Raw genomic sequence first — 72,089 nt, 5'->3', positions numbered from 1 at the left:
CAAGAATACAAAGCCAAAACAACAAAGATGGTGTCACTGTACAAATACATACAGTGCCCTCCATAATATTTGGGACAAAGCCCGCACAATTAACATGTAGTTAAAGTGCACATTCACAGATTTTATTAGTGGGTATTTTTATACATTTTTGTTAAACCATGTTGAAATTACAGCGTTTGAGACACATGGCTTCACAGTTCACAGGTGTTTGTAATTGCTCAGATGTGTTTAATTGCCTCCTTAATACACGTATAAAAGAGCTCTCAGCACCTAGCTTTTCCTCTAATCTTTCGACCACCTTTGGAAACTATTATTGCTGTTTATCATCATGAGGATGAAAGTTGTGCCAATGAAAGTCAAAGAAGCCATTATGACACTGAGAAACAAGAAAAAAATGGTTAAAGACATCAGTCAAACCTTAGGTTTACCAAAATCAACTGTTTGGAACATAATTATATAGAGAGCACAAGTGAGCTTACTAATTGCAAAGGGACTGGCAGACCAAGGAAGACCTCCACAGCTGATGACAGAAGAATTCTCTCCATAAAATTAACAGATTTGTCAATGACCACTGTCTGCAGAAGACTTCTTGAAGAGAAATACAGAGGCTACACTGCTAACGAGTGGTTTGCATCTTGCCATCACACAGGATGGCCAGTTACAGTTTGCCATGAAGTACTTAAAAAAGCAACCACAGTTCTGGAAAAAAGTAATGTGGACAGGTTAGATGGAGATCAACTCATGTCAGAGTGATGACAAGAGCAAATTATGGAGGAGACAAGGAACTGCCCAAGATCCAAAGCATACCACCTCATTTATGAAACATGGTGGCTGGGTGTTATGGACTTCAAAGAGCAAGTTGCAGCAATGTCATGGTCTGCAGGTTCCCTCTAAACAACCGGAGGATTCAACCATACCTGACCACATACTCCACACAGCTACTTGTCCAAGCTATGGATCGATCTCCTGACTAGATAACTGCAATTCACTACTCGCAAGTCTGCCGGCCTACACCATCCAGCCACTACACTACAGCTCATCCCGACTCGTCTTCAACCAACCTTTTCACACCTCACGCCCCTGCCAAAGTCACTCCGCTGGCTACCAGTTTCTGATAGGATCAGATTCAAAGTTCTAAACCTGGCTTATGCTGCAGCCAACAAGACAGCCCCTCCCTACCTACAGGACACAATTCAGCTCTGCACAACAGTTTGACCACTCCGCTCTGCTGCCGACGGCCGACTTGTACATCCTGCCTGCCGCGTGAACGGCTCTCGCTTGTTTCGACTGCAGAGCTTCTCTACTCTTAGCTCCCCAGAGGTGGAACGAAACTCCCCGTCCCCATGAGGACTGCTCACTCGCTGCCCATTATCCGCCACAGTCTGAAGACTCACCTCTTCACGCTGTGCCTTAAGTCTTACAACAATCATATATTAATAGTACCTTATCTGACATGTTTGGTTGTTTGTTGCCTGGCAGAGCATCACCAGAGAAGACCCCCCCCCCCCCCGCTCCATGAAACGCAGACTTCAAACAGTCATTGCATGCAAAGGATATGCAACAAAATACTAAACATGACTACTAATTTACATAACATTGCTGTGTCCCAAACATTATGGTGCCCTGAATTTGGGGGGGTGCTATTTATAAACACTGCTGTAATTTCTACATAGTGAAACTAAAATGTATGAAAATGCCCTTTATTCAAATCTGACAATGTGCACCTTAACCAAATGTGATTTTTCATTATAAATCTCAAATTGTGGAGGCAAATAAATAAATGATGGGTCTCGATCCCAACCATTATGGAGGGCACTTTATACACATCATGTAAGCACCCACACAAAGGTACACAGAAAAACTGCAAAATGAAAAAATCACAGTGAAAAAACAGTCACTGCTGGGAGTGTGCAAGTGTTCTTACCTGTTCTGCTCCATAGGTCTTGGCAAACTGCAGGAACTCCTCAATTTGCACAAACCCATCTCGGTCCTGGTCCAGGGCACTGAACACAGCCCTCAGAGGGAACAGGTCACCCTCCCTATGGGACTCACAGCCCCCCACAGACAGGGCCGAGCATACCCCCTCCCCTGGGAGTGAGAGCCCGGCTAACGTCTGTTCGCTAGTCCGTTTTGAGCCAGGATCCTGGTAGGCTTGGCTGGAGAAGTGATGTTCATGGCAAAGCGCATCCTTCGGAAATTCCAGATCAATGTGTAACGCGCTATGTCTTACATGGAGCTCCGGTCCAGAAGCAGCTTCACATTGCGTCTCATCAGGTGGTCTGGGGTGCAAAGTTTCCCCGTCGCATACGGACTCTGCAGTCAAACGCTGATCTGGGAACAGCCCAGGCCCAGACACATGCAGGTCTAGAGGCAGCCCTTCCTCCATTAAGGGATCCGGGTCTGAGCCCCAGCCACTGTCCAGGTCACCCTGGCAGGGGGCATCTCTGTCAGGGGGTCTCTTGCGAACCTGAGGTGGCAGGGCTGGAGGGCAAGGAGGGGTGGAGGGATCTTCTCCGGGGCCCAGAGAAGACACGTTGGTCCCAGGCCCACTCCCGGCAGGATCGGGATTCTCCGGGCTGAAGCGCACGCCTTCGCCGTCTGTGAGGCCGGGAGGGCGGTCACAGCACGCAGCGCCTATCTCTGGGCAGCACGCTGATCCATCCAAAGCTGCTGTGAATGGACTGCTACTGCTGGCCTGGTCACTTTCAGTGGTCCCCGCTGAGGTCTTTGGGAAACAGCTGTACAAAGTGAGCAGGTCACTGGCCAGCTCACTAAACAGACGTTCGTCCCCGGTTTCAGGTGATAGAACCTCTCCGTCTTGTGACGAGGGACCTTGAGACTGCTCCACTCTGATACCCTGCGAGCTAGCCTCTGTGCTAATACTCTGGTCATTAGCTTCTACGTTCATATCCTGCGAGCTAGCCTCCATGCTAATGCTCTGGTCATTAACTGCTGTGCTCAAATCATGCAAGCTAGCCTCAGTGTTGATATCCTGTGAGCTAGCCCCTGTGCTAATACTCGTACCATTAGCCTCAGCACTCATATCGTGCAGGCTAGGCTCTGTGTTCAAATCCTGCAGGCTAGCCTCCATCCTCATACTCTGGTCATTAGCCTCAGTGCAGATATCCTGTGAGCTAGCCTCCATGTTAATACTCTGGTCATTAGCCTCAGTGCTGATATCCTGTGAGCTAGCCTCTGTGCTAATACTCTGGTCATCAGTCAGTGTGCTCATATCCTGTAAGCTAGCCTCCATGCTAATACTCGTGTTATTAGCCTCAGTGTTGATATCCGGTGAGCTAGCCTCTGTGCTAATACTCTGGTCATTAGCCTCTGCACTCATGTCCTGCAGGCTAGCCTCTGCGCTCAAATCCTGCAGGCTAGCATCCATGCTTATACTCTGGTCATTAGCCTCAGTCTTGATATCCGGTGAGCAAGCCCCTGTGCTAATACTCTGGTCATTAGCCTCTGCACTCATGTCCTGCAGGCTAGCCTCTGCGCTCAAATCCTGCAGGCTAGCATCCATGCTTATACTCTGGTCATTAGCCTCAGTGTTGATATCCGGTGAGCTAGCCTCTGTGCTAATACTCTGGTCATTAGCCTCTGCACTCATGTCCTGCAGGCTAGCCTCTGCGCTCAAATCCTGCAGGCTAGCATCCATGCTTATACTCTGGTCATTAGCCTCAGTCTTGATATCCTGTGAGCTAGCCTCTGTGCTAATACTCTGGTCATCAGTCAGTGTGCTCATATCCTGTAAGCCAGCCTCCATGCTACTACTCTTGTCTTTAGCTTCTGCGTTCAAATCCTGCGAGCTAGCCCCCGTGCTAACACTTTTGTCATTACCCTCTGCGCTCAAATTCTGCATGCTAGCCTCCATGCTAATACTCGTGTTATTAGCCTCAGTGTTGATATCCGGTGAGCTAGCCTCAGTGCTAATACTCTGGTCATTAGCCTCTGCACTCATGTCCTGCAGGCTAGCATCCATGCTTATACTCTGGTCATTAGCCTCAGTGCTGATATCCTGTGAGCTAGCCTCTGTGCTAATACTCTGGTCATTACCCTCTGCGCTCATATCCTGCAAGCTAGCCTCCATGCTAATACTCATGCCATTAGCCTCAGTGCTAATACTATGGTCATTAGCCTCAGCACTTATAGCCTGCGAGCTAGCCTCCATGCTAATACTCTGGTCATTAGCCTCAGTGCTGATATCCTGTGAGCTAGCCTCTGTGCTAATACTCTGGTCATTACCCTCTGTGCTCATATCCTGCAAGCTAGCCTCCATGCTAATACTCATGTCATTAGCCTCAGTGTTGATATCCAGCAAGCTAGCCTCCATGCTAATATTCATGTCATTAGCCTCAGTGTTCATATCCAGCAAGCTAGCCTCTGTGCTAATTCTCTGGTCATTACCCTCAGCGCTCATATCCTGCAAGCAACCCTCCATACTGATACTCTGGTCATTAGCCTCAGTCTTGATATCCTGCAAGCTAGCCTCCATGCTACTACTCTTGTCTTTAGCTTCTGCGTTCAAATCCTGCGAGCTAGCCTCCGTGCTAATACTTTTGTCATTACCCTCTGCGCTCAAATTCTGCATGCTAGCCTCCATGCTAATACTCGCGTTATTAGCCTCAGTGTTGATATCCGGTGAGCTAGCCTCTGTGCTAATACTCTGGTCATTAGCCTCTGCACTCATGTCCTGCAGGCTAGCCTCTGCACTCAAATCCTGCAGGCTAGCATCCATGCTTATACTCTGGTCATTAGCCTCAGTCTTGATATCCTGCGAGCTAGCCTCTGTGCTAATACTCTGGTCATTAGCCTCAGTGCTGATATCCTGTGAGCTAGCCTCTGTGCTAATACTCTGGTCATTACCCTCTGCGCTCATATCCTGCAAGCTAGCCTCCATGCTAATACTCATGCCATTAGCCTCAGTGCTGATATCCTGTGAGCTAGCCTCTGTGCTAATACTATGGTCATTAGCCTCAGCACTTATATCCTGCGAGCTAGCCTCCATGCTAATACTCTGGTCATTAGCCTCAGTGCCGCTATCCTGTGAGCTAGCCTCTGTGCTAATACTCTGGTCATTACCCTCTGCGCTCATATCCTGCAAGCTAGGCTCTGTGCTAAAATCCTGCAAGCTAGCCTCCATGCTAATACTCTGGTCATTAGCCTCAGTGCTGATATCCTGCGAGCTAGCCTCCGTGCTCATACTTTTGTCATTACCCTCTGCGCTCAAATTCTGCATTCTAGCCTCCATGCTAATACTCGCATTACTAGCCTCAGTGTTGTTATCCGGTGAGCAAGCCTCTGTGCTAATACTATGGTCATTAGCCTCAGCACTTATATCCTGCGAGCTAGCCTCCATGCTAATACTCTGGTCATTAGCCTCAGTGCTGATATCCTGAGAGCTAGCCTCTGTGCTAATACTCTGGTCATTACCCTCTGCGCTCCTATCCTGCGAGCTAGCCTCCATGCTAATACTCTGGTCATTAGCCTCAGTGCCGCTATCCTGTGAGCTAGCCTCTGTGCTAATACTCTGGTTATTACCCTCTGCGCTCATATCCTGCAAGCTAGGCTCTGTGCTCAAATCCTGCAAGCTAGCCTCCATGCTAATACTCTGGTCATTAGCCTCAGTGCTGATATCCCGCGAGCTAGCCTCCGTGCTCATACTTTTGTCATTACCCTCTGCGCTCAAATTCTGCATGCTAGCCTCCATGCTAATACTCGCATTACTAGCCTCAGTGTTGTTATCCGGTGAGCAAGCCTCTGTGCTAATACTATGGTCATTAGCCTCAGCACTTATATCCTGCGAGCTAGCCTCCATGCTAATACTCTGGTCATTAGCCTCAGTGCTGATATCCCGCGAGCTAGCCTCCGTGCTCATACTTTTGTCATTACCCTCTGCGCTCAAATTCTGCATGCTAGCCTCCATGCTAATACTCGCATTACTAGCCTCAGTGTTGTTATCCGGTGAGCTAGCCTCTGTGCTAATACTATGGTCACTAGCCTCAGCACTTATATCCTGCGAGCTAGCCTCCATGCTAATACTCTGGTAATTAGCCTCAGTGCTGATATCCTGAGAGCTAGCCTCTGTGCTAATACTCTGGTCATTACCCTCTGCGCTCCTATCCTGCGAGCTAGCCTCCATGCTAATACTCTGGTCATTAGCCTCAGTGCCGCTATCCTGTGAGCTAGCCTCTGTGCTAATACTCTGGTCATTAGCCTCAGTGCTGATATCCTGTGAGCTAGGCTCTGTGCTAATACTCTGGTCATTACCCTCTGCGCTCATATCCTGCAAGCTAGGCTCTGTGCTCAAATCCTGCAAGCTAGCCTCCATGCTAATACTCTGGTCATTAGCCTCAGTGCTGATATCCCGCGAGCTAGCCTCCGTGCTCATACTTTTGTCATTACCCTCTGCGCTCAAATTCTGCATGCTAGCCTCCATGCTAATACTCGCATTACTAGCCTCAGTGTTGTTATCCGGTGAGCAAGCCTCTGTGCTAATACTATGGTCATTAGCCTCAGCACTTATATCCTGCGAGCTAGCCTCCATGCTAATACTCTGGTCATTAGCCTCAGTGCTGATATCCTGTGAGCTAGCCTCTGTGCTAATACTCTGGTCATTACCCTCTGCGCTCATATCCTGCAAGCTAGGCTCTGTGCTCAAATCCTGCAAGCTAGCCTCCATGCTAATACTCTGGTCATTAGCCTCAGTGCTGATATCCCGCGAGCTAGCCTCCGTGCTCATACTTTTGTCATTACCCTCTGCGCTCAAATTCTGCATGCTAGCCTCCATGCTAATACTCGCATTACTAGCCTCAGTGTTGTTATCCGGTGAGCTAGCCTCTGTGCTAATACTATGGTCACTAGCCTCAGCACTTATATCCTGCGAGCTAGCCTCCATGCTAATACTCTGGTAATTAGCCTCAGTGCTGATATCCTGAGAGCTAGCCTCTGTGCTAATACTCTGGTCATTACCCTCTGCGCTCCTATCCTGCGAGCTAGCCTCCATGCTAATACTCTGGTCATTAGCCTCAGTGCCGCTATCCTGTGAGCTAGCCTCTGTGCTAATACTCTGGTCATTAGCCTCAGTGCTGATATCCTGTGAGCTAGCCTCTGTGCTAATACTCTGGTCATTACCCTCTGCGCTCATATCCTGCAAGCTAGGCTCTGTGCTCAAATCCTGCAAGCTAGCCTCCATGCTAATACTCTGGTCATTAGCCTCAGTGCTGATATCCTGTGAGCTAGCCTCTGTGCTAATACTCTGGTTATTACCCTCTGCGCTCATATCCTGCAAGCTAGGCTCTGTGCTCAAATCCTGCAAGCTAGCCTCCATGCTAATACTCTGGTCATTAGCCTCAGTGCTGATATCCTGTGAGCTAGCCTCTGTGCTAATACTCTGGTCATTACCCTCTGTGCTCATATCCTGCAAGCTAGCCTCCATGCTAATACTCATGTCATTAGCCTCAGTGTTGATATCCAGCAAGCTAGCCTCCATGCTAATATTCACGTCATTAGCCTCAGTGTTGATATCCAGCAAGCTAGCCCCTGTGCTAATTCTCTGGTGATAACCCTCTGCGCTCATATCCTGCAAGCTAGGCTCTGTGCTCAAATCCTGCAGGCTAGCCTCCATGCTTATAATCTGGTCATTACCCTCTGCGCTCATATCCTGCAAGCTAGGCTCTGTGCTCAAATCCTGCAGGCTAGCCTCCATGCTTATAATCTGGTCATTAGCCTCAGTGTTGATATCCTGCGAGCTAGCCTCTGTGCTAATTCTCTGGTCATCAGTCTCTGTGCTCATATCCTGTAAGCTAGCCTCCATGCTACTACTCTTGTCATTAGCTTCTGCACTCAAATCCTGTGAGCTAGCCTCCATGCTAATACTCTGGTCATCAGCCTCTGTGCTCATATCCTGCAAGCTAGCCTCTGTCCTCATATCCAGTGAGCTAGCCTCTGTGCTAATACTCTGGTCATTAGCATCTGTGTTGACATCCTGGGCACTAGAATCCGTCCAAACACCCTCTGACCTAGCCTCTGCACTAACCCCCTTTGAGCTTGCCTCTGTTGCCTCTGCGCTGACAACCTGGGGGCTAGCCTCACCATGGGGGCGGATAGAAGAGCATGTGGAGGTGCACTCAAGCCTCTTAATTTCTAATAAAGATAAATCCTCCCTGCTGGAAGTCGGGGTGCCTGCCAACACCTGCAGAGGAGACTGGGCATCGCTGAAATGGATAAGTTCTTCGGAGCCGCTGAGGAAATGGATCAGGCCTGCGGCCGTGCCGTGGTGGAAGTCCTGATCCCCAACCGACAACTCATCTTCGCTGGAATCGGGAGGGCAGGCCGGGCCCTGCGCGCAGGGAGAGCCGCTCAAGTCCAGAAGGTCCTCCACGCTGCCACAGACGCTCAGCGACTCCGACGTGCAGCGGGGAAAGTCCTGAGCGGGAATGGAGGGCGTCTCCCACTGCAACACGGAGCACACTGCTCCTTTGTCCCAGGGGTACCTGGAGCTCCGAAAAAGGTCATCTAGACACAAGGCGTTCTCCTGAAGGATCTCGTCCAGGCTGAGAGACACCAGCTCTTTCTCTCCCTTGCAGAAGTCCAGACCCGGATCCCGACTCCCTGTGTCCCCCTGGGGCAAGGTGGCTCCCTTATTTGTATCCAAGAGAAGAAATCCCAGAGGAGGGTTCTGCTCCAGTTCCCACTCTGAACGCCCAGTAGGGCTAGACACCAAGACCTGCTCCATACAAACAACTCACAACTGTAAAATAGAAATAAATAGAGAGCTGCCCTTCCAGATATGACTGTGTATGTTTACTTATCACCACGACGTCCATGTCATTGACGATAGAAACATTTCAGTTCTAATAGTCGTAACTATATCCTCGCTGAGAGTCGGACATGGTTGCTATTGACCGTAAAAGCTTTAAAATATGGTCCTTAAGTCTTCGAGAATTATTAAGTTCATAAAATGATCTGTGCGCCCAACTCCCACAGCTGTCCCCATTTTCAACGCTGTTCGGTGACAGTATCTCAGCGCAGGCGAAACTGCACGTGCCTGTCTTCTTTGCACACAAACACACATTTGCACACTTGATGCAGTTTGCTTGTTTTACTTTAGATGTTCCATGCCTGCTACATGTGTTTCAAGTGGTTATACTTTAATAAGACGATCACGTTCGAGTTGAGCATAAGTGTTGGGTGGTTTGCTTCTGTCTGTAACCGGCAGCTACGTAATATCCTACGATATTATGAATGCATTATTAGCCAGGTAGCAAGTTACTTGGCCGATTGCTGGCTTGCCAGTAGTCTACCAATTCCGAGAAATCTCACATTACAAAACCATATGCCCACTGTTGACAGACTTTTCAAAAAAAGACTGGCTAGTTAGCTAATTAGGTAGCCAATTTGACATTCACATTTCTCAATCCTATATTTTTCATGCAAGCTATAACAAACAAATCCGCAAATTACCCGTATTAAGCACACTTCAATACGAAATTTAGTGTAAGAAATTTAGCTAATATAAAAAAAAATAACTGAAATGAGAATGATGCCCTCTTCCCCAGCTAGGCCAGCTAACCAGCAACACAGTAGCCTAACCTAAGCATGTGCGAGAATTCGTTTCTACAATTCCTCCATTCGACGTCAGCATCACTTCATCCTTATTTGTCCTTCTCAGTCTCCACATTATTTGTCCTTATTTGTCCTTGCCTGGTCTCAACAATAGCCTTAATCGCCATACGAAAAGACGCCCTTCGCCGTCCCTCCTGCCGCCGGTTTCATCGGTTTAGTCCATCATATTGAATATTATTAGCTAGCTACATAACTGTATTTTCCTCAGCCTCTTCCCGACAGCGCTCCGCGACTGGATCATGCACCTGCGTTGACTTGATAGTTATTTGGCTGTGGGTTTTTATGTCAGGGAAGAAATTGTTAGATATTTTCCGATATCTTTTTGTTGCCTGTGACCATGTCCTGGGGAGAATCTTCAATCCGAAGACGCAGTTGTTGCTGGAGACGATTTGTCTATGAATCTCGGTCTCTCATCAGCAGCTTCTCCGCCATCACCAGCCGCATACAGCAGTGACGTCAGCATCCGAGAACGCGCACGCCCCTGAGCCCACCGCAGTCTATCGACGCAAACAAGCCCTTGTGCAAATTCAACAGCAAGGTCCAACGAACATCTCTCATAGATTATACATTTTAAGCAGAAGTAAACAATGTGCTTTTAATAGACACTAATGACAAAGCAGTATCCTAATTGAAATAGCATGACTTGCATCAGAGACAGTAGTCCAACCGCGATATGCAATATAAATAAGCCTATACGTTTAGGTAATAAAATCTAATTCGCGAAGAGTCACACGGAGATGAGCCGTTATGTAAGAATGTATGGATTTTTACACTGAGAACAGAATGCTCGTTTTTGTCCTTTTGTGCCCTCCTGTGGAGGAAATGTTGATGTATTGCATGTGCCGCTGATTAGTTATTGTTTGATGCCACAGTACAATAAGAACCAATATTTTTTACACATAACCAACAAAACATCTAGATTTGGCACCATATAATCGTTAGCGATTAGTAATTAAATCAAGTTTAATTGATTAACAATCACTTGAAACATGGAAATGCTACGTGAGCCACACTTAAAATGCCAATCGTGAACGGCTGATTCCCCAATTCACCCAATAAACTATTTGGAGAGATGTATCACTCATTGTAGGTATAACCCAACATAACCGACACGAAAACCAATAAACATCTAGCCATACAAAAACTGCAGCATGTATTAAGAAGGTATAGCCCGTTAAAAAAATGATCACAAACGTACCGACAGCTTCCTTTGGGTGCCGGTTCTATTTACTAAATCACCATATGAACTAGTAGCCTAGTCTAACCCAATTAAAATTTAAATATTGCACGGGAAAACATAGGTCTATACCAGAAAGGTGTTTATGGGATTCTACATATAAGCGGGTTCATTAGAATACTATTGACACATACACGTTACCTGCTTTGTTTTCAGGTGTGGCACATCCATTATTTGCCGGTAAAAAACCTAGCGCGTGGTAAGAGCCTTCTGTTTTCTGTCAGGAGTGAGTGGGGTCACGGTTCAAAGTAACAGGCCTTCTCATCTGAATTTCAGAAGCATATAGATTCTCCACCGATTTCCGTCGCCAAATTGGCTACAGGTGTGTGTATATACATATGTATAATATGCTATTTATATAGTAGCCTTTCATACGTTAGCCTAGTGCTTCATTATGTTAAAATGTGTCTTATATACTTAACGCATTTTATATACTTAATGCATTTGGTTTGAGATTAATAGGTATACAAGACAACAGTACAGATAACCGCATGTTTTACCATTTTACAGAAACAACTGTTTTCGTGTCAACTAAATTAAGTTAACATAACTTAAATCAAAGCAATACAGTCCTTAAATGCAATAAGTGCACCAAGTCTACAATCAAACAACATCTTAAACATTTGGTATCTGGTATCTTGCAGAAACTGCAGTTGCTTTCAGCTGATCTTTGTTTCAGAGGGTTTGTCTTCAGACTCCTTTTCAGCAAATGAAATGCATGCTTGATTGGGTTTAAATCAGGTGATTGACTTGGCCAATCCAAAGCTTCACACTTCGTGGCCTTGGGCTCATTCCAGTCTCTTATTTTTCTCATCTCTTTTCTTTTTCTTGCTCTTTTTATCTACTTCTAGCAACACACATCAGGAGAGGCTAGGAAAAAAAGAAAAAAGAAATGAAGACAGGGAAAATGAGGAAATGTGAATTAGGCAAATGGAATGTCCTTGCTCCTTCAAACGTCAGTTCAAAGACACGTCAGTTACAGACATGGCAGATGGGTAGATGTAGACCCACAGGTCAATAAGGCTGAGGCTTTCTGAAAAAAAAAATACATCCGCAAAAGAAGGTGCTCATGTTCCCTTGCTCGAAGGAAAGATTGAGAGTTCCTGACTTCTACTTCTAGCTCCTAGAAAGATTTAAGGGTTGGAATGTGGACCTCCAAAAAGTGCTAAAAAATAGGTGGTAGGAATGAGCCGCTTGAGTTGGAAATCCAAGTGAATGCAGACTGGAACCATCAGCCTGACACAGAGGGCAATGTGCAATTGGGGATTGTGGTTGCCAGGGTATGGAAGGGTTTAGGTGCCAATGATTCTACCCACCTGGCATCCCATCCCAATTCAGATCCTTATCGGAAAATAATGACAACCAGCAGCATTACAGGGCCCATTCCCATGGCTTATTTTACCCTTCCTGGTCTCATTGTTTCATGCCTGACCCGGAAATCGATTGAGGTCAACCGTCTTGGACATTCCAATCGATTAAATGTTCCTTCAAGGAGCTAGGAGGGTCCCAAATGTTTTTAACAAGGAAACGTGAGCAGGAGCTTTTTCCAATCACTTATTTTCCACCTCCTTCTTCCTTTTCTTGCTTCCTTTCCTTGCCTCCACCAATGGGTGGAGCTAGGAGCAAGGAAAGGACGCAAGGAAAGGAAGAAGGAGGTGGAAAATAAGTGATTGGAAAAAGCTCCTGGTCTCCAGGGCCAGATCCCTGGCATCTAGGCTTGTGGAATCACTGCAGTCAGTGTATAAAACGTGCCCGTGGTTTATGCCGAAATGCAGTCAGTGTGTAAAACGTACCCGTGGTTTATGCCGAAATGCAGTCAGTGTGTAAAACGTGCCCGTGGTTTATGACGAAATGCAGTCAGTGTGTAAAACGTGCCCGTGATTTATGCCGAAATGCAGTCAGTGTGTAAAACGTTGTCTGTTCCACACACAACATGCAAATAATGTCAAACAAACAATATCCCATATCTCATGTTTAAACTCAATTGAGGATGAGGGTGAAGATCTCATGCATATTTTTCATCTATGAATTAAAAGCTATACTTACGATAAACCACAGCAATAAGCAATATAACCTTTATTATAAATGCATTTCCTCCAAAAAATACTGTGGATTCAGGGAAGTGTGTGTACTGCATTCGGGAATGTAACTACGCAAACTATAGAAGAGAAGAAAAATGTGAAATGTTCGATTTTGTTGGAAGGAGTTTGATTTTGTTGAATTCAATATACAATACACAGTCATTCAAAGCCTTCCAAATTGACAATGCCTCAGTACATGAGTACCGTTATCACAGTTTAAAGATCATGACACTGATGTTATTTGCACTGAATCAGCAGATCTGAACCACTGGAAGCATTCTGGTATGAGGCCATGGTTGTCCATTTTCATCGGCAAAATTAATTGACTTTTACATGGAAAAATACTTCACATGGGTGTTTCCAGTTTATTAGCAAAAAATGGAATTGCTCTTCATTAAGAAAAAGTTAATCAAAAGTTCAAATACATTATTTTTTCTGTACTTTCATTGACCAGTCCCACAAGCCTAACATCCGTGCATAAAGGCACACAGGCACAATGACACAGCACTTCCACCAGAGGGCAGGAGAGTGGAAAATTGTTAAAAAAAACAATGTCTTGAGTGTAAACAATCAAGATAACCATAACATACAGTAAAAAGCATTGTCACAGCATAGCCATTTTGGCAGGCCCATTTTTTATTGTTAAAAACACCTATACAGTATGACCAGCTCAATGAGGATAAGCCTGACGTGAACATCCACCATGTCTCTTCCATAAAATATTAAGGCTCAGTCAAAAGCAGTCATGGTGTAGCTGCCTTCCTCAATGCCATCTCACTATACCTCCTGTACAGTAAGGAACTTTCCAGATTTTAAAGTCTATTAGGAATCCCCATTTCTATGGCCCCAAACACTACTCTGTATTGCATTAAATAGCAAGCAGTTAGCAGGTTGTCATTTGTAGTTTTGTCATTTTGACAGTTTTTGGCACATTCTTCCAGTACTAACATGAAGGAAGATGAAACATTCTACAAACTAGTCAAAGTGGTCGAGGTAAGAATTTCAACACCACTAAACAATGCCTGATATAATATTAATAATAAACAGTCCCCTCCAAAAGCATTGGAACAGCAAGGCCAATTCCTTTGTTTTTACAATATAGTGAATACATTTAGAGTTGAGACAAAATGATGAACACGTGACAAGCTTTTATTTTCTAGTATTTAAACCTAGATGTTAAACAACTTAAAAACATAGCAGCTTTGGTATCAGACCACCCAATTTTTAGGTGAGGAAAAGCATTGGAACAGAGAGTATGTCAGTAAATAAAAGTAAATTAACACTTAATATTTGGTAGCATATCCCTCGCTTGCAATAACTGCAACTGTGACCCATTGACATCACCAAACTGTAGCATTCTTCTTTTGTGATGCTTTTCCAGGCTTTTACAGCAGCCTTTTTCTGCTGTTTGTTTCGAGGGGTTTTTCCCTTCAATCTTCTCTTCAGGAGGTGAACTGCACGCTCAATTGGGTTAAGGTGATTGACTTGGCCAGTCTAAAACCTTCCACTTTCTCTCCATTATGAAATCCTCTAACAATGTTTCTGTCATCAACTGCTGTTGTTTTCCTTGGTCGACCTGTTCGATATCAGTTGCTCAGTAGTTTCTTTATTTTTCAAGACATTCCAAGTTGTTGTACAATGCTTGTACAATTGCTCTGATCCCCACTTTTCTATACTTCAAAATGGCTTGCTTTTCTCCCAAATAGAACTCTATGGTCTTCATGTTGGTTTATGTTTTCTAACACAAATGCCGTCTTCACAGGCAAATCCCAAGGCTAAAACCAAGAGTAGCCATTCAGAACTATTTATTCTTGAATGAAACTAACATAACACATCTATGAAACTAACATGAAACACCTTTCAGTCACATGCCCCAATACTTTTGCTCACCTAAAGATTGGGTGGTCTGATGCAAAAGGTGATATGTTCTAAGTTGTTAAACAAATCTAGATAGAAATACCAGGAAATAAAAGCTGAAATTCATCTTTTGACCTCAAACAAAGGAATTGACCTTGCGGTTCCAATACGTTTGCAATTTAAACTAAGTTTAGCACTTGAAAATCAAGGCTGAAAAGCCCTTATTATGACATATTAATGCAATATTGTTGATACAAGTAATAACAATGCTTCCACACAGAGAAACACTAGCCTGGGGGGGGGGGGGGGGCAGCAGTCATGGAGAAAATCAATAGTCAGTCCGTCAGTCCGCCGCTGTGTTCTCGCCGCCTTGACAGCGGGGGGGGAGGAGAGGCAGTGGAACTGTGGGATAGCCCCTGGATGCCAGAGGAGGTAGTTGTGATGTCACCCCCCCCCGTGATCTCACAGCTGGTAGGTGTTTCTATGGTCGCAGCAGTCCCAGTCCAGCAGTTCGGTGCAGTTGAACCACAGCTGGATCTCCCTCTGTGCCCCTTGCACAGAGTCGCTGGCGTGGATCACGTTCCTGACACACAGGAGGAACCACACCCTCAGATTTCAGGCTCCGGCCTTCACAGGTGAAATTTCAGCTCTTTTACTCTCTTTTATATTCTTCACCAACACTCACCAAACAATTTATGAGGTATTTATAACTTCTTTTTTTTTTACTTCTACTGCTGTAGCCTATCCACTTCCATGGTCAAAGTCACTTAGATCACGTTTTTTTCCCATTCAGATGGTTGATGTGACCATAAACTGAAGCTCCTGACACGTATCTACATGATTGTATGCATTGCACTGCTGCCACACAATTGGCTGATTAGATAATCGCATGAATAAGTAGGTGTAATAAAGTAAAAAATGTTCCTAATAAAGTGCTTGGTGAGTGTATATAATTTCCTATGGGGCATCTGACCGAGGTCTTTCGTAAAAGGGATCAACAAAGTGAACTTCTTAAAGGTCCCATAATATGGAAAATGACATCCCCTTGCTATGGGAATTGTAAAGGTGTTATAAAAAAACTGTGAAAGTATCAAAACGCACAGGCCCCAGATAAATCTACACAGTTCGTATGAAATGAATTACAGCCCATCTAGGGATTACCTGCTAATGTGAATGCTGAAGTCCCCTCGAACAGTGCCAGGGAGGGCCTCTGCTGGGTTTGTGTCCCCCACCATCAGACGGGACGTCCTGACCACATTGTGACCCTCCCACACCTGTGGGATACAACATATATATATAATTTTATTCCATTTTTATTTTACTGTATTTAATATCATTTCAGCCTACTTACTGTAAGGTTATTAGAAACTGTGGGGTGAACAGTGCTGTACTATAATAATAATAATAATAATAATAATAATAATAATAATAATAATAATAATAATGCCTAATTTGCTTAAAGTAAAACTGGCTCCCATCAGAAGAGCTCAGCTGCTAGGCTTCTTATGAGAACAGCTAAGGTGTCATTTCATATTTTTACATTTTGCCATCTTTTTTGCCCTTAACCCTGCATTGCTCCAGGGGAGGATTGTCTCCTGCTTAGTCTAATCAACTGTACGTCGCTCTGGATAAGAGCGTCTGCCAAATGGCAATAATAATGTAATGGTTTAGCCGGCCTGCAGATGGAGCTGTAGGCCATGTGATAACCCGCTAGCCTTTATCTGGTCTGCCTGCAGTGAGATCAGGGGCTGGAGGGAGGCTACTGCTAGCCTTTCCCCTTCCTCCCCTGCGTGTCCACGCGTCATGATTCAGATATACAATTCAGAGATAAAAACTTACTGTGTGTATCTCGACTTACACCCTTTTTGACACCATGCGACAAAACTGTGTATGGAACTAAATGGTTCTTTTCATCATCCTCATTGACTACAAAACTAGGAAGCAGACTATATTGACAGTCAAAACATGTTGCTGGGGTTGGGGGTTGTATGGTGTGTGTGTGTGTGTGTGTGTGTGTGTGTGTGTGTGTGTGTGAGTGTAGCTGGATCTGGGCCCATGACAAGTTTATTTTGAGTTAAGTAAGTAACAGGACGACAGATTTAACAGGCTACACATACATACACATACGCAGCTCTGCACATGTTTAGTCGTCTATCATATTCTATGTGGCCCCTTCTATGTCTCTGGGCCCCTTCTCCCAGGTCAAAACTCTTTTGCATGCCAATGGTGTGAAAGACCATTCATTTTTTGAATTGGAAGACTGACTGGGTCCTGGCCGACACTTGGCCAGTGCTGCTGTTGGCTTGGTGTAATCCCGTTTCTAAGTGCCAAGTCTGAACAGCTTTGATTAAGAGCAACGGTCGCTCACCCTGTTAGGACCACTCACCATGGCAACCACTGGTCCGGAGTGCATGTAGCGTAGCAGGCTGGGGTAGAAGGGCTTCTTCCTGAGGTCGTGGTAGTGCTGGGACAACAACTCCTCTGGTGCCTGGGAGGATCAGAGACATCATCTTCCACCCAAAAAACCTTCACAGCTCACAAGCATCAGTAAACGATATCAATGTGCCTTCACCTAGACCAGGGGTCGGCAACCCTGGTCCTGGAGAGCTGCAGGGTGTGCTGGCTTTCGTTGTTACTAGGCATTAATTGATCAATGAAAGCCGTTGATTACACAGTCAACTCACCTCACCTGGTTTCTTGGGTCTGAATCGGTTGCTTATTTTAAGGTGGAGACGAAAGCCAGCACACCCTGCGGCTCTCCAGGACCAGGGTTGCCGACCCCTGACCTAGACTGTGGTAGACCCTAAAGTCTGATTTATACTCAACGCACAACCCTTGTGACAAGCATCATATGATGGAAATTGAAAGTGTTGCCTTTTCAACTGAAAAAAAGTGTCATACAACACTTTTTCTCAGTGTCGCACACCTATAGAACTTTCATATGTCGTGGACAATGTCATACTTTGTCGTGCAATGTTTACTGGACAGTATTGGCCAGGTGAAACACCATTCATTGTCATTGTCATGACAAAAGGAGTTGTCAACTGACGTCGGGGTGGCCTGTAGTGGTTAAGGTAAATGACTGGGACAGGCAAGGTTGGTGGTTCGAATCCGAGTGTAGCCACAATAAGATCCGCACAGCCGTTGGGCCCTGCATTGCTCCAGGGGAGCTTAGTCTAATCAACAGTACATTGCTCTGGATAAGAGCGTCTGCCAAATGCCAATAATGTAATGTAATGTCTTGTTACCATAAAGACAACCTTCCAGAACCCTCACCACAGACCATCGGCGAAGCACAAATCCAAAATATTGTGCAACACTTTCATTTTCGTCAGGCTTAAAGCATTATTCCAGCACAGGAGATTGGGCAACTCACGCAGTATCTCACAAGGTGGCGATAATTAATGTGACAATAAAGGTATCTGGAAGTCATTATGTCCATAAAGGGCTCTGATAGTGCAATGACTCCTGGACTAGAGAGCTTTTTCCTCATTACAAACCCTACTACATTATACATAAGATTTACTGTAACACCAATTAGAGCAAGGCCTACCATTCATTCAAGGGGGAACTCCACCCAAATATCCTAATTTGGGATGTTCGGTCTTGCCGTCAGTACAACTGGCGTCATTTGTGATTCCCATGAATAAGTGCCAGAACAAGAACTGCCATGTAATGATATCTAATGGGCAGATTATTATCAGTACGGAGCCTGCTTTGTCCTTATTTTGCCCATATGAGAATCACATCAAAAGCGATACACTGCTCATTCATAATTCTGGTCAACTGTGCTCAACAAACTACTGTCTGGCATGGACACAATTGCACAGACATCGTTGACATTGTTAACATAACCTCAATTCAACTTATGCTACTTCTTATTGCATACTGCCACTTAATGGATCTAGGCACAGATACTAGGGTTATTTACATCAATAACGGTGCAAATCAGCTTGAAGAACATGAGACTGTCAGGTTACTGTAAGCCTGTAGAAATTTTGCTTTGTGAGTGTAATCAGCCTGGTGCTAAAAAGTGTGCTCCTCTCCACAGTACGAGGCCGAGACTGGGAGCACCAGCAGAGAGAACCAGCTTTCTGTTGCAGGTTTATTTTGTCATAAGCGCACTTGGAAGAAGACAATGCTTAAAAGTGATAAGCTGCAGAGCAGCTCTGAGCGATGAGCTGAAAAGCTGTCACTCGCTTTTGCTGTGGTTTGTCTTTATTGTTGTAGTTTGTTGTGTCAGTTTGTTTGTTGTGCAAGGGCACAAGTCTTTCTATTATTTGTTTTTGTGTTGGTGTGGGTGCGTTCTCTCTCCATGCGGAAAACTATGGCGCAATCCCGGAGGTGCCTCATCTCCCTCCCAGGGGTGTCACGCGACGGGCGACGGAGCCACTTTCCCCGAGAATGACTCCAACCGAACGAATCCGCCTGTCTCTCACCTTCACCATCTTCAGCCCCACCAGTTTGAAGCCCCTCTGCTCAAAGCGCTGCACGATCTGCCCCACCAGGCGCCGCTGCACCCCGTCCGGCTTCACAGCGATCAGCGTGCGCTCTCGAACCCCGGGGATCGCTGCAACACACACACACACACACACACACACACACAGACACACAGACACACAGACACACAGACACACAGACATACACACACACACACACACAGACACACAGACATACACACACACACATACACACACACACACACAGACACACAGACATACACACATACACACACACACACAGACATACACACACACACACAGACACACACACAGACACACATATATACACACATACACACACGCACACGTACACACACACACACGTACATGTACACACACACACACACACACACACACAGACACACAGACATACACACATACACACACGCACAGACACACAGACATACACACATACGTACACGTACACACACACACGCACACGTACACACACACACACACACACAGACATACAGACATACACACACGCACAGACACACAGACATACACACATACACACGTACACACACACACACAGACACACAGACATACACACACGCACACGTACACGTACACACACACACGTACACGTACACGTACACACACACACAAACAGACACAAACACACACAGACACACACAGACAGACAGACATCAGCCATCAAGTTCAAGGGGACTTAAGTATTGATATAGGAAGACTTTGGGTGATGGGCAGTGTATACTCGTGGCAACATTGTACAGCTGTTGAAAGATGCTTTGATTTACACTGTGGTATTTATATGGACACTACAATTCTGAATTGTGCTTTTAAGTGTTATTTGTCTGACATTGCTGAGGAACTAATTGCCCACATGGAGGACAAACAGGGCTGGTTTCACAGACACAGATTAAGCTTAGTCCTGGACTAAATTGAGCTTTCTATGGATAATCTCCACTCAGAATTAAATTTAGTCTAGGACAAGGCTTAAACTAGGTCTGTGAAACTGGCCTTGTTTGTCCTAACTAAGTCAAAGGCTCAAAGACTCACAGACAGTAGGGAACAGTTCCAGTATTATATAGAAATAATTATTCTTGAGAATATATGGCCATAAATACAGGTTAACAATATGGTTGGCTGCAAAACATTTTCTGTAAATGCACAATTATCAGATGGTACAGACTTAGAGTGAAGTAGAGTTGGGCGATACACGTTTTCCATGTTATTGACAGTAAGTATTTCACATTCCAATGCAATTTGCAGTAAGTCAACTGAAGGCCTACTGTAATGATTGATTATAATAAAGGCGTTCATTTAAAAAAAAAATGTTTTCGATGCAACACAGATGCCTGAAGGCATCCGCTCTGGAGAGAGTGTTACACTGGCTGATTTCACACAGGTTCAGAACAACATACTCTTTCAGTTTCATTTCATGCTGCAGCGGACTAGTAGTCCCTCATTCATTTCTGAGAAACTTTATCTGAGAGAAATTTATGAGCTGCATCTTCTGGGGTGGGGAAAGAATAAATACAGTGCAGTCCATAAGTAATTGGACAGTGGGACAATGGACACATGCATATACCATCAAATTAAAGCCGACAGTCTGTACTTGATATTAACAGTGTTGGAGTACAGAGCCAAAAGAAAAGAAATTGTACCAGTGTCCAAATACTTATGGACCTCATGGTAGATTTGTTTACCTCTGAGCTTATGGGATTCAAATTTTACCAACTTGGAACCGGTTCCAAAATGGACCCGACTACTGGACCCCAACCATACCCTAACTGGTAACAGCCAGGACAATGGATAATGCCAGCACAATGTTGCAACCAAACGTTGTGTGGGGGAATAAGACTGGGTCACTTACTGATTTTTACACACTAGCATCACTATCATGTCCCCGGCTACTAAGGTTTCCCAATTTTGCGTGGGGGGACAAGTATCTCTCTAGAACACAGTCTGCTGTTCACGAAATCCAGTGCCATTCCTGTAAATCCCAGCCAATCACAGCAGAAACAGGCAGAAGCGGTAGTGCAGGATACACTAAAATGGATCCCTGTGATGCCATAGAAAAACCCTACCTAGTTCTTTGTCTGGCAAAATGGTTCTTTTTATTGGAGTTTGCACACTTCACACCTATGGCAGAGGGTTCCATAAAGAACTAAAAAGGAATCGAGCCAAAGAACCCTTTTTTGTAGGCGTGCAGGATTCCATTGCTATAGATGATGTGACCAGCTGACACAGCTAATCGTCTGTCACTGTGCCCAACGTACAGCTAATCCCAGCTCTGGCCAGCTCTGAGAGGAGAGGGACTGTTCTGCCTGGGGTCTCATGAATCAGAGGACTGATAGCAGGCATGGCATCTCATAAGGGTCATGTACAGCCAATTACATTCAGAGAACAGCTGCCATTGTGTTGGTTATGAGCTACAGCACGTCTGGGGAGGGCGCACGTGCACACACACGCTCACATGCTCACGCCTTAACAGCCCACTCACATCCACACACTTGGTCAACCGTCCACGGCTGTACACCATTAGCTGATGTAAGCAACAAATCTCCCCCTTCATTCACAAATACAGGATTAAGAATCAAAACAAAACAGGATTATGACAAAATACTTCACAGATGAGACCGGTACTAAAAAGATAGTAGAAGATACACCTTAAACTTGTACTACACTGTGTTGCCTTCAGGCACGAGGAAAGGTTCTTTTCCCCAACACCTCCCCCAAGCATTTTCAGGTTATGAAAATCAGGTTATGAATCCAAATGTGCTGAACGTGCAGGGAGACTCCTCACTGTGAGAAACTGAATGTACCATATTCAAAGTAGGTTACATGATTAACGGCAGCATAGATACGAGGTGTAAGGCACCCGGTGCTAGATTAGCCTATTCTCCTGTACCATAGACATTTCAACTGGGTGCCAGGATTCACTAAACTGATCAATCAGCTATGGACTGAAACGAAATGAGACGTATTTTGTTCAATAATCCGCTGTTTTTTTTCCCCTGACAAACTGAAGACTGTGACTCCACAAATACATTCACTCCTCTGTCACTGCAGGGTGACAAGTGTTATCAGTTTGCACAGCCGTTTCCATAGGAGGCCATTCGCCACTGGTTGTGGAAATCCAAACTGACAAGACCTTGTCATCCTGAAAACCTGCTGTGGGGCCGGGCCGGAATTAACGGTCTACCCCGCCATTGGCAGGTCACAATCAACATTACTCCTGAAGCTGCCCAGAAAACTGGAGACTGAGTGGAAGCAAACAGTTGAAGGTGCTTTTTACTCCTTGCCTCCTTGTTTCTATGTTTCTTACTCTCAAACATCCATAATAATAATAATAATAATAATAATAATAATAATAACAGAACATGCACTACACAAAGTAATCACCCAAAGATGTGTTAGCCCTTATTCAAAAATGCAGTATACAAGATAGCCAAATCGGTCAACGTGTCCATTGCAACCCTGTCAATGGTTGAGCAGTCAGCAGTATCAATGTGTGCACAAAAGAAAAAAAAGATGCCACTATCTATGGACTATACCGCCTACATACAGAAAGTGACAATCAGGAAGTTCAAACTGATGCACTTCTTAACTGTTCCAGTGCGAAAACACTCGTGACAAGACAATAAAACTAACTTCATAGATTTATAGTATAGGCTCGTGAGATATTGTAGACACAGCGTATCTAGTTTTAAGTTTTCATTTACGTTTAATCATCAAAACAAGATACGCTGTGTCCACAATATCTCATGAGCCTTCAGTTGTGAGATAAACACGTCTGAAAGAAGTTTTGTTAGAAGTAAGCCTCCCGACACGTCGCACTAGCGACATCGTTACATCGTTTCTGAAATATAAAGGAAATAAGCACACACGGCATTTTAAACAATAGCCGAAGTACTGGGTCCATGAAAAACACGGATAAATTTAACGGTAAGAATAGACATAGCAGGTTTCACATTAGACAATGCATCCTGAATATTAACCTGAGGTGGTGGTGTAAAAGCGTCCCAAGACACAGTTGCTGTTTGGATCGCGGCGTCTTGTTTTGACAGAAGCCCATGCCGGATTAGAACTTTCTTTTCGTGGTTGCGATACACAAATACTCCGTTGGCCGTGCAGGAGAACGTTTCTCAGTATACATCGTTGTAATAGCACCATGGCAAAATAAAAATAGCCTATAGGGATAGAGAGTCCTATAGCCTACTGTTAATAAAAATGTATTTAAATCCAAAGCTCCGTTAGCTATCGTTGGATTGCGTCTTCCACCGGTCTGTTACACTGACACTACGTGGCAGCTGACCTGGTCGCAAACGTCAACGTCATTTGTTTCCTTTTTTGCAAAGCGCAAAAGGTTTTCTTGCATCCAAAAAAACGTAATTACCAACATTTTTGCCGACAAAAGAACCACACCTCCAAAGGAATATAATACTTAGAGGGGGTGGAGGGTGACTTTTTAACCCATGAGCTTCAGGAGACGAAGAAAGCCATACATCTAAAATTTAGCTGCAAGCAGCGATGCACGGGGTGTTGTTTGTAGCCAGTTTAAATATTGTTAGGTCCAAACAGGGAACTATTGTTGCTTAGAAATTTCATGAATTCCCCAGACACACAGCACAATCAATTAAAACATGTTTTTTAAATTAGGTGAATCATGACATACAGTGAGCTCCATGATGTTTGGGGCAAAGTTTTAAAGTTTGGTGACTGTAGCTATGGATATACAATCTATATACACTCTATAATTATTGGCACCCTTGATAAATATGCACAAAAAAGAATAGTTATTGAAATAAACTTTATTTTTCAACCCATGTAAAGTAGAATGCTTTATTAATCATTCAATCGAATCATCCACCTGTGGCAAGTGTAACATTTTTAAAATAAAATATTTTCCCCAAAAACAGGTTATTTTGGCACCAATATTGGAATCCCTGGTTTAATACTTTGTGCAACCACCTCTGGCAAAGAGTTGTCCTATACTTTGTGATTAGGTTAGGTCAGAGAGAGGTTAGAGAACACATTTGGAGGGATTGTTGACCATTCCTCCATACAGAACATCAGAATCATTGATATCCTTAACGATTCTAATTTACCTATGACCAAGTCTCCTCCTCCAAGCTTCCTAGCAGAGAAAACTAGATTTCTTGCCAAAATTTTCTTTGTATTGATGACATTGATGACCCACCTTCACATTACAGTAGGTATGAGGTGTGTCTCCTTGCATGCAGTCCTTGCAACAAATATATTAAGTGGTGTGTAAGGCCAAAATTTTACATTTCTCATCTGCCCATAGCACTCTTCCAGTCATAATTATGAGATTTGGCAAACTCCAGATGCTTGCTTTTAATTATTGTGCTCAGTAAGGGCTGTCTTCGTCCCACCCTTCCAAGCAGTATGGTATGGAGGTGTCATTTTATGGTTCTTTTTGAAACTTGGTGACCCCAAGATGCAACCAACCTCTGCAATTGGTGGTCACTCTGCAAACAGTGAACCTTGGGACATTGCCTCCCTCACCATCTTTCTCATCAGCCATGGGGACGATATGCACTTGCATCCTCTTCCTGGCAAGTTGGCAGCCATTCCATAGGTTACAATTTTTAATATTGCCTTTAAAGTGCTAAGCAGTATGTTTATGTCAGTTTATGTATTTTTCAAATATAGTTAGTTCACTAGTTGGATAGTTTTAAAACATCCTTGGGGTATTGTACATGCAACTTAGTTTAGGAATTAGGCAAAATAATATAAAAGTTAATTTTCCATAACTCATTAGCATTATTACGATGTCTTTCTGGTAAGGAAACAAACATGCGCATCATCTTAATTAGCAGGTCGAACCATTCACATTTTTATTACTGCTTTCCACTTAATTTTTATAAAAATAAAAATGAAGTGGAAAGCAGTGATAAAACACTTGCCATCACTCTAAACCAGTGTCTTATCCTTCAGTGCAAATAATCCACATAATGGCTATCCATTTATAATTTGTACTTTGGTTCTTACTTTGTACCTGTACTTTGGTAAGTTACGATAGTTAATGTGCAACTGATGTTTTAACATTACTGTCCACTTACAGACCGGTCTGAGAATGTTGTTGGCACTGTATTGCTCATATCAGGCAAAATTGGCAAATGAATTACACGGCCATTTCCAGAGTGACTTAGATTGCAGATATTACATACAGTGGGCTCAAGAATTATTTGCATCCCTCACCAGCAATGCACAAACAAGGCTTAAAAAAAAATTACACCAACATGGGCCAAATACTGTACTTTATTAATGTTTCAATGGAAACAACCAAAATCATAACAATCATTTAATAAAAAATAAATTTAAACAAAATCAAGGTTTCAGAATTATTGGCACCCTTCACCTAGTACTTAGTGCAACCACCTCTGGCAAGGATAACAGCATGGAGTCTCTTCCTGTAATTTTTTGACAAGATTAAGGAACACATTTGGAGGGATTTTGGACCATTCCTCTTTGCATATCCTTTCAAGATCCTTCACGTTCTTGGGTTTGTGCTTATCAACTGACCTCTTCAACTCAGCCCACAGGTTTTCGATTGGATTGAGGTCTGGTGACTGAGATGGCCATTGCAGAACGTTGATTTTGTTGTCGCAGAACCATTTCTGCGTGGATCTTGAGGTGTGTTTTGGGTCATTGTCTTGTTGGAAAGTCCACCTACGACCAAGTCCCAGACTTCTGGCAGAGGGAACCAGATTTTCAGCCAAAATTTCCTGATACTTGCTGGAATTCATTATGCCACCAATCCTAACCAGTGCCCCTGGACCTCAAAACATGACTGACCCACCACCATATTTCACTGTGGGTATAAGGTGCTTCTCCTTGTATGCATCTCTGTTCCTACGCCAAACATATCGATGCTGTATCTGACCAAAACGTTAAATTTTGGTCTCATCTGACCAGCAAACCTTGTTCCAGTCAATGTAAATGACGTTTGGCAAACTCCAAGCGCTTTCTTCTGTGTCTTGTGGTCAGAAAAGGCTTTCTTCTGGCAACTCTTCCAATGTGGTTATGGAGGTGGCGTTTGATGGTGCTTTTTGAAACCTGGTGACCCCAAGATGCCACCAAGGCCTGCCATTCTTTCACTGTGATCCTTGGGGATTTTGTTGCTTCTCTCACCATTCTCCTCAGTATCCTGGGGGGGAAGATGCATTTGTGTCCTCTACCCATGAGATTTTCAACAGTTCCATATCTTTTGAACTTTTTTATAAATGCTCTGACAGTGCTCAGTGGTATATTCAATCGTTTATGAATTTTCTTGGAGCCATTACCACGTTTATGAAGGTCTACAACCATCTGCCTCTTTTGAACTGCCAATTCCTTTGTTTTCTTCATGGTGTTGGATGACAAAGGGATATTGCATGTGTGTTACCTCATTTTTAAACCCTAGTGAAACAGGAAGGATGTAATCACTCAATACAGTTCCTTAACACATAGATACATAACACAAGATAAAGTGGAATTTAATACCTGGTTTAATTTTGGTCGGTGTTATTTACAATAATCTTTAAGGGTGCCAATAATTGTGAAACATTGATTTGGAGGAAATTGATTTTTAATTCAATCAGTAAATTATTTTTGTTGGTTCCATTGAAACATTAATATAGCACAGTATTTATCACATGTTGGTATTTCGAGTTTGTCTATAAATATATTGTTTAGAATTTTTTGAGTATTGTTTGTTCATTTTCTGTCAGGGGTGCCAATAATTTGAGCCCACTGTACATCATAAGCCACTATGGATAGGACTGTCTGCTAAATGACAGTCATGGGTAACTACTACAGTAGGGAGGCAAATGAGCCATTCCTTTTTTTCGTGATTTGATTGTAGCGCCCCAAGCTTCAAATGACACTGCCACGTTCTGCAGTCTCTTACAAATCATTTATCAACAGCAACCGTTCCATTTTTTTTTTGGAACAATGTCTAGCCATTTTAGTTGAGTTAGTCTACTGTTTATGCAATACAAGCTACTTAACTGTATACTTCATGTTAACTTTATACTACCAACATGAGGCATTAAATAAGCTAATTGTAGGGTGGGGTGGGGGACAACATGTAGTGTCAAAGGTATGTATGAAGATGTATGAAGTTAGGGCAGTTGGAAGTGTTGCAAAAATAAAACCCACAGATTACCAAAGCAAAATCCTTCTAGAAAAGCTGATTAAGGATGTAACGTCAACATCCGAAATAGAGGGTCGGGTGAAATTGGTTTCTTGGCGGGTCTAAATGTGCCATTAATAATAGCCAAATTGAGTATTCCAGGGGTCATTTCAGTTAATGTTATTTGCAACATGTTTATCTTTATACTATTGTAAAGTGTTTACTTTTGGACCCCTAAAATTGGTCACCAGTAAAAACAATTGCATATTTCGGGCCGAACATTTCCGAAATGTAATCGGTTTCCTGAGATGAGAATACCACTTACAAAATTACCTCTAGATACAAATGTTCCAAGATTTTGGGCTTTTCCTCACAAAGATTTAGATCTCTAAAAATAACATTTTGTGCTATGACACGTTCATTGCGACACCTGACATTGAGCTGACTTTAAATGGCTCTACTGGCAAAACAAAACGTATGTATGAAGCTCAAATTGTCAGGAGTTCCAAATCTCATCATTATCTACCAACACAAACCGTTATCCCACTATTGTAAATTGGGAATTTGTGACAGGATAAGGAAAGTGCAGAAGAATTTTTACATGTTGTAAATGGATCAATCTTTGGCAGTTCGTCAGCCAACCTGTGGAGAAATCTAATCTGTATATAGTGCAATGTAATTATCGTGACAGAATTTGCAGCATACTGTAGAGCCACAAAAAAACACTTGGGAGAAATAGCAGCCAACATGATGTTGCGACATATAGGCAAAAGTATTTTTATATCTTGTATAATACCTTCGTCCGACCACCCTTAAGGGTGCGGGGTACAGTACTAGGGACCCCAAAATTGGTTCCTGGTTTGAAAGCTAAAAGTCATGTGGAAGACCCAAGATACTTAATCCCTTGAAGGTTAACAAAAGGAGACACACACACACACACACACACAATGTAATCCCATTAAGCCCATACACACTGAACCTCACATTAAACCCTCGGCTTTTCCACACATATGTTTATAGTATTTATTTTCATGATTATTTCACATAAAAACGGTGTCATTATGAGGATCTAAAAGCATCTGGAACAGAAGTCTGACATTACAGAAAGGAAATACATCCCCATCCATGTTCAGAGAGCACTTGCGTGTACCTCTCCAAATTTCAGAAGATACATTTTACACTCCAAAGGAGCTATTCAAATGGAAAACTACAACACAACATAGGGCCTCCTTGTGTCTAACACTGAATTTGTTCCACAACTGCCAGCTTTACTGTTCGGTTGCATGGCAAAACCTCTCAGGCAATTGGTTACGTGGCAAACCCTCTCTTGTGATTGGTTGCGTGGCACACCCTCTCTGGCGATTGGTTGCACTGGCAAATCCTCTTTGGCGAATGGCTGAATGGCAAACCCTCTGGCGTTTTGTTGAATGGCTGACTATGCCTTAATACCTCCCCCTGAATTTCCCTTTAATCTTTCTTTAATAAAAGAATCAGGGCTCCAGTTCAAGTTTTTCCACATTTAAAACAAAAGTATTAAGCTTTTAATAAATCTCCTTAATGTAAGAAAAGAGAACTGTACAAACATAACAGATTTAGAGAGAAACATTCAAATTAAAACCACAACAGTCCAAATGAACAATCATAATACAAACCTCAATGACAATAAAATTAAAAACGATGGCCTAGCAAAGTAATTTTTTTTTTTTTTTTTTTTTTTTTTTGTGTTATTTAAAAAATAAGTTTGTATATCCAAAGCACTTTGATTAAGCATGGCGGCCTTCTGTATCTAAATGGAATGATATCAAAGAAAAAAAACACTCAACCGAGTTTGAAAGTCAGTCTCCTTTGGAGTTGAAGGCAGAGTCAAAAAAAAAAAAAAAAAGATTAAAAAAAAAGCAGATATTATTCAAATTTTAACATCATAAACAAACTTGTTAATCAGGAAAGTGCTGAACCCCAGGCGGTCCCCCATCCCCCTCTGGGAGCATTCGGAGAGGTGCAGGTCCTTTTTAGCATCCCCGGCCTTCCGTTTTGGCCTTGTTATTATTGGCAAATACGCTCTTACCGTGGAGAGCCTGTGTTTTTTCCAAGACGAAATAAAGAACAAAAAAAAAAAAAGAAAAAAAAAAAGAAAAGGGAGACTTGGGTGGGATCCACGGAAATCTGCGGACGTTAAGGTGCGGGTCTGTCCGGAAACCTCCCTCGTCGATTCACCCCGCTCCCTCCCCAAGGAGAGAGATAGAGCAGCCAGGCGGAGCCTGGGGGGGTCGGGGCGGCGGGCGGGCGGGAGGGGGCCGGAACGGTGTCCATGGCGCGTGCGAGTTGTGGCAGCAGCGGTGGCAGCGATGGCGGGGGTGTAGGAGCTGCTATAGCTTCACGGTCCCTGGAGGCAGACTGCCATTACACAGCCGGTAGTAGCGCAGGTCGTTCACCAGCCTGTGCACGCTCTGCGTGAAGGAGGGCAGGTCCTACGCAAAAACACAACGGTGTCAAACTGGGCCCCAGGGGGACGCCACTCACAAACAACAAACAAATTGAGATGTGCCCTCAAGCTTGGGGTCCTCAGACGACATTGTGTGAAGGGCTCAGAGTTCGACTGCTGAAATTTTGTCATCCAAGACAAAAATAAATAACCCTTTCAGTCACTCTCGATCAAAATGACTGCTATACTATTTTTTGAGCTCCTATGAAAACCATTCTAGATTCTTTCAACTTTCTCAATTTTCTCAACCAAAACTCCTTGGGATTTGGGTGGAGCCACTTTATATTGGGCTTGGGACTGAAAGGGTTAAGCTTCTTGTCTCCCGGGTCTCCTGGGTTAGTAATTTATCAAAGTAGCTCCAGAGACAGGGAAGGAGGCCTCACCCGCTCCATCTTGAAGTTGCGTCCCAACACGGCCCGCTGGTTGGTGTCGACACCCTGGCACCCGTTGAGGAACTCGGGCATGAAGGCGGAGTAGAAGCCCTCGAAGTCGACAGAGGCCATGTTGTACACGGCCAGCGCGATCTCGTCCTGCAGCAGGTCGTGGCTCCTGTGCACCAGCACCTGCAGCAGCACGTTGATGAAGTGCAGGAGCATTGTGGTGCGGAACATCTTCTGCAGGACAGGGAGGACACGAACCGCTCAGCCAGGACGAGGCACTGTACAATCTCCCTAACCAGGGTCCACTCAGCCAGGAAGAGGCACTGTATAATCTCTCTAACCAGGGTCCCCTCAGCCAGGAAGAGGCACTGTATAATCTCTCTAACCAGGGTCCACTCAGCCAGGACGAGGCACTGTATAATCTCTCTAACCAGGGTCCACTCAGCCAAGACACACTGTACAATCTCTCTAACCAGGGTCCACTCAGCCAAGACTACGCACTGTACACTCTCTCTAACCCGGGTCCACTTGGCCAAGACTACGCACTGTAAAATCTCTTTAACTACTGTGTAGCCATTGGAAGTTTGAGCAAGGCCCTTAAGCCCACATGCTCTAGGGGGGATTGGACCCTTCTTGGTATAATCAAGTCTAAGTCACATTTGGACAAAAGCATCAACTAAATTACTGTAATGTTATGTAAGGTCAAAGCCACATTATGTCAGAAATAGCTATGCATGCTATAAAAAATAAACACCCTCAATTAACATTGCTTCGTTTTCTCAAATCTGTATTGTGCTACAAGACAAATAATTTGTTACTGAAATTATAGACATTACACCAGTGGAGCCTTCATTTCTGAATGCGGTCAGTGAAACGTTTGTAGAAAATAACGTGCTAAAAGACAAGGCAAAAAGGCAAGGATAGCATTGCGCCGAAACAAGTTCAAGGAAAAGATCATTTTTTGAAGAACATTTTCAACATGAATTGTGCTTGTAACAAAACCAATAATACACAGAAATTTCCCCTGGCTGAGTTCCATCCCGAGAACAGTCTGAAAGCACGGGCCCATCCAGAGTGCTGATGATCCTGAGAAACACGACCATTCCTACCGTCACATAATGGGGCGCCGGTTCGATCCCGCCCTGGGTGTGTTGAAGTGTCCCTGAGCAAGACACCTGACGCCCAAAATGCTCCTGACGAGCTGGTTGGTGACCTGCATGGCAGCCAATCGCTGTTGGTGTGTGTGAGTGTGAGGGTGTGTGTGCGTGTGCGTATGCTATGCGCATGGGTGAATGGGCGAATGATATATAAATGCCATAAATTTACCATTTACACGTGAGCCTCTTCCCCTGTTAATTTTCAATATGCAAGGCTGCACTGCACTTGCTCTTAAAACTACTACAGAGAGCCAGAAAAGTCTTCATGTTGTAGCAGCCAACGGTGGAAAAGGCAGTCTATACACCCTATGCTATCAGAATCAGAAGACGACACCACATTCGCTGATAGAGGAACACGAAAGCAGCCTCTACGCAGCGTCATTTTAGCATCTGTTGCGCTGCCCTCCAGCCACCAGTTACTCACCTTGTGATAGAGCTTGTGCTTGCTGTTCAGAGACTCCAGATAGCAGAGGTTCTGTTTGAATACGTGGATGTCTGGCTGCAGGAAGGACTGGCCAAAAGCCTGAGACACAACACAACCAGGAAAAGTCAGGCAGAAAGGGCACAGCAGTCTTCGACACCTGGCCTTTTTGTAGTTTGACTGAACAGCCAGGGCCTCTGGGTATAGTACCATATATCACACAGTCCCCTCCAACGGTATTGGGACAGCGAGGCCAATTCCTTTGTTTTTGCAATACACAATACATTTGGGGTTGAGCTAAAGAGATGAACACGAGACAAGAATTCAGGGAATTGACCTTGCCGTTCCAATACTGTTGGAGGGCACCGTATGTACACGCTCCTTCATACAAAATAGACGAGGAAGGAGATATTCATTTTCGTACCGAAACATCTTGCTGTACATTTCAGGCATATGCTGGCGATCTTTACAAAAGTTAGAGATGAGGAATAAAAGCAGCAAGGCAAGAAAAACAAAGACGAAAACAAAGTGGGAAAACGGACGTGTTGTCCTGACCTGCATGGCCGCGATGAACTGGGCCTCGTTCTCCATGGGCTCCTCGGCCACCCCCCGCTGCACGCTGGCCAGCACTGACGTTTTGAAGAAGTACCTCCAGTTGTGGTGCAGTATCTGATAGAGCAGCTCGAACATCTCCGCCTTCACGTCAGGGGAAGATCGCTGTCGGCACGGAAACAAGAGCAGATGTGTATCACACTCTGAGGGGGGGGGGGGGACAGAACACAGGAAAGGCAAAGCCCTTCTGTGTTTGGAGTCGATTCAGGAAGTGAATGAGAATAACCGGTCCTTGAACTTGAATCGTTTTCCGAGCACAGTATTGAATTTTGTTTGCCTTCCTGAATTGGCTGAAATGACAGCAGTCTCCGCGCGTCAGGTCAAGACTTGAGTACTTGAGTAACCTCTAGCCGAATGCAAAATGTCAGGAGATTCCAGGGTAACCATTAAGCAAGACCCCAACACACTAGCCACATAGGGGAGCAAACTCACTACTGTTTTTCCAACGTCAAACGACATTAACATCACGATTTTTCTATTGGTTTCTATAGGACAGTGTGAGTTTAGGGCTTCTCACGCTTGGGTCTGGTTGATGCAGTCCACGCTACCCAAAGGGCTGAGCTGGCAGTATGGAGAGACATTCATCTCAGTATTACTGACAAATGCCTGTATCGTGATCCATACATAATGAATGAAAACATTTGTGATCTGCCTCTAATTTATGGATCAGGATACACAATATTACGCATTTGTCAATAATATCGAGATTAATCTCCATACCATAGGCAGTGCCAAATTCTACTTCTTTCCTACATCCAATCGGAAAACGTTCTCAGAAAACAGCTAGTCAAACCACCAACTTCCTGTGGCTAACAGGGCCGGCCAAGTGGCTAAGGTGCACGACTGGGACCAGGAAGGTTGGTGGTTCAAGCCCTCATGTAGCCGCGATAACATCCGTGCAGCTGCGGGGCCCTTGACGCCCGACTTGCTTAGTCTAATCAACTGGCGGCCTGTAGCGAAGTGGTTAAGGTAAATGACTGGGACACGCAAGACCGGTGGTTCTAATCCCGGTGTAGCCACAATAAGATCCACACAGCCGTTGGGCCCTTGAGCAAGGCCCTTAACCCTGCATTGCTCCAGAGGAGGACTGTCTCCTGTTTAATCTAATCAACTGTACGTCGCTCTGGATAAGAGCGTCTGCCAAATGCCAATAATGTAATGTAATGTAACTGCAGCTTTAGGTAAAAGCGTCAGCTAAGTAACTGATGCAGTGTCCCGGCTGGTGCTCACCTCGGCCACGATGGGGTACACCTGCTCCATGCAGAGAGCGATGATGCTGGGGAGGAAGGGCTTGAAGGCCTGGCCGGGCTCCTGCACCACCACCTGCAGGATCTTCAGGAACTTCTCCACCACCCGACAGCCCGCGCTCCCCTCCTGCAGGATGCTGGCGGCCAGCTGCTCCCTGGAGCAGTCACACACGCCAATCATATACACACGCCAGTCATATACACACGCCAATCATATACACACGCCAGTCATATACACACGCCAGTCATATACACACGCCAATCATATACACACGCCAGTCATATACACGCGCCAATCATATACACACGCCAGTCATATACACACGCCAATCATATACACGCCAGTCATATACACACGCCAATCATATACACGCCAATCATATACACACGCCAGTCATATACACACGCCAGTCATATACACACGCCAGTCATATACACACGCCAGTCATATACACACGCCAGTCATATACACACGCCAATCATATACACACGCCAGTCATATACTCACGCCAGTCATATACACACGCCAGTCATATACACACGCCAGTCATATACACACGCCAATCATATACACACGCCAATCATATACACACGCCAGTCATATACACACGGCAGTCATATACACACGGCAGTCATATACACACGCCGGACACACACTCACCGAGCACTTCATTACGAACGTTTTCACATTATTACACCTGCTTAGTCATGCCATAATTAAATCAGCCAATTGTGTGGCGGCAGTGCAACGCGTACAACCATGTATACGGGTCAGGAGCTTCAGCTAATGTTCAACCATCAGAATGGGAGGAAAAATGTGAACCAAGTGACTTTGACTGTGGAATAATTGTTGGTGGCAGACAGGGTGGTTTGAGTATCTCAGAAACTGCTGATCTCCTAGGATTTCCACACACACTAGTCCCCAGAGTTTGCAAAAAATCCGGTGAGCAGCAGTTCTGCAGACAGCTTATTAATGAGAGGTGTCAGAGGAGAATGGCTAGACTGGTCAAAGCTGACAGGAAGGTGACAGCAACACAAATAACCACACATTACAACAGTCGAAGAACATCTACTTATAGCTGATGACACCTAGTGTATAAACATAAAATCTTGTTAAAAACATTTTCAAGACCCCTTTATTCACAAAACACAAACCGCGCTTTAATCTTTCCACTCTGGAATAAACCGCAGGGTTTGATTACATAATCAAGAGGAACTATCTGCAAACCACACTTCTAACCACAGGTCAACAGCTGTAGTTGAAACCAGAAACTTTGCAATGGTGTTTGTGAATGCTCGTCCAAACTATGGTTTTCAGAAACACCAAATCATCAAACAACAGTTCTTCCAACGGAACCTACGACTGTGGACAACAACGCTTTTGGGAAATGCACCCCAGGTATGCTAATAAAACTTAAAAACCATAATACCAATTTCCATTTTAATTTACTCATGCTGAACTAGCTACAGCACGACATCTCTTTTGGACTTTAACTTCAGATTAAGAGCACTGCAGATGACGTTTAAGGTTGACTGTTTCAATTCAAAACTTCCTGAAAGCACTTATTGAATGATTTGGAAAGACTAGTGGCATCTACAACACATGGAGTGAAACTATTCAACCAGCTAATGCAGAAAACCACAGAAACCTGGCCTTCTAATTGCCTTCAACTGTATATGGACACACTAATGTAATGTACCTCCATCCATCCATTATCTGAACCCGCTTATCCTGAACAGGGTCACAGGGGGCTGGAGCCTATCCCAGCATACATTGGGCGAAAGGCAGGAATACACCCTGGACAGGTCGCCAGTCCATCGCAGGGCACACACACCATTCACTCACACACTCATACCAATGGGCAATTTAGACTCTCCAATCAGCCTAACCTGCATGTCTTTGGACTGTGGGAGGAAACCGGAGTACCCAGAGGAAACCCACCCAGACAAGGGGAGAACATGCAAACTCCGCACAGAGAGGCCCCGGCCGACAGGGATTCGAACCCAGGACCTCCTTGCTGTGAGGCGGCAGTGCTACCCACTGCACCATCCGTGCCGCCTATGTAATGTACCTGGTGAACATTTTTATTTGAAGCCAAATAAAATTAGGTGAACAAGTTTCATTAAGCTTCAACTGAAGCTGTGCTTTGTATTGTCACGTACCTGGTGAACATGTTGAGGAAAGTCTGGATGATCTGCTCAGTGAAGGGCACGCCCATCTGCACCCTCAGGCCCTGGAACAGCGTGAGGAAGAAGCTGAGCATCTCGTCCGTCACGTCTGGAAGAGAGGGAACAGACCGCTTCCTGCTTCAGTCGCTGAAAAGCGTCAGCAACGCATCGGCAGCAACGCATCGGCAGCAACGCATCGGCAGCAACGCATCGGCAGCAACGCATCGGCACCTTGGTCGGTGCCTTGCGCGGCAGCCAATCGCTATTGCCGTGTGAGCGTGTGTATGAATGGGTGAATGAGAAGCAACAATTGTTCAGCGCTTTGGATAAAGGCGCTATATAAATGCCAACCATTTACCATTTGCCACCGACGCATCGCAGATACTGCATCGGCAAGCACAGTCACAACTGCAGTGTATCGAGTTCAACCCTCGCCAAACCTGCCTACTGCTTCAGCCTTACTTCAGCACTGCTCAGTTATGCTCCAGTTTATGAATTCAAGGCCAACGCATCACACAAAGCTAATTTGTAATAACGTTTCTATTCAATAGCTTGTATTTATGAGTTGTATATTATTCCTTCAACTTTCCTCAAAAGGTCAAAGGACCAATATAGCTAACACAGTAATACTCAGGGTGTAAAGGTTAACTCAAAATATCCCAACAGTCAACCATTAACTTGAGCGCACGCAAATGCGTGTGTGTGTGTGTGTGTTAGTGTGTGTGTGAGTGTGTAAGTGTCTGTGTTTGTGTGTGTGTCGGTATGTGTCTGTATGTGTCTGTATGTGTGTGTGTATGTGTGTGTGTATGTGTGTGTGTGTGTGTGTGTGTGTGTGCGTGCTTACGTGAGCGTGCGTGTGGGTGTGTGTGTGTGTGTGTGTGTGTGTGTGTGTGTGTGTGTGTGTGCTTGTGTGAGCGTGCGTGTGGGTGTGTGTGTGTGTGTGTGTGTGTGTATGTGTGTGTGTGAGCGTGTGTGTGATTGTGTAAGTGTCTGTGTGTGTCGGTATGTGTCTGTAAGTGTCTGTGTGTGTGTGTGTGTGTGTGTGTGTGTGTGTGTGTGTGTGTGTGCGTGAGCGTGCGTGCGTGCGTGCGTGTGTGTGTATGTGTGTGCGTGTGTGTGTGTGGGGTACCTGGTTGGTGGATGAAGATGGGGAACAGCGTGAGGGAGACCTGCACAGACTCCTGCAGGGACTGGTAGCAGATCTGCCGGGACTTGGTGGCCTCTCCGGAGATGCTGAGCACAATGTCTCTGAGCACACGCAGCGTCTGGTGCAGCTCCGCTTTCACTGCCACTCAGAGGAGAAGGGGACAGCAGAGTGAGTACGCTCTCTCACACACGCGCTCACTCTCACACACGCGCTCACTCTCACACACGCGCTCAATCTCTCTCACACACGCGCTCAGTCTCACACACGCGCTCAATCTCTCACACACGCGCTCACTCTCACACACGCGCTCACTCTCACACACACGCTCACTCTCTCACACACGCTCACTCTCTCACACGCGCTCTCTCACACACACGCTCACTCTCACGAACACGCTCACTCTCTCACGAACACGCTCACTCTCACACACACGCGCTCACTCTCTCACACATGCGCGCACTCTCACACACACACGCTCACTCTCACACACACACGCTCACTCTCACACACACGCGCTCACTCACACACACACACGCTCACTCTCACACACACGCGCTCACTCACACACGCGCTCAATCTCTCACACACACGCGCTCACTCACACACACGCGCTCACTCTCACACACACGCGCTCACTCTCACACACACACACACGCTCACTCTCACACACGCTCACTCTCACACACACGCGCTCACTCTCTCACACGCGCTCACTCTCTCACACGCGCTCACTCTCACACACGCGCTCACTCTCACACACACACGCTCACTCTCTCTCACACACACGCGCTCACTCTCTCACACGCGCTCACTCTCACACACGCTCACTCTCACACACGCGCTCAATCTCTCACACGCTCACTCTCTCACACGCGCTCACTCTCTCACACGCGCTCACTCTCACACACGCGCTCACTCTCACACACGCGCTCACTCTCACACACGCTCACTCTCTCACACACGCGCTCACTCTCTCTCACACTCTCTCACACGCGCTCACTCTCACACACGCTCACTCTCTCACACACGCGCTCACTCTCTCTCACACACGCTCACTCTCTGAACACGCTCACTCTCTCTCACACTCTCTCACACACACGCTCAATCTCTCACACACACGCGCTCACTCTCTCTCACACACGCTCACTCTCACACGCGCTCACTCTCACACGCGCTCACTCTCACACGCGCTCACTCTCACACGCGCTCACTCTCACACACGCGCTCAATCTCTCACACGCTCACTCTCTCTCACACACGCTCACTCTCTCTCACACACGCTCACTCTCTCTCACACACGCTCACTCTCTCTCACACTCTCTCACACACACGCTCAATCTCTCACACACACACACACGCTCACTCGCTCACACACGCTCACTCTCTCTCACACACGCTCACTCTCTGAACACGCTCACTCTCTCTCACACTCTCTCACACACACGCTCAATCTCTCACACACACACGCTCACTCTCTCTCACACACGCTCACTCTCTCACACACACGCTCACTCTCTCTCACACACGCTCACTCTCTCTCACACTCTCTCACACACACGCTCAATCTCTCACACACACACACACGCTCACTCGCTCACACACGCGCTAGTGGTAGGTAGTAGGTTTTTAATAGGGGCTCAAAACTATAGTATGGCAGTCGTTTTGATTGGTTGAAAAGGTAGAAGATAGAGGGTGCCGTATGGCACACTTGGGATTGAAAGGGTTAACTCCCCTCATCTGGTTCATTGGGCCTGAATTGACTGGCAAAATGTGAAAATATAAAATCGCCACACCCTGTGGATCGCTCCTAAACCCTGTGTATGCTGTCTGAAAACTGTTTTTGGCGCCCTTCTCTCATTGCCATGTAATACACAACATTTGGCTCTCAGAGGACATGAAGAAACCCCAGTTTAGAAACCATGGCAACTAAGCAAAGCAAAATGGACCCTTGATCTTTACTCATTTCTCCACCTCAACCAAACCGGAGGTCCCGGGAAAGTGAATAATTCATCAGGGAAGGACGCATTCAGCTGGTTGGTTTTCAGAAAGTCTCACACCACCTTCGTCATAACAGCCTTTATCTGGTTTCTACCGAAAGGGCTTTTCTGAAGTGTTGACACAGAGGCAGTCACGCCAACCCCACTCGCTTGGAACAGACATTTATGGTCTCAGGGTAAATTTCAGTTCTGTTTTGAAAACCCATACAAACAAACTCAAAAAATTCCCACACAGTGGTTACATCGCGAAATGCAATGGTGTGTACTGCATTATCATTTTGACACAAAAACAGCACACCGACCCCCGTGCTGTATTTCACTGCATGGATGTTATCATGGCTACATGAGGGCTTGAACCACCAACCTTCTTGGTCCCAGTCGTGCAACCTAGCCACGTGGCTGCCCCTGTTAGCCACAGGAAGTCGGTGGTTTGACTTGCTGTTTTCTAAGAACGTTTTCCGATTGGAAGTAGGAAGAAAGTAGAATTTGGCACTGCCTTATGGAGATTAGTCTTGATATTATTTAAGAGTGCTTTTAGACAGAACACGCTACAAAATGCAACGCAATATGCGCTTCGCATTTTAAAATGGTGTGATAAATGTGCATGATTATGTAAAAGTGAGCGTGAACGTGCATTACATTCCGCTATGTGTTGCTGTAGCGATAGCATTGACCCGAGTCACAGAAAATCTTCCATATGAGACTCTGCACTACACACACATGCTTCCGGGGGGAGAAAAAACATCACTTGCATCTATTAAATGTTGGTTAATTTACCTATTGGTTTTGAAAAACACACCGTTGTTTATCTTTGTAGTCATGCTTTTATCTACCAAACAGCGTGGCCCTGTTGCCGTCATATCTACATCGAAAAGATAAGAGTTTAAGATAAGAAAAGATATTCTGTAAAACGTAATAACGCTCGTCCCAGGGGCGCTGCACCCGATCGCTTGGACGAGGAGACGGATGAGTGGGCGGTTAGGTAGTTCTCCGGGCGGGTGTGTGTGGGGCGGGTGTGTGTGGGGCGGGCGTGTGTGTGGGGCGGGCGTGTGTGTGGGGCGGGCGTGTGTCGGGCGGGCGTGTGTGTGGGGCGGGCGTGTGTCAGGCGTGTGTGTCCGGCGGGTGTGTGTCAGGCGTGTGTGGGGCGGGCGTGTGTGTCGAGCGGGAGTTCTCCGGGCGGGTGTGTGTCGGGCGGGTGTGTGTGGGGCGGGTGTGTGTGTGGGGCGGGCGTGTGTGTGTGTCGGGCGGGTGTGTGTGTCGGGCGGGTGTGTGTCAGGCGTGTGTGGGGCGGGTGTTTGTCAGGCGTGTGTGTCCGGCGGGAGTTCTCCGGGCGGGTGTGTGGGGCGGGCGTGTGTGGGGCGGGTGTGTGCGGGGGGCGGGCGTGTGTCAGGCGGGTGTGTGTCAGGCGTGTGTGGGGCGGGTGTTTGTCAGGCGTGTGTGTCCGGCGGGTGTGTGTCAGGCGTGCGTGGGGCGGGCGTGTGTGTCGAGCGGGAGTTCTCCGGGCGGGTGTGTGGGGCGGGCGTGTGTGGGGCGGGTGTGTGCGGGGGGCGGGCGTGTGTGTGGGGCGGGCGTGTGTGGGGCGGGAGTTCTCAGGGCGGGTGTGTGTGGGGCGGGCGTGTGTGGGGCGTGTGCGTGGGGCGTGCGTGGGGCGGGCGTGTGTGCTCACTGTCGTCCAGGCCCATGCGGCGCTGCTGCAGGCCGGCGCTGGGGCGCAGCTGGCGGTACTGGCGGGTGAGGGCGGCCAGCAGGCTGGCGTGGCTGCTGGAGCGCGTCTGCCACTGCTGCTCGCTCTCCGGCAGGTTGGGCCAGGGCAGCAGGAGCGTGTTGGACAGGGCCCGGCACACCAGCACCTGGGCCTGGAGAGGGAACGCACACAATACTGCACTCAAAATACACACGATATCATACATTTTACACACCTGGGCCTGGAGAGGGAACGCACACAATACTGCACTCAAAATACACACGATATCATACATTTTACACAGCGGGGTCTGGAGAGGGAACGCACACAATACTGCACTCAAAATACACACGATATCATACATATTACACACCTGGGCCTGGAGAGGGAACGCACACAATACTGCACTCAAAATACACACGATATCATACATATTACACACCTGGGCCTGGAGAGGGAACGCACACAATACTGCACTCAAAATACACACGATATCATACATTTTACACACCTGGGCCTGGAGAGGGAACGCACACAATACTGCACTCAAAATACACACGATATCATACATATTACACAGCTGGGCCTGGAGAGGGAACGCACACAATACTGCACTCAAAATACACATGATATCATGCATATTACACAGCGGGGTCTGGAGAGGGAACGCACACAATACTGCACTCAAAATACACACGATATCATGCATATTACACAGCTGGGCCTGGAGAGGGAACGCACACAATACTGCACTCAAAATACACACGATATCATGCATATTACACACCTGGGTCTGGAGAGGGAACACACACGCATGCGCATGCGCATACACACACACACACACACACACACACACACAATACTGCACTCAAAATACACACGATATCATACATATTACACAGCTGGGCCTGGAGAGGAAATGCACGCACGCACACACACACACACACACACACACATACACACATACACACATACACACATACACACATACACACATACACACACATACACACACACACACACACACACACACACACAATACTACACTCAAAATACACACAATATCATACAATCAGACACTGACCTCTGGGGGGAGCCGGCGAGCGAGGCTGTCGGTGATCAGGTTGAAGATGTTCTGCACGGCCGGGACCGTCACCAGGAACACGGGGCGGACCGTGGTTGCCACGGACACCATGAGGTGACAGGCTGAGAGCAGCAGCTTCTCCGGGACCTGGCGGGACGGGGGACAGCGCATTAGACCTGTGCGCTACCACACCATTTTACTTCATTGACTGATTGCTCAAAAGTCCTGCCTGTGAAACGTGACAGACGTGTGCAGAAGTGCCAAACAGTTCTACATACTCACAACAGACTAACATAATACTACAAAACACATGAACAGAAAATACATCCGTGTAAATATACCAATATCTCCACCTTAACGGCAATAACGCAATAACTGGTACTCAAGAGCATAGTATGTGGGAACGGTCACTGACAATATTGTCTGCCAATCACAGATTTCTCTGCCTGTTCTCCTTTTGAAATACCTGTACCACTGGAATGCCCACAATCTTTGAACACAAATGTAAAAATCTATGAAGCTTTGATTTAAGTTGCACTGAGATACCATAACGGCATAAAGAAATATGCCCTGAATAACCGAACTGCAAACTAATAATAAAATCTGAACATCGGTGCCGGCGGGTGGAAGCGGCCATTTTGATTCTCGACAAGCACCTCACAGGGGAAGCTGTCGCTTCCTCAGATGTGCTGCTACATACTAAATGGCGTTACATGTGACATTCGTTAAGACGCATGCAAGAGACTCGACCAATGCCTAACAGACAGAACTGACCCAGCCTAAACACCTCAGAACCCGATAGCAGACCGCAGACGGCCATTACTCGACACATTACTCCGTGTTAACTGGAAGTGACACAGTGAAGAGATGCGGTCTGGTATACTGCCTTTGGCAGCCAGCCCTTAGAAACAGTTTAGCGAATCAGCGCTGTATCCTACTCTTCAGATGGTTATGCTTCTCACCTGCGATATGCCACCCTCCACCTCTCAACCAATCAAAATGACTGCTATACCATTTTTCTGAGGCCCCTATTAAAACCCAAATAAATTCTCTCAGCTTTCTCAACTGAAGCCAAAAGCCCTTGGGATTTGGGTGGACCCACTTCATAGTGGGCTTGGGACTGAGACGGTGAAAGCTAACTCTCTGACGGTACCTTGGCGCTGATGAGGGGCGCGGAGGCGTCCATGGCAGACGTGATGAGGCTGATGAAGCGCGCCTGGTTCTGCCGCTGCACCTCGCTGTAGAACTGTGCCAGCCAATGGGAGTAGGCCTGCAGGGCGGCGAGGGACTGAGCGTGCCTGGAAACACACACACACACACACACACACAGCTGGTGATGCGTCTGTCTTGTCTGCCTGTTTGTCTGTGGTGTTACACACACAGCTGGTGATGCGTCTGTCTTGTCTGTCTGTTTGTCTGTGGTGTTACACACACAGCTGGGTCAGTCTGTGGTGTTGCACACACACAGCTGGGTCAGTCTGTGGTGTTACACACACAGCTGGGTCTGTCTGTGGTGTTACACACACAGCTGGGTCTGTCTGTGTCTGTCTGTGGTGTTACACACAGCTGGGTCTGTCTGTGGTGTTACACACACAGCTGGGTCTGTCTGTGGTGTTACACACACAGCTGGGTCTGTCTGTGCCTGTCTGTGGTGTTACACACAGGTAGGTAGTGTTAGAGGACAGGTAAGCGCTCAGCACTCACACGTCGATGAGATCTGGCTTCAGCACCGACGGCACTGCTGTTTCCAGGTCGTACAGACTGATCTGGGAGCCGTAGCAGGTCACTTCCACCAGCCTGTTCACACACACACACACACACACACACGCACACACACACAGAAACATTTTTACATTACGTGGCATTTAGCAGACGCTCTTATCCAGAGCGACGTACAACAAAGTGCAAATCAAACACAATGTCTTCATGATGGATGATCACTCTCCCAAACTCAATAGGGACAGTTCTCTGAATATGCCAACAGAAGTAGGCATATCAGACATTGTACCGAATTAAAAAAAAACATTAATTATATTAAAAAACATCCTATTAATTCCAAGACATGTGACCAAGTTTCCTTCAAAAAACAAAGATGAGCATCTTAATGGAGGTCTCTAAGGCCAAAACGCACCAAAAACAGCTTTTTCATTTCAGAAAGAAAAGCATACCCAGCCCTAATGCGGGCCTGTGTGTGTGTGATTGTGCATCTGTGAGTGAGTGTGTGTGTGATTGTGCATCAGTGAGTGAGTGAGTGTGTGTGTGTGAGTGTGTGTGTGATTGTGCATCAGTGAGTGAGTGAGTGAGTGAGTGAGTGAGTGAGTGAGTGAGTGAGTGTGTGTGTGTGTGTGTGTGTGAGTGTGAGTGAGTGAGTGAGTGAGTGAGTGAGTGAGTGAGTGAGTGAGTGAGTGAGTGAGTGAGTGAGTGTGAGTGTGTGTGTGTGTGTGTGTGAGTGTGTGTGTGTGTGTGTGTGTGTGTGTCGGTCCCCACCTCTCCACCACAGTGAGGGCATCATTGAAGCGCGCGGCGAAGACGTCTCCAATGAAATACTCGGCCAGCCGGCCGGCGGCCTGCAGCAGGGAGCTCAGGTCCCGCAGCGCGCAGTGCAGCCGGCGACAGTCATTCTCCGCCGTGATGTTCAGCCTCCGGCCTGTAGGGGGCGACAAGCGCACAATAAAACGGGCTAGAAAAACAAATCAAACCTGGACCGTAGGACGTTATACCACGGGTGCAGGGCTCCAGGGCTGAAGCACAGTATAGCAGCCTTTGGTCAAATTCTAAACTAAATCACTATGATACCAGACCACGTTTTCAGCAAGATGCCCGAGCTCCAGCCCGTTAAAAATGGCAAATTGCATAACGAATATTTTATTGCATAACAAATATTTTAATATTTAATATTTTAATCCAGAAATGGGCCAGCCCTTTCAAGTGTAACATATTGTAATAGGCAGGTTGGGAAAAATTTGGATTTTTTGACCAGATTCAATAAGAAAAACCTCTATCCACACGTGGAGATTTGGCTTACACATAGGCCATGCGTTCATAAATACTCATAAGAGATGTTAATAGGCAACAGTACAGTAAATTGTATTCCTAACTTTAGGAATTCAGACTGCTCACTGCAATCGGAACAAGAAACCTCTTAGGGACTATTAGTGGCTCTTGGCATCCAATGGCGCCAAACTGTGAGGAAAGGGAGTGAGATTTGTAGTCGATAACTCAGCGCTCGAAAGCGTCTCCTCACCTGTGCCAGTGGTGACGATGAACTGCTGCAGGCCCAGGTACACGTCCAGGTTCTCCTGCAGCACTGGGAACTGGGACAGCACAGAGATGGCAGAGTTAGCTTCTGTTCCCTGCACAGCACGCCAGACATGCAACTGCGCTTCACACAATCTACTCATGCTTCCTGTAAAAAGTTCCATATTCATTTCCCTACGGATTATGAATTAGGATTTGTGAATATTATAAAGCAGCGAAAAAGAGCACGATCACCAAATAAATCCACAGAATGTGCATTGAAACGAGCCGTTTGGACTTCCGTAACTTCATGACATCACAACTATACGCTCATTTGCATATGCCCGCCTTCAGCGCCGCCCACCTTGTAACCGGAAGAAATCCAAACGCACAGCACAGACGGTGTTCGGTTCATAGTATAGCAAAGCTAGCCAGCCAATCAGAACAGAGGTTGACTGATATCAACGAGCCTTAAAGAGCCTGTTCTTGGTAAAGCTCATAAGAGGCACTGGAGAATGGACATGCAAAATATTACATTACATTATTGGCATTTGGCAGATGCTCTTATCCAGAGTGATGTACAGTTGATTAGACTAAGCAGGAGACAATCCTCCCCTGGAGCAATGCAGGGTTAAGGGCCTTGCTCAAGGGCCCAACGGCTGTGCGGATGTTATTGTGGCTACACCGGGATTAGAACCACCGACCTTGCGCGTCCCAGGCATTTACCTTAACCACTACGCTACAGGCCGCCCTACATAGATATTGTTTTTGGTACTTAAAACCACACAAACATCTTGGATGGATATCAGGACCTAAAATAAAACACTGGAAAAGTATGCAATATGGGACCTTTAACACAGGCAGTCTCCTCCAGTTCAGAAACAACTTCAAGTTTAACAGTCTTCTTATCCCCAGCAGGCCTGGTGCATGACTCACCAGTGTAGAGAAAGCATGAGAGGGCAGCAGCTCCATGACTTTGGCCACAACCTCCAAACTCTGCCTCAAGTACCGCTGCCACTCCGTTTGTTGCTATGGAAACCAGGGAGACGTGAAGACGCCTGCTGGATTAACTCGTTAAATCTTCGACATTCTATGCAGTTTTGGCGGAAAAAAATGGCTTTTTGATTCATGAAAATATGACTACGAACAGAAAGACAACAGCCACGGGCACACATTCTGCAGGTGAGACTTTCATTCGGGTGGTTGTTATGATTAAGTTCGACAAAGTACATTTAAAAATTACAAGTATTTTCTGAAAAAAAAACACCAAAAAAACCCAGAATAAAACAAGTAACTAGAAGTAGTCCCTCAATATTTCAAACTATACTAGCCACACACTTGCTACGTGTGAACCACCTGGTAAACAAACGATAAGTAATCATTAGGGAGCCATCTTGTGTTGGAGAGAGGCTTGTAATATAAGACGGAAGCAGCAGTGCTCACATCATCATCCAGCGTCTCGTCATCCAGCTCCTCCAGCTGAACCTGGTTGTATCGGAACTGGATCCTGTTCAGAACCTCCCTGAGGAGCAGCACGAGGGCGTCCTTATACCTGCAGGGAGCCAGGAGGGGCGTCAGCTGAAACCCCACCCATACCACATACCACACCGCACACTCAAACCCCACCCATACCACATACCACACCGCACACTCAAACCCCACCCATACCACATACTGCACCACACACTCAAACCCCACCCATACCACATACCACACCGCACACTCAAACCCCACCCATACCACATACTGCACCACACACTCAAACCCCACCCATACCACATACCACACCGCACACTCAAACCCCACCCATACCACATACTGCACCACACACTCAAACCCCACCCATACCACATACTGCACCACACACTCAAACCCCACCCATACCACATACTGCACCCCACAGTCAAACCCCACCCATACCACATACTGCGCCACACACTCAAACCCCACCCATACCACATACTGCGCCACACACTCAAACCCCACCCATACCACATACTGCGCCACACACTCAAACCCCACCCATACCACATACTGCACCACACACAAACTCCACCCATACCACACCTCACTGAAACCCCACCAAAGTGCTATAGATTCATAAAATATGAGCCAATGAAGAGACCAATTTAAGTAGTTCATTTAGATGTTCTTATGCCAGCCGAGTCATGCAAACCAAGCACAAAATGCCCGTTAAATTACAAATTTTTCTAAAAAAACATTTTGTACAAAATTTCCCCAACTTAACTTATACACTCAGTGAGCATATTATTAGGTATTTCAAACATTTTTTTAGACTTATTGGTCTTCTGCTGCTGTAGCCTATCCACTTAGAGGTTTGTCACATTGTGTGTTCAGTGATGCTCTTCTGGGGTTATTTGCGTTACTGTCACCTTCTCGTCAGTTTTAATCAGTCTGGCCCTTCTCATCTGACCTCTCTCATTAACAGAGACTGTTGTATGTGAAACATGTCTGGCACCAACAATCATTCCATGGTCAAAGTAAATTTTTTTCGCTATTCTGACATTTGGTCTGAAAAATAGCTCAACCTCTTCACCATATCTGCACGCATTTAGTCGCAGCCACATGATTGGCTGATTAAATATTTGCATTAACAAGCTGGTGTACAGGTCTACCTAATAACGTGATCACTGAGTGTGGATTTTGCCATTTATATTTTAATGGGGATTTTATGTGGGGAAGAAACAGCCCCAAAATACAAGGCATTTACAGATTTTTTTCAACAAAAAAGCAAAAACTTTAAAACCCCTCAACTCAATTTTTAACACAAAACATATTGGCATTCTTGTCCACATTCAAAATATAAAATGTCCCAGAACCAATTAACTTCATTTAGCGCATTCAATGCAGATACCCAATATGATTTGCACAGGACAATTTCCTAAATAAACAGACTGTACCTGTTCAGTACGCTGTCTCTGTCTGCAAGCCTGCTTTTTATTTTTGTGGTCAGATAGTCCAAGAAGATGGTCCAGATGTCAAGGCAGGCAAAGTAGCCTTCATGAGTTGGCTGCAAAAACACAGAGCCCAAAAATGCATACATTATCAAATCCTCGATAAATACACTCCAACAGCCATTTGGGGGGAAACCAGCACAAATCTTGTGCAGGCCCTCTAGAGGCTATCAGAGAAAGTGCAGGCTCTGTGCAAACTGTCCCTGAATGAGGGAGTGAGTGTGAGTGATTAGTGTGCCGTACCTGGGGTAAAGTGTATTTTAATAGGATGTGATGTACTGGTGGAAAGTGTATTTGGTCAGTGTGCCGTACCTGGTGGAAAGTGTATTTAAACAGCAGTGCGAGGAATTCCACTACAGGAAACTGAGCATTGGACTCTATCCTTCTCAGATGAACACTGACAAACAGCCGCAGGAAGTCGGTGAACTTCTCCACATAGCTGGGTAAAAACAGGAGAAAAGGGGAGAAAATGAGCACAAGGCCATCAGATTAAATTTTCACAACAGAAATGATGTATTTTTACATATAGGCAGATAATAACTATAGGTCATCTGAGTTCAAATACTAAATCACACAACAATTTAAACAGACAAAACAAACAAAAAAGTCAGCCAGTTGAAATAAACATCTTAATAATAATAATAAACAAAATAATTTGTAATTTAGCTGGTGCTTTTATCCAAGTTTTTACTGCAAGCACAGTACTTATGAGGGCTACCCGACATTTCGATTCACTTTTTTTTTTTCTTTTAGGTAAGAATTCCACATTTTGCAATTCAGTGAGCAGTGTTTTTCACCACTGTATTGGCATACCGTGAGGCTATTAAAATAATTTAAATGATTTAAAAATAAAGAAATGTTGGTGAAAGAATATTTTCATAAACTCCCAGATAGATGGCATTTTCCAATGTGTCACAGTGGTTGCAGATGGGTCCTGACGGGGGCGGTGCAGTCTACTACTAAAACTAGAACACAGAGTTGTTGCCTCCAATCAGAGCATTGAATGTCTGGGTTCAGCAATCTCAGGATACTGGCATTCTGGTGACAAGGGGACTTGGGTGAAGGGGCTACTCAGACGCGGTAGTAAACCAATATCCGAGGCCATGTGAAACGCTTTCAGCCAAAAAAAGAAGAAAAACCGTAAGAGCCAAAGAAAAGCACATAAAAAATAGCACTATAAAAGCACACATTGCTGCTGATTGGCTGTCTTATCAAAACCCACTAGATAGTGAATGTTGTTCCGGAAGCATTTCACGTGGCCTCTGATGTTAGCTTGTTGACTACCACATCAGGTATGATTAACGCTTTCAGTCCCAAGAATGCCATAAGGCACTCTAACCTTATACCCTCCCAACCAAACAAAGTGGCTGTTACACTATCCTTTTGAGCCCCAGAAGATATCTGTCTAATAGTGGTAGTTTGTTTTAGGTTTAAAATAAAAAGTCATTCAAGAGATTGTGCAAGCCCTGGTACTCGTCTGCTCATGTTCCCAACCAAGTATTTCTTAGCCTCAAGGCTAATGACTGAGCACATTCAATTCCATTATCAGGCTACTTATTCTGAATTATGAAACGACGTGAAGCAGTGCGATATGTCTTTGATATCGACATGCCATGCGTGCTGCCATACTACTCAGAGTTACTTCTGATCTGGCATCCCACTGACAGAACGTGAAGGAAGAATCTGTCTATTCTTGGTCATGAGGCATTCCTCCTTTTTTAACGAGGAGATTAAAACGCGGTGCGGTTTATCACAACCCCTAACAATTGGGTGTGCGGTGACACCATCCCAGCGGTGTCAAATGCGCTCTTTTACAAATCCAAGACAAAACACGGAAAGACCAAACACAAGTAGTGTGCACAATTAGTTAGACAATACCCAAAGCCCCGTGGGACCACCACTGCTTAGACTACACTCTCAAACATATTGCATATCCATATAATCCATCGCACATAACTGTCGCCTCCTGGCCCTTAGGACAGCAGCTTGGTGCAGATCCGCCGCACTGCATCCACATTACAACAGAAGCACAAGTGTGTGGAAATTTTCGCCCATTAAAGCTCGCAGAGGCCAATGACCTGTGGTCAGTGTGGAGCTGTTCGAATGCCCTTTCACCGGTCATCCTGCACCCAAATTGGTGGAAAACAGCAATAACTAAAGGAATGCCGCACCCTTACTCGACACCTCGGCCGAATTACAAATCAGTCTGCAGGTATGGGGGGGGGGGGGGGGGGGGGCGGGCGAGGGGGGAGGTTCAGCAAGTCACCGTCACTCACCAGCAGTGCCCAATAGTTGGCTCCCTCTAGGTGCCAAGGGGCCAATGGGCAAAAGGCGTATGTTTGCTAGACCGGCCCTTTCAGAGTAAAGGCCCTTCCTGTCCCAGAGAGAGAGAGAAAGTGCCCTCAGGTGCTCCGGGTTTAGAACAATCCTAACGAGCCGGGACTTGTCTAAGCACCGAGCCCTCGAAGGGGGGAAACGTGGCCAACTACGCCCAACAGGCCGTCAGTCAGAGTCTCTGCCTCGCTCTGCTTTCCTTCCTTCCTTCCTTCCCCGTGACACCGGCTACCTAGCGGTTGAGGTTTCTGCTACGTTCCGTTCAACTGAACTACGTTTTTTTTTTAAGAACCTGCCACGGTCTCCTGGTCAACGCTACCAGAGAGACTAGAAGGAGAAAAGAGGGCAATCTCAACCCTCAGCTCCGGTTCCTTCTCCATTTCCGCTACATTTCGCTCAACTGAACTACGTATTTTGGAAGCAGCCAAGGTCTCCTGGACAGCGCCGCCCTTGCGGAGAGCGTCGGGGCGGGGCCTTACCCCTCGTCCAGCTCCTCGAGCCGGCTCTTGACGGTGTGGGCGTTGTTGTCGCGCGTCAGCTTCTGGAGCAGGAAGAAGGTCTGCTGGAACATGCGCAGCAGGTAGGCCTCGAAGTCCAGCGGCACGCAGTTCTTGGACATGAGCTCGTTGACGCAGGTCATGGCCAGCACGCCCAGCCTGGCCCGGTCCGCCCTGCACCCGCCCGGCACCGTGCTGCCGTTCACCGGCCCCGAGGGCGGCGGGGCCCCGGGGCCTCCCGTGGAGCCCCCGTTGGAGGACGACGAGGACGAGGAGTAGATGGAGGGCCCCAGCTTGCCCTTTCCACCCCGGAGGTCGCAGCCGAAGCGGGCGAAGTGGAAGACGGTGGCCAGGAGGGAGGGCGTGATGCTGGTGGAGAGGGGGATCCAGCTGAAGAGGTGGGCCAGGCACTCCAGGGCGAGGGAGCACAGCTGCAGGCTCTCCTGGTCCAGCTGGGGCAGGGGCTGGGACAGCAGTTTGGAGTACACCGTCCCCTGGAGAAGGCTGCCCAGAAGCTCTCCTGCGGGGGTGGGGGGGGTGGGGTAGAGCGGTTAGCACCGCACCAGGGGTGTCAAACTGCAATCCTGGAGGGCCGGCTTTCACTCCGATTCAGATTCAGATTCAGATTCCAAACACCTGGCTCTCACTGTCCGTCACCCTGAGTGCCTCATGACCGTTGTGCAGTTACCATGACGGCTCTTATGTCGCGCAATATGCATCTTGGTGTATACAATAGACAGCTTTGGTATAAATAATGTAATAATAATGGATAATCTACTACTAGTTGCACAGAAGGTACAGATGAACAGCATAAAGTCCCTTAGGGAAGTACTGAGAGAGACCTGGGGAGGGCGATCTTACCGCTGTCTCCTGATGTGGGAGATGGGGGAGGGGTGGTGGCTGTGACACTGTGCTTATCCCAGATGGTCTCCAGAATACCTGCGGGGTAGCAGGAATGATCTCACGTCAGTACGGTTGGGTTGGGAGCACTGAACCGGCGGCCTCCCTCTGGCCCTGAAGCGGACGGTAGATATCAACCTGACCTGACCACACTTTAACCCTTTCAGTCCCAAGCCCAGTATGAAGTGGCCCTGCCCACATCACAAGGGGTTTTGGCTTTGGCTGAGAAAACTGAGAAAGTTGAGAAATTCTCATAGGGTTTTACTAACAACATATTGGCATTTTGATTTGATATGGCATTCTTTGGACTGAAAGGGTTAAGTGGAGATTTTACCAGAACACTGTGCTGGAACATACGGATTTAACTTGAACACTTCAAGTGACAGCAATACCACTTCTGCACACAAAATCTTGGGGTTGACACAGGGCACTGGAGGCGGGTGGAACCCAGGGCGGCCTGTAGCGTAATGGTTAAGGTAAATGACTGGGACACGCAAGGTCGGTGGTTCTAATCCCGGTGTAGCCACTATAAGATCCACACAGCCGTTGGGCCCTTGAGCAAGGCCCTTAACCCTGCATTGCTCCAGGGGAGGATTGTCTCCTGCTTAGTCTAATCAACTGTACGTTGCTCTGGATGAGAGAGTCTGCCAAATGCCAATTTTTTAAATTATTTTTTTCTTTTAGTTTTTCAACCAGGCCCTCACTGCTCAAGACACGGGCCGCATATTTCCTTCTGTAAACGTTCCCTTCCTGCCAATACAGCTTGGTACCCAGCTGGCTAGCGGATACCATGTAGTTTGCCCTTACACTGCTTAACCCAGCACGTATGCACAGGGACATTAGGGAATATTATTTCCACACAGAGTGACACTGAGTGGAAAAGCTTGCCAGGACATGCAGTGGATGCAGAACCACTGGGAGTTTTCAAGACCAGGCTTGATACCGCTTGATAACTATTAGGTAAACTAAGCATTAGGTACAGTTTAGTCGTAGGAAAAGGTGAACACTGCTGGGCAGACTGGCCTGTTTCCAGGCAGGCAAACCTGGGTTGGATAATGTAGGTCGACCCTTTCACACCAACGACAAACACAAAACTTTCCTGGGTTGGTGTTTCGGTGTGGAACACATCTCTGAACACACAAGGTGTCAAACCTCTAAGTGGATAGGCTACAGCTGCAGAAGACTTATTACTAAAAAACAGGTAAAATAAATACCTAATAAAGTGCTCACTGAGTGTAGTCCTGTGGTTTTGAATGCACACCAACCCACTCTGCAAATGAAATAACAGCCAACAGCTGTTCCTTTCCGAGCACAGTGAAATTGTGGACGTCAGATCTAAAAACGCATGTATAGACCTAATACTTGTGGAAAGCTTATTCCAAAGAGAGTCAACAGAAACATTCCTCTCCAGAAATCTGAAATGACATAAAGAACTACAAATATTTATTTATAGAAAAATAGTAAAAGAAAAAAATAAAGATTGCAATCCCTCACGACACAATCCCTCAGCATAACGAGCAGATTAAACCTGATTTAACGTGATCGCCCCTGCATTTGCCTTTTCTTTTTTCGCTTTCATTTTATGTTTCAATCAGGAAATACCCAAGACCAAGTCATGGGGTTGAGAGAGCAACCAAACCAAAAGTAGCAGCACTAGAGAGGAAGGATAATAGTAGGGTAGTTCAGATTTGTCAGAGCCTTCTGTTCAGTTAGAGAGGGGTATTTAAGGACACACCTCCTCCACTGCAGTGAGCTACACTTCACGTTGTGATGGCAAAACACTGGGCCAAAACTGGGACATACGAGTAGGGCTTGGTATCGGAGTTTGGGACCTCTTCAGTGGTGACCGAATAACTTTGGTACTACAGATCACCATAAGATGTCAAAATGCATTTCATTACTCAATAAAATGAAGCTTAATACAGGAGGGAGAAAGGGAGGGGGAAATGAGAGGGAGAGAGATAGCAGGAGGGAGAGAGAGAGAGGGTGGTATACAGAGTGACAGAGAGAGGGGGAAATGAGAGGGAGAGAGAGGGAGTGAGAGAAAGAAAGAGAATGAGAGAGAGCAGGGAGAGAGAGAGAGAGCAGTATACAGAGTGACAGAGAGAGAATGAGGGGGTGAGAGAGAAAGAGAATGAGAGAGAAGAGCAGGGAGAGAGAGGGCAGTATACAGATTGACAGAGAGAGAGAGAGAGAGAGAGATACACGGAGAGACGTACCGGTCAGCAGGCTCAGCACGGCGGGCACTTGCTCCAGCAGAAGCTTCCGGAGCTCGTCCTTGCGGGCCACGCTCAGGTCCTCCCGCGGGCAGGCCAGCTCCTCCGACGTGGTCTTCAACAGGACCAGGCCCAGGGGAGCCATGGCCGGCGTCTGGATCAGCTGCACCCACAGACACACAGGATAAACCCCTCCACCTGACACGCCATTCCCACAGACACAGACACACAGGATAAACCCCTCCACCTGACACGCCACTCCCACAGACACAGACACACAGGATAAACCCCTCCACCTGACACGCCACTCCCACAGACACAGACACACAGGATAAACCCCTCCACCTGACACCCTGCTCCTACAGAGACAAAGGATAAACCCCTCCTCCCCGCTCCCACAGACACAGGGGATAAACCCCTCCACCTGACACCCCGCTCCCACAGACACAGGGGATAAACCCCTCCGCCTGACACCCAGCTCACACACCCACAGACACACAGGATAAACCCCTCCACCTGACACCCCGCTCCTACAAACACAGACACACAGGATAAACCCCTCCACCTGACACCCCGCTCCCACAGACACAGACACACAGGATAAACCCCTCCACCTGACACCCCACTCCTACAGACACAGACACACAGGATAAACCCCTCCACCTGACACCCCGCTCCCACAGACACAGGGGATAAACCCCTCCACCTGACACCCAGCTCACACACCCACAGACACAGGGGATAAACCCCTCCACCCCGCTCCCACAGACACACAGGATAAACCCCTCCACCTGACACCCCGCTCCCACAGACACAGGGGATAAACCCCTCCTCCCCGCTCCTACAAACACAGACACACAGGATAAACCCCTCCACCTGACACCCCGCTCCTACAAACACAGACACACAGGATAAACCCCTCCAACTGACACGCCGCTCGCATTGCTAGGCGCTGCTTGGGTTCGCGTTTTTAACTTCCTGTTTTACGCGGCAGCATGCGAGGACTGACGAGGTCATCGTGCAGGGTGCAGGACAATACCCTACACAAACACGTTAAGGCAAGGAGGGGATGTGCGTTTACATCACTTCAGAAAGACCCTCCCATAAGCCCCAGAAGCTATGGCAGGTCTAAAAGTGATTCAAAGAGCGAAGTTGCCTGGCAGCTACACCGATCCAGCTGTAACACAGACGACCACCTCTCTTCATGCAGATAAACCCCAAGCCATCCACTATGGACTAACGTGCAACATGCCTATGCATTTTCATAAGACAGAAGAAGAATATTTGAACATATTTCCAGATTAAACCCACGGAAGCACATTTCCTGAATATGTAAATGCAGAGGGCTGAATTTGCTCCAGCAAAGGAAACTGTTCACCGAAAACATACTGGAGACGGTCAAGAGAGGAATTGCAGCAACAAGCAGCAACAAAACACCCTCAAACCACAACACTGTTTATCCCTCCCCCTTCTCTGTCGGCTGTGGCAATCTGAACCAATTTTCAACCAATGAGCTCAAATTATTTTACAGCTATATAATGTCGATCAACTGTATTTTTTGATATCTGAAGCCAACCTGAGCCTTTTTCAATGATAGGAAGGGATTTACAACGGTTTTGTAACAATGTTTTAACACAAAAATCTTACCTATTGCACCTTTAACCCAATCAAAGAGTGAATGCTAATCTAACCATTCCCCCACCACCCATTTGCCATTTCACGCGAGCTATAGCCTACTTTCCGCTACTAAACTTTGTTTCTCATCATGTTCCCTTTTCAAACCATTTGGACTATACTTTAGAGGTTGGAATGGCTAGCTACGGACTACTTTCTATCGAGATCATGACAGCCCAGGAGCTGAATTTGAAGTTGTTGACGGTTTGCATAGAAAAGCAATGTCCACATGCAAATTCATTGGCTCACTGCAGGCACGTTCTCAAGCGCAGCAAATTTTGTTTATACTGAATTTAAAAACATTTACAAATACATACAATAGTTCTGTGCAAATCTGACAAACCACATAGGACATGGATTTTCATCTATTCAAAATGGTTTCAAAAAGGTCCACAAAGGTTGACCAATGTATCGTTTTTCACGAATGTTTCCGGTACGAAACATTTATGGTCCCATTTATGTTCCAGACATAACGGAGCAGGATTTATTGCTTTATTCTCGTAGTATGACAAACCTATAGCGTCAAGTGTTGTTGATCTTCCAGTGCATAAATGTGGGACATGTTGGTGGGCCGGGCAATTTGATTGACACATGGCCAAACTGTGAAACTGACATTAAAATGATAAGTGGTACTGACAGCAGCATTGAATTGAAAAAAAACGGTGGCAACTGGAATTGCATCGATTAAACTGCTGGTAAATAAATACGACCAAATGTCAAGACGACCAGATACAATAATTAAACGATTATTTAATTTGACAGCGCTTTAACACTTCAATATTTGATTTCATTGTATTTTATTTGATGCACCATTTAATTTAATTGCATTTAGTTTGATTCACTATTCAACTAAATCGGAATTGAATCCATTCAGCATTTATTTAGTAGTTACTGTTACTTCCACCACCCATATAATTAAAACGATTCTAATGAATTGAAAAACCGAAAGATGCTATTACACGCGTGCATTGAAAGAATGGCATTTTCATACATCTAAATAAATTGGGACAATAGACAAAGTGTGCAGAGATCAAAAACACAGTTAAAAACAAATCGCACTCATAAAATAGAAAATAATATTGCATCATTAAAAAACTGCAGCATTCAACACATAACTAAACTGGCCCCCTTTCGCTTCACTCTTCATCGATCGCTATCAGCCGCTAGTAGGTCATTTTCCTTATATGCTTTATATATTTTTGGTCTGCTTATCTTTATTCATCTCTGACTTTGTGGGCTCGCATTTTATCACAGATGGAACTCATGACAGCTCTTGCATAATTCCACAGCAAACAGATTTCAATGATCTAAGCACCGTGCAGTCGTCAAGACCGTATCTGCTCTCAATCCAGACTGTTTTTCTGCCAAGCAGCCTCAAAGAAGCAACCGAAAAACCTTCTCTTTCTGTTAATTTTTCATCCGTCCTTTGCATTTCAGAGGTCTCCGGTGTTCACCAGAGATCACCGATGTGTGACCGGGCCACGGTCAAGCCGAAGCCTATATTCACATGACTGAGACGACGAGTCACGTCACAACCGCTCAGCGTGCGAAACTGCGAAACTTCAAACGCAGAATCCCACCATCCCTCAAGAAAAACAAAGGGGGGAAAAAAAACGCACTCTGTATTGAAGAGCTCTAGGTCCCAGGGAAGCCCTCGGTTACCTGCAGGGTGTTGGTGAAGAAGTCGTGGTAGAACATTGGCCAGTCCTGCCGGCCGATGTCCACGATGACCTTGCAGAGCTTGTTGCGGATGAAGTAGGGCAGGGCCTTGTGCTCGGACAGCAGGAGCTTGGGCAGGCAGCCGCGGATCTCCATTTTGTCCTGGGAGGCCACGCCCAGCCACATCTTGTTGACTAGGTTCTGCAGGAAGAGGGGGGAGCTGAGAACGGGCCGAGGCTACGGGACGCCTGAACTACACGCCAGTGGCGGCCTCAATTGTACGGTGCATAACCTCACAGAAGGGCTTTGCCAAGCTTTGAGATTAAATTTTGCGAAGCATGTAGGCCTACATAAAAAAAATGAGTTTACTTTCTGTTAATTGTTAATTAATTGTATTTTCTGGAACATTGCTTTCATTGCAATTGAAATCTATTCCATTTGAAACGTAAATGTAAACGGTACTCTCAGAATCTCTCCTCATACTCATCAATTCCACACAGAATGCACAGCTTTTAATCTGAATAGACCACCCTGCAGAGTGAACAGAAGTCTCTGATTCAGTGTGTATAAAAAATAAATAAATAAATGAATGAATAAATAAATAAATAAAAAGGAAAAATGTTGGAGGTCGAGTTATAAATCATTTCTATAACTATAGAAGTTATAAATCAGGTCCACACCCTATTCGCCTCCATAAAATGTCATAATTTCATCACAATTGCAACGGAATGAATCCTGTGGGGTTATGTGGTTTAATAGAGCAATTTGTATCAGGCCTTCAGTCATTCGGTTTCTGAATAGCGTGCCTGAGGACAGAGCAGCACATTCGCACCTGGGTACCAGCACCGGCTGCCGATTGTCTGGAGGGGGAAAACGGAAGAAACTGCCCGCATTTCTTCACAGAGTCATACGTATAGAATTTTAAATAATAATACAAAGCCCAATTATTGAGGAAAATTTTAAATAATAATACTAAGCCCAATTATTGAGGAAAGGTCATTTAAATTTAAAAGTCTAAACACCCGATGGCACGGCCTCTGGCCTTTCCCGTGTTCATTAATTAGTAATTAATCACATTGTCTGTGACCTACTCCTTACTAAAATGTGGCCTGACACGCATACATACACAGGACGTTTTTTTTGTTCGGGATCCCCTGCTTTCCAGTCCTGGGAGTTTGATATGTGGAAAAAAACCGACCAATCGGAGAATTTCAACCGATCAGATCAACACTTCAAATGATCTCCTGCAGGTACAGCTGCAACACCAACAAGACGGGAAGAAACCAGCATCATAAATCATAACTCCCCTGTCAAAAGAGCACCACTACTGCTGGCACTGGTCCCTTGGGCCTCTGTAATAAACTGCTGGTACGACGTCCCTCAATCTCAGAAGCGATTAAACGAAACCAAGAGATTTATTTTCTGCAATACTTCTTTCGTAAGCATTATGTTTATACAAAAGGATAGCCAATGAGATGAGTAATGAATAATCCCCTCTCTTGCCTGACCTTTACTTTTTCCATGAGTAATTGGTATGAGTTGATTAGGTCCAAAGGCTGTCAGTGCCTTGCAAGTGACAGACAAACACACACCTTTTAAAAATGATTTTATACGGTCGCTTTACCGCCCTACAGCTGTCAACTTCCTCACAACGACAGAAAACACTGAGATTAACAACACAAAACATGAACTGGGAACTTGGGGGGAGAAACTACATGTAAATCCTGCTTCTTCCCTGGCCAGGAGATCACTTCCCTGTGTCTCCGTTCCACGGTGTCACACAGGCCTGCAGCATTCGACACAGCAGCTGACCAACTTCCTCCCCAACTGCCCTGAGAACCTGCAGTGCAGCTCAGCACAGCACAGCCCACAGCTCATCAGCATACAACCCAGAGTGCACAACCCAGAGTGCACAACCCAGCGTGCACAACCCAGCGTGCACAACCCAGCGTGCACAACCCAGCGCGCACAACCCAGCGCGCACAACCCAGCGCGCACAACACAGCGCGCACAACCCAGCGCGCACAACCCAGCGCGCACAACCCAGCGCGCACAACCCAGCGCGCACAACCCAGCGCGCACAACCCAGCGTGCACAACACAGTTCAACTGGTTTGCTTCCTACCTTGATGGGCCCTCCCGAATGTCAGGGGAAACACACTTCTGATACCTCAAGTCTCACTCTTCTGTCTCTATGCCAAGTCTCTTGGCTCGGTCATCTCCTCGCATGATACGTTTCATAGCTATGCTGATGACACACAACTCCCTCTCCTTCCTCCGTTACAAAGCCTGAGTATGCACCAAACTGGGTGGAAAACCAATGACCAGAAGCCAAAATTCAAACCAAAACAGATTACTTCACAGGACTGTTGTGAAGGCTTAGTCACTTCTAGCTCTTGGGACTGTGCTTCCTTCTCAGGCTTTCAGCGCACTCGTCCCTGGTTCTGGTTATGCACTCACGATAAGAGAGTCTGCAAAATGCCCAGATTGTAATGTAGCGTAGAAAGTATTGGCTACGTCCCAAACGAGGGTGGGTTCAGCGGTCTGAACTGCACCGCTTCTGTCAGGCGTAAAGTCTGAAGAGGTAAAACCCTGGCGCGTGAGGCTAAGTACAGGCTGGATAACAATTCGCTGTACCGAGCCGGAACAATTTTCTACACGCATTTCACACAAACAGATATCAGATGGATAGCAGGGATTATAAACAAGTTATGGATAACAAAAACGGTGTTCCGTCTGGCTGGACCTCGATATCATGCAATGATATTAAACTGATATTTCGGCAATCAAAATATTAGTCTGTAAGAGGAAGCACTGGTGTATACAGTGCCTGCTACTACTCAGCAGCCTCCATTTTACACGTATACAAAGAGGCAAAAACATATGAGACTGTTCAGCTAACTGCATGGTCACATGGAGTGGAGTGGCAGGCATTTCAAGCATGCTGAAACACGGTAACACGGTGGTTGGTCACACTTTCCAGGTTTTTCTATACAATTTGCACAAGAGACACGATGATAGTATGAAATATGTCCGTTCTTTAGTTTTGGAGAAGTAAGCATTTTAAATGTATCGTCTTATTTTCAACCGGTTGCGAATGTTCTCCTCGTAGCGCGTCACAAGAGGATAACCACTCCCCTTATCGCTCATGCCCCACAGTTTGTGCCACTGGCCTACAGGAAAGTGGGGACACATCATAGCTAATTGACAGTTATTACCATATCAAGACAGTTAGGGTGAACATTTATAGCGGGAAATTTAGGCGTAGAAAAATACGTTTTAAAATAAATTTAAATGACTGAATAATACATTTTAAAAAAGATGCACATTTGTATTATTGTTGCCTAAAGACAACTGGAAAGTGTCACGTTCAACCACCATGTTACTCCTTTAAGAAGACTGGAAAGATACCAAGCACAGCGCATTTGGTTAATTCTTTGGGAAGGCCAAAAAAGAATTAAACTGTTAGGGGAGGCAGTGCAAGGTCAACCCGGCCCGCAAGCCTGGCTAAGATATTCTGCGCTGGTTTTTACGGGTGTCCTCTGCTTAATCGGAGCGGATAAGCGTCCATAAACGAGGATGTGTCCTTTTAATAAGAAACTGCGCCAGTGTGTCACATTTGCTGGACCTCGTCCTCACTGCGCGGTACAGTAGCGCACCGCTGGATAGACCTGTCGTCACGCCAACCGCGGGGAGCGAAGACAGCCGACAGCCAGCCCATTCAGAGCAGCCCCGACTGACTGCCGCTCTAGCACTCAATGCAAACGCATTACAGTAAGGGCACACTGCCGTTCTGAATTACAGAAACCACTCCACTGGCAGAACATTAAGCCTGCTCGTGACGTGACAAGCGAGAGTCAAGGGGTATACACGGCCTGAATGAGCACGCAGAAAGCACTCACCTCAAACACCGTGAGACTGTACATCATGACGTACTCGTTGCGGGTGTTGGAGAGGAAGTAGAGGCAGTAGCGCCACGCTCCCGTCTGCTGGGCGAAGTTGTTCAGCAGCTCCTCTGCGAGAAACGGAGAGCAAAACAACTCAGGGCACGGCTGGCGTGTTCCAAGAGTTCTCATTTACCAATGTGGAACCTTCTGGAACAAGGCACCATAAAACAGAACTCGACACAGAATGGGACACGGTCATTTTTGTCGGTTGAACCGACCCTTCCCAACGTCAGTCAGACAACATTTATTGCAAACTGAGGAAGACGGGACACAGAAGAAGCCCGTATTAGCTCATCCGCAACTCGGCGTAAGAGTCCGACTCACCGATTTCCCTCTTGCGCTCATTGGTGGTACAGCTATGAAAGAACTCCGTCATGAGGCTCTCCAGAGCACGAAGGGAAGCCTCCTCTGACGCCTGAGAGGAGAGGAGAGGAGAGGAGAGAGGGGAGGAGCAACAGGAGAGCAGTGAGAGATTAATCAAACAAACCAACAAACTGACGCCTGGCTCACAAAACTACTGGCGACTGAATTTCCAGAAAACATTAGGCTTACTTGCCACACACAAAAAGTTGGACATTTAATGTGGACAGCATAATTCAATACAACTATAAAAGGTGCATATTACCATGGGAAACATTTGCCACAGGCTCTGTGTGTTTGAGAGCAGAAGCAGACTGGGAAATACACTAAATATGCAGTCTGCAACTAGTCTTATTGAAGAACCAAGAGCTGAGTCAGTGATATGTAGGGTTCTGTTTCCTTCACCTCCAGAAAGGGCTCAAGCCTCACACCGTTTTTAAGAGGGGCCAACGCCACACAAAGACATTGGAGCTGCAGTCTGCAGCCACGCAGTTAGAAACAGATGTGCAAAGATGGCTATTCTGCACCTCAGCACGTTCATGTGCATAAACTCAAATTTGCCTTTTCCAAAGGCAAATGCGAAAAGCACTTTCAGAACACAGAGGATTTATTTTTGGTCAAATCCATCGCAGGAGTGGTTTGAACTTTGCATTCTGAGATGGGCCGCGGTGTGTTTTCTTTTCTTTTTTTATCACGTCATCGGCTTTTGAAAAATAAAAAGCATAATTCCTACTGCCCTTCATCTGACAGGGTACTTCGTGGGCCAAATATGTAAACCGTTTATGGGACAGCAGGACAGGACTTAAAAGGCCCTGCAGGGGTTTGCTCATATTGGAATCTCCGGTCCGCACTGTGAAATCACCAAAATCCCCGGGAAAGGCTGACTCAGGACATGCAGGTCGACTTGGCTTTCTGCCATAGGCGAAGCATGAAGTTTCCCATTGGGGCTGGACATCCGTGACCTTTTTTTATATTGCATTTTTATCAGCCTGCATTTCTATCAGCCTGTAGTCGTTAAACTACAATAGGCCTTGGCTCTGCTGAAGAATGGAATCGAGCTTGCACAACCTGCAATATAAAGATGTAATGTGTATCGCAAATGGGCAGTTAGCTTTCCGCAGCAATTTGATCCGTTGTAAGCAGGGCTTGACATAAAACCGGTCACCCGACAAATGCGGGGACAATTCGGCAGGGGTGTGTAACTTGTAGAAGTGGCTTACTAGCCAACTTTTTCAGTCGCATTTTCTATTTTTTCTTTTTTTGAGTTTACAAAAGGCATCTGAAATAAGTCAATTTGCAGTAATAGTACATAATGCTACAACTCCCATGAGCACTGGAAGCACACAGTGTTCATCCCATTGGCACTTAGCCCTCTTGCCCTCGCTTCCTCATCAGTGGGAGAAGGCAAATTTGGTTTATTTTTTTTCACTGCAATCTTCAGATGTTCAAATGAGATACAAGATATTGAAAGTGAATTTTGCAACATGTATTATGGAGAGGCCAGATTCACATTATCCAATTCAGATGGCAAAACACGGAAGAGACAATGATTGCAGCACCAAACACAGAAAACGACAATGGCTTGGTACAGACAGTTCTGTGACTTTGACATGTCGACATCCAAGATTCATGCAACATTTGAGTTTATTTGCCAGTGCAAACAATAAAAAATAAAACAAAGAAAGTAGGCTTAATGTGGGTGATTAAATCAATTCATTTGTCAGTGTAGAGTTAACAATAGGCTACAGCAGCCAGTTGGGCTGGCAATGAAATGTCAGCATGCAAGCATTATATCAATGGAAGACATAAAAAAATAAAGATGTGAATTTCAACATACATTTCGGCAGGTTTGCCATCAGAAATTGTTCGGGATTTGGCAATTGACCAATCCTAAACCACCCAAACCTCCTCCTTTGTCATTGGTCCTCATCACCAACTGAACTTTCACAGCAACACCAGACACCCAATTCTGTGTACAGATAACTATTCAGCGAATACTAATTTAATTTACTCATTTAACGACTGCCACTTGACAACATTAGCTTATTTGATTGAACTACAAGCGTAGATAAGCTCATCAGCTAAAGTTAGCTACTCAGTCTCTTCAAAATTAACGTTATCCAGCTACCAAGATCAGCGCTTTGGCTGACTTTCTAGCGTTTGCATGTTACCGCTGTATTTGTCCCAGCTTGTTTGATAACTTCCCCGTCTAAAAGTGACACTTCAAACTAGCGATTGGATTGCTTTCGCGAGGACATGATCTGCAGCACAGACCCTCTGATATGCTAATGACAAGTGATTAAATGCTGAAGTAATGTAAACAAATGTAATGTAAACAAAGCTGGCTAACGTCAGCTAACATTAGCTTCAAGAGTGGCTTCAAGTGATACCAGTGGGTGGCTGGAGATACTCAGTAAAGAAAAGCCAGAATCTTGAGGTCTAGTTGGGTGTCCATCTGGCTTGACAGCACTTTTGGCACAGACTAACTTATACCCCATAATCCCCAATATAGCTCAGGTTTTACCGGGATATAGCCAAACTGCTGTATAGCTTTACCGAATAAAGTGTGCAGTGAGTGTAAAAAGGACATTTGTAGACGAAGAGATATTATAGGTCTTATGAAGTGTAAATTATTACATTTTGCTTACTAAACTATAAAACATCATGAAAAATGTTTGCACCTCCAACCCCTCCCCGGCCTTTTACCGCCCAGCCTGTCCCCAATTGTGGAGCGAAGTGCCTTTCTTCCTCAGAAATATTCACCAGAGTATTCAAATATTCCATGAAACTCCTTCAAAAGAAGTCTTTTATTTAGACGTAGGTATCGCAAAGTAGATTTTTTTGTTGTAAAACGTCAACCTTTTTCACTCTGAAGAACAGTATATCCTGTAACCATACTTATTGAAAATTGCACCCTGAAAAAAAAAAAAAACCCCCCTCCGGTTAGAAAAAGACAAGATCGACCAGCATGCCTGGACCTAGCCTACATGGCTTTAGCCACAAACTGCTGGACACCCATGAGCACGATATCAATGTAAATGTGACACGTTCTATTATAATCCATTGTAAGTCGCAACAGCCAATTTCACATAAATTTCACATTTCTGGCTGTTTTAGGCTTTCATCTTCACTTTGTAGAACAATATTTTGGCTTTCATACTCTGCATGTCTAAATGCCAAATTCTATAATTAATATATAATTTCAAAGTGAAAGTAACTCCGGAGTTAGTGCATTGTTTGGAGGCTAGCCAGTTTGTCACCATTCACCAGTCAGAAACAACCACATCAGCTGCGTTCGTGGCTACATGTTCATGCATTCGCTTTCATGGTGTGTGTGTCTATGTCAAGAGTAAAAATTTTGTTTTAAAGGGTGTAAGAAATCTGTCTCGAATGCCAATATGTCTACTGGCCACACAGTCCCTGGATCTTATCAGTATTATAATCAGTTGGTACACTGATATACACGAACAGTGGCCGGGAGAGAGAGAGAGAGAGAGAGAGAGATCAGGAGCTGCTTGAGTCAACTGACATGCTAATTCAGTCACCGCAGAATAGCCCGTGCGTGACGACCGGACTGATGGGCGTCATACACTCGTCTACATCCTCCTATTTGGTGTATTACATTCCCTAGGCTAAGGATGGGATAAAAAGTAATCACAGCCAAGGTTCTGGGTTCAGTCTGACTGCGTTGTTTCTTAGCGTTTCATATCATCCTGAAGCCTTCGATTTGTGTTCCATACCAATTCAATGAAAACAATTGCACTTTTGTTAAAAGTAGGCATACAGTGGTGTGAAAAAGTGTTTGCCCCCTTCCTGAATTTTTTTTATTTATTTATTTATTCATGTTTGTCACACTTAAATGTTTCAGATCAAACAAATTTAAATATTAGTCAAAGACAACACAAGTGAACACAAAATGCAGCTTTTTAAATCAAGGTGTTTATTATTAAGGGAGAAACCTACATGGCCCTGTGTGAAAAAGTGATTTCCCCCCCCCCCGGTCAGGTTTATTAAACCTGAGTTCAATTTCTCTAGCCACACCCAGGCCTGATTACTGCCACACCTCAATCAAGAAATCACTTAAATAGGACCTGCCTGACAAAGTGAAGTAGACCAAATGATCCTCAAAAGCTAGACATCATGCCGAGATCTAAAGAAATTCAGGAACAAATGAGAAAGAAAGTCATTGAGATCTATCAATCTGGAAAAGGTTATAAAGCCATTTCTAAAGCTTTGGGACTCCAGCGAACCACAGTGAGAGCCATTATCCACAAATGGCGAAAACATGGAACAGTGGTGAACCTTCCCAGGAGTGGCCGGCCGACCAAAATTACCCCAAGAGCGCAGCGACGACTCATCCAAGAGGTCACAAAAGACCCCACAACAACATCCAAAGAACTGCAGGCCTCACTTGCCTCAGTTAAGGTCAGTGTTCATGACTCCACCATAAGAAAGAGACTGGGCAAAAATGGCCTGCATGGCAGAGTTCCAAGACGAAAACCACAGCTGAGCAAAAACAACATTAAGGCTCATCTCAATTTTGCCAGAAAACATCTTGATGTTCCCCAAGACTTTTGGGAAAATACTCTGTGGTCTGACGAGACAAAAGTAGAACTTTTTGGAAGGTGTGTGTCCCATTACATCTGGCATAAAAGTAACACCGCATTTCAGAAAAAGAACATCATACCATAACAGTAAAATATGGTGGTGGTAGTGTGATGGTCTGGGGCGGTTTTGCTGCTTCAGGACCTGGAAGACTTGCTGTGATAAATGGAACCATGAATTCTGCTGTCTACCAAAAAATCCTGAAGGAGAATGTCCGGCCATCTGTTCGTGACCTCAAGCTGAAACGAACTTGGGTTCTGCAGCAGGACAATGATCCAAAACACACCAGCAAGTTCACCTCTGAATGGCTGAAGAAAAACAAAATGAAGACTTTGGAGTGGCCTAGTCAAAGTCCTGACCTGAATCCTATTGAGATGCTGTGGCATGACCTTAAAAAGGTGGTTCATGCTCGAAAACCCTCCAATGTGGCTGAATTACAACAATTCTGCAAAGATGAGTGGGCCAAAATTCCTCCACAGCGCTGTAAGAGACTCATTGCAAATTATCGCAAACGCTTGATTGCAGTTGTTGCTGCTAAGGGTGGCCCAACCAATTATTAGGTTTAGGGGGCAATCACTTTTTCACACAGGGCCATGGGTGGATTTTTTTCTCCCTTAATAATAAAAACCTTGATTTAAAAACTGCATTTTGTGTTTACTTGTGTTGTCTGACTAATATTTAAATTTGTTTGATGATCTGAAACATTGAAGTGTGACAAACATGCAAAAAAAAAAAAAAAAAAAAAAAAAAAAAAATCAGGAAGGGGGGGCAAACACTTTCACACCACTGTATATGGTGTAACTGCTATTTTTCTGAGCTGTCTCTAAAATTATTTATGTACGCTTTTGCATACGGATGGCATTGCTAAATGTTAACACAGCGAGCTGACCATAGGAGGCAGTGGGGGAGGGGGAATTGGGCAGGGTTAAGGAATTACTCTTTCCGAATGTTTTGCTGCCATTTTAGATACTAAAACCAGGAAGAGAACAATGTCTTTCACTTTTTAAATCCCGCTGCAGAAGTTGTGTTCATGATTTTATGGGCTACGACCTATAGCTGTTGTTGAAAATATGACTAGATTAAATATACAAAGAATATAAGTAATTGACCACTTTGTTGATTTCCTATGGAATTTTCCAGTTTTGGGGGGCTTGGACTGAAGAGTTTTTGTAGGCATGCCCTCTCTTGCCGACTGGATCTATGGTATTCTTGACGCTGTAATTACATTATCAAGTGAGGTCCAAATTTAACACAATTGAAGCATACTGAGCTCTTGCATGCCATGGCCATCTCTCATGCAGACTTGTGGACTAGTTAGTGCGCAAATCAAACATGGAAGTTAACGGTCATGTGATCAAAGGCATCCCAAACCCAAGTACAAAACTGGCAAGTACACACCAAATTAAAACAGGAGGTTTTGGAGGACCGAAAATTAGTGTGCTTAGGAGCACACTTTCCGTTCCCAGTAATCATTGTGTTTTCATTAAACTTATGTCAGGAACGACCATTTTGAAATATGATCGACTAACAGGAAAATTTATTTATTACTCCCTTTACCACTGAAAACAATGCTATTTGGCGGCCATCTTAAAAACATTCAAAACCATTTCAGATGGTTTTCTCAATGTCAAAACTAATAAAATTTGATTGGGAAGTAGATCGGCAAACAATGTGCATTTCAGACGCGTCACATCCAAAATGCAACGGTGTCATATCCGTAACGTTGGTAGCACTTCATAAAAATCTATTGCTATTGCTATTTTTCTGTTCAGTCAAGCCTCCTGCATGACATGGAAATCAAACCTTTTGCATTAGAAATGCAGAGTTTTTAGAAAGTGCATAGACTCCCCAAAAGACCTTATTTTTGAGTCACATCCAAAATGCAAGTTAATTGCATTTTTTGCTGGCTTAACAATATTTTTTTAATTGTCCTGTCCCTTCCCCTCAGCCAAGTGGGTGCATTGATAATATGCATTAACATTTTTTATTATTCTGAGGGATTTTGTTTGTCATTTTGTGTCTAAACGTCATATCCATAACGCTGGAATTGCTCTTTAGCGCTGTCCACTACTTTGCCTATGCTTTCAAATAGGAGCCATAAACATAGTGATGGTATTATGCAGGAGATTTCACACAAAACATACAGTTTATTCTCCACAAAACAGATTCATACTTAGATTTTAACAAAGGGTAGGCTACAGTGAGGGGCCTGGCCCTGCACTCATCTGACATCATGACTATAAAATAAAATAAAAGTGTGGGGGGGGGGGGTTCAAAATCCAGAAACTGCATCACACGAATAGGGAAACATGACAAGAATACAACGCCAACGGAGCCATGTTTACACCGTAGAGCTGGTCATAATGGTTTTCAGAAGCAGCACGCGGTGTCAAGTCCGAACGGACATTTTTCTCTGATAAAATGCTGCGTGTCGAAATGGAGGAAGCCAAACAAAAAATAGACATAGGTCTTAGAACATTCCTGACATTTTCACTCATTGCGTCACTGAAAAAAAATACGTCGCTCGTTGTCTGCTGTGTGCGTTGTGTGTACAGTCCTGGAATCTCAGAATGTGCTAGAACACGCTAAATAGATGTCTCAGTGCAAAGATTCAACAGCACACGCTGGGCGACTCGCGAGGCGTCTTAACGAATCCAATCCAACTTCATTTCCTGTTCAGCCCTGTGCCCACAGGTTATGCTTCTCTTGTACATTGCATACCGCTACTTTAGGATGCACCAGTACTTTTCATTGCAACTCTAGCTAACATAGAAAGGTATAAATCCATAATAGTTAAATGTATGGTGAAAATTATACAAAAAATAATAATCAAGAACGAATAGGAGCAAACTCACAAATAGGTCCACACGTAGCCTACCTGCACGAAGCAATTGCAAAGTATGACTTCGGTTTAGGCATCAATTCGACTCAAAGTATCAATATTCGACTCAAAGTATGTACAAGTCTGTAGCTAGTTGGTCATCAATGCGAATATAACCAGAATTATCTCATTACCCACATAGGTCCATCTGAAGTCTCGGCAGAAAAGAGTGACGTTAACTAGCCCATTTCTGGTGTAAATGCTTTAATGGCAGGTGTAGTCAAGCCCCATGCACAAAATAGTTACAATTACAACCAGTTAATAATTAGCATCCAATACTCACCATGATCAGAGTCAACTGGTAACCCCTGGCTTCAAATAAATATTTGCAGCTATTTGAGGTGTTGGCTGCTCCCGCTGACGTTCATGCTCTGCCCGAAATACAGGGCCTGTGTGCACTGTTAGCAGAAACGGCGACTTTGTAACATAATAATTAGCTATATTGCTAATTTTCGCACGGCGATACAAAGTTCGATCATGTAGCCAACTAGCTAGCGTGTATAGATCATGTAGCCAACTAGCTAGCGTTTACAGTAAGCTGTTATTATTGTTGACGGGTCCAAAGGGAGTGACAACTATAACGTTATTTGCCGACGTATCAAAGGTGGGGAAACCCGAGAATGAAACGCAAACTATATCTATCTGCATGCAAAAGCTCGAGACTCAATTCTGCTGTCATGGAGAAAATAAAAATGGTGCATTTATGACCAAATTCGTTCCTGTTTTCTAACTTCTCCCGGACCCCTCTGCCCCAAATCGCGTATGCTGACTGCTTGGAGCTCACAGGCCTTGCAATCGCAGCTTCCTCTACGCGCAGCAGCCCCTCCCCACCGGAAGTGATATCTTAATCTCGAGCCGGATGGAACCGGTTGTAGCGTTGTTGCCATTGAAAACTTAATAGACAAACGGTCTAGCGTGTATTTGTATGCATAGTATGCGTACATATATTTAAAGAGGACAACAGAATAGGGACATCTGAATAATTAATTACCGTAACCAACTTTTCTTCATATACAGGTGCATCTCAAAAGATAATAATATCGTGGAAAAGTTCAATATTTCAGAAAGTGAAAATGTTATATATTCTAGACTCGCACAGTCCTGAGAAGCGCTCTAATCAGCTAATTAACTGAAAACACCGGCAAAGGTTTCCTGAGTCTTTAATCTCTCAGTCGGGTTCAGTACACACAACCACAATCATGGGGAAGACTGCTGACTTGAGATTTGTCCAGAAGACACTCATTGACACCCTCCACAAGGAGGGTAAGCCACAGAAGGTAATTGCTGAAAGGGATGGCTGTTCGCAGTGCTGTATCAAAGCATATTCATGGAAAGTTGACTGGAAGGGGAAAGTGTGGTAGGAAAAGGTGCACAAGCAACAGGGATGACCGCAGCCTTGAGACGATTGTCAAGCAAAGCCGATGCAAGAACTTGGGGGAGCTTCAGAAGGAGTGGACTGAGGCTGGAGTCAGTGTATCAAGAGCCACCACGCTCAAATGTGTCTAGGAAAATGGCTACAGGTGTCGCATTCCTAGTGTCAAACCACTCTTGAACCAGAGACAACTTCAGAAGTATCTTACCTGGGTTAAGGAGAAAAAGAACTGGACCATTGCTCAGTGGTTCAAAGTCCTCTTTTCAGATGAAAGCATATTCTGCATTTCATTTGGAAATCTAGGTCCCAGAGTCTGGAGGAAGAGTGGATAGGCACAGAATCCAAGTTGCTTGAAGTCCAGTGTGAAGTTTCCACAGTCAGTGATGATTTGGGGTGTCATGTCATCTGCTGGTGTTGGTCCACTGTGTTTTATCAAGTCCAGAGTCAACACAGCCGTCTACCAGGAGATTTTAGAGCACTTCATGCTTCCATCTGCTGACAAGCTTTATGGAGATGCTGATTTCCTTTTCCTGCACGACTTGGCACCTGCCTACTAGTTTGTTGACCATGGTATTACTGTGCTTGATTGGCCAGCCAACTCGCCTGACCTGAACCCCATAGAGAATCTATGGGGTATTGTCAAGAGGAAGACGAGCTGAAGGCCGCAATCAAAGCAACCTGGGCTTCCATAACACCTCAGCAGTGCCACAGGCTGATTGCCTCCATGCCACAAACTAGTATTGAGTGCATAAATGAACATACTTTTTCAGAAGGTCGACATTTCTGTATTATAAATCCTTTTTTTGATTGGTGTATGTAATGTAATATTATAATATTTTTAGATACTGAATACTGGAGCTGTAAGCCATAATCATCATGATTAAACCAAAAAAAAGGCTTGAAATATTTCACTTTATGTGTAATGAATCTAGAATTGCAGAAAAAATAAACTTTTCCACGATATTCTAATTTTTAATGATGATATTACAGAACAAGCAATTTTATGAGATTTCAGTATTGAATTTGCTTATTAAGGCATCGCATGGATAATACCCACATAGAATCTCGAGGTGCAGTTTGACATTATTTTGTATGAAGAATTTATTTGGGACATAGAAAAAAAAGTTTCGCTATATTAGAAATACTCTAAAATCATTTAATCTTCCCCTTTCTGATATGGATTCTCTTAATATTTGAATTCACTTTTCGCCTAAAACGACCTATAGTCAACTGGACCGAACCACAACTGGACTGAACTATATATATATATATATATATATATATATATATATATATATATGCATATATTGTAGAAAATATTTAACTGGTGTACTAACATAATACCTAAAAGTGACTGGAAATGATAGATTTGATCCAAGAGGCCTCATATTTTTCATGTGGCTCCCACAAATAAGTGCCACTTAAACGTCATCACAAACAATGGAATTGCCCATATATTTGAAAGGTCAGTACACAAACTTCTCAAAGTTTTCTTTGAGATTGCAGTAAATGTATTACTTTACCATAATTACATCTGCCAAGAGAAACTTTGAATGAATTTTTCCCGTACATGGCCCCAAAGATAATTTGCTTACTAGTGAAAAACACAGGGTCAACTATTTGTGCTGACAGGGTTGGT

General features: G+C 45.3%; 3 protein-coding genes across 4 annotated transcripts in view; all 3 read right to left on the bottom strand.

The window, feature by feature from the left end:
- LOC133114189 (rab11 family-interacting protein 3-like) overlaps positions 1 to 8,737 on the bottom strand; it is a 42,560-nt gene extending 33,823 nt beyond the window's left edge. Inside the window, exons 1-2 of the mRNA XM_061223358.1 lie at positions 8,095 to 8,737; positions 1,925 to 2,817 (exon numbers count right to left, since the gene is read on the bottom strand). Coding sequence (XP_061079342.1) covers positions 1,925 to 2,817; positions 8,095 to 8,737 — 1,536 coding nt within the window. The remainder of the gene's footprint in view (positions 1 to 1,924; positions 2,818 to 8,094) is intronic.
- Positions 8,738 to 15,249: 6,512 nt separating this feature from the next.
- nme4 (NME/NM23 nucleoside diphosphate kinase 4) lies at positions 15,250 to 23,591 on the bottom strand. Its single transcript, XM_061224932.1, has 5 exons — positions 23,273 to 23,591; positions 19,242 to 19,372; positions 17,189 to 17,290; positions 15,964 to 16,076; positions 15,250 to 15,385 (listed from the first exon to the last, which is right to left on the bottom strand). The coding sequence occupies exons 1-5, from the start codon at positions 23,445 to 23,447 to the stop codon at positions 15,265 to 15,267; spliced, it is 642 nt and encodes a 213-aa protein (XP_061080916.1). The 5' UTR covers positions 23,448 to 23,591; the 3' UTR covers positions 15,250 to 15,264.
- A 4,832-nt stretch (positions 23,592 to 28,423) lies between these two features.
- On the bottom strand, positions 28,424 to 69,878 carry xpo6 (exportin 6). Of its 2 annotated transcripts, none has more exons than XM_061224524.1 (24): positions 69,362 to 69,878; positions 61,557 to 61,647; positions 61,188 to 61,300; positions 57,290 to 57,487; positions 53,957 to 54,116; positions 51,699 to 51,776; positions 50,820 to 51,357; positions 48,319 to 48,445; positions 47,953 to 48,062; positions 46,475 to 46,583; positions 45,968 to 46,060; positions 45,039 to 45,108; positions 44,282 to 44,441; positions 43,499 to 43,591; positions 42,948 to 43,092; positions 41,795 to 41,941; positions 40,693 to 40,882; positions 37,012 to 37,170; positions 35,877 to 35,991; positions 33,697 to 33,868; positions 32,410 to 32,571; positions 31,858 to 31,956; positions 30,280 to 30,510; positions 28,424 to 29,882 (listed from the first exon to the last, which is right to left on the bottom strand). In XM_061224524.1, the coding sequence occupies exons 1-24, from the start codon at positions 69,362 to 69,364 to the stop codon at positions 29,781 to 29,783; spliced, it is 3,465 nt and encodes a 1,154-aa protein (XP_061080508.1). In that variant the 5' UTR covers positions 69,365 to 69,878; the 3' UTR covers positions 28,424 to 29,780. The 2 variants fall into 2 exon arrangements, with proteins under 2 accessions (XP_061080508.1, XP_061080509.1); XM_061224525.1 differs by having other exon boundaries at positions 37,012 to 37,167.
- Positions 69,879 to 72,089: the final 2,211 nt, after the last annotated feature.

The sequence above is a fragment of the Conger conger genome, chromosome 16, assembly GCF_963514075.1.
Source record: "Conger conger chromosome 16, fConCon1.1, whole genome shotgun sequence".
In the NCBI taxonomy this organism is placed as follows: domain Eukaryota; kingdom Metazoa; phylum Chordata; class Actinopteri; order Anguilliformes; family Congridae; genus Conger; species Conger conger.
Note: the sequence above shows the minus strand (reverse complement) of the source record. Positions and strands in the feature narration are given on the sequence as shown.

What these genes read in the sequence shown, in the direction of transcription:
- nme4 (XM_061224932.1), bottom strand. Translation starts at nt 23,447, where the DNA reads ATGGTGCTATTACAACGATGTATACTGAGAAACGTTCTCCTGCACGGC. An exon ending in TGGGGCTGAAGATGGTGAAG is followed by an intron (nt 17,291 to 19,241) that starts GTGAGAGACAGG and finishes TGATCCTCCCAG; the next exon opens with GCACCAGAGGAGTTGTTGTC. An exon ending in TTCAGCATTCACATTAGCAG is followed by an intron (nt 15,386 to 15,963) that starts GTAATCCCTAGA and finishes CCTGTGTGTCAG; the next exon opens with GAACGTGATCCACGCCAGCG.
- xpo6 (XM_061224524.1), bottom strand. An exon ending in CGTGCTGAGCCTGCTGACCG is followed by an intron (nt 51,777 to 53,956) that starts GTACGTCTCTCC and finishes GCTACCCCGCAG; the next exon opens with GTATTCTGGAGACCATCTGG. An exon ending in CTCATGCTTTCTCTACACTG is followed by an intron (nt 45,109 to 45,967) that starts GTGAGTCATGCA and finishes GTGCTGTCCCAG; the next exon opens with TTCCCAGTGCTGCAGGAGAA.